The sequence below is a fragment of the Neolamprologus brichardi genome, chromosome 23 (assembly GCF_056152115.1).
Source record: "Neolamprologus brichardi isolate AB-2024 chromosome 23, ASM5615211v1, whole genome shotgun sequence".
Classification (NCBI taxonomy): Eukaryota; Metazoa; Chordata; class Actinopteri; order Cichliformes; family Cichlidae; genus Neolamprologus; species Neolamprologus brichardi.
In genome coordinates, this window is record NC_142125.1 from 608234 (window position 1) to 660961 (window position 52728).

General features: G+C 43.4%; 3 protein-coding genes across 4 annotated transcripts; 2 read left to right on the forward strand and 1 right to left on the reverse strand.

Moving 5' to 3' along the window:
* Positions 1-9171: 9171 nt before the first annotated feature.
* On the reverse strand, positions 9172-14999 carry dmap1 (DNA methyltransferase 1 associated protein 1). The gene is made up of 10 exons (XM_087836661.1): positions 14534-14999; positions 14163-14254; positions 13755-13950; positions 13480-13638; positions 13200-13367; positions 12883-13068; positions 12481-12552; positions 11855-11927; positions 11175-11518; positions 9172-9857 (listed from the first exon to the last, which is right to left on the reverse strand). The coding sequence occupies exons 1-10, from the start codon at positions 14627-14629 to the stop codon at positions 9798-9800; spliced, it is 1446 nt and encodes a 481-aa protein (XP_087692787.1). The 5' UTR covers positions 14630-14999; the 3' UTR covers positions 9172-9797.
* A 638-nt stretch (positions 15000-15637) lies between these two features.
* hnrnpm (heterogeneous nuclear ribonucleoprotein M) lies at positions 15638-23159 on the forward strand. 2 transcript variants are annotated; one of them, XM_006803292.3, is made up of 16 exons: positions 15638-15927; positions 16857-17038; positions 18565-18617; positions 19291-19298; positions 19407-19500; positions 19595-19861; positions 20037-20190; positions 20315-20364; positions 20442-20499; positions 20932-21039; positions 21127-21177; positions 21263-21328; positions 21428-21529; positions 21622-22226; positions 22316-22367; positions 22452-23159. In XM_006803292.3, the coding sequence occupies exons 1-16, from the start codon at positions 15836-15838 to the stop codon at positions 22613-22615; spliced, it is 2106 nt and encodes a 701-aa protein (XP_006803355.1). In that variant the 5' UTR covers positions 15638-15835; the 3' UTR covers positions 22616-23159. The 2 variants fall into 2 exon arrangements, with proteins under 2 accessions (XP_006803355.1, XP_087692005.1); XM_087835879.1 differs by lacking the exons at positions 15638-15927; positions 21428-21529 and having other exon boundaries at positions 16904-19298.
* Positions 23160-23370: 211 nt separating this feature from the next.
* timm44 (translocase of inner mitochondrial membrane 44 homolog (yeast)) lies at positions 23371-32182 on the forward strand. The gene is made up of 13 exons (XM_006803291.2): positions 23371-23424; positions 23863-23967; positions 24998-25201; positions 25292-25372; positions 25452-25601; positions 25765-25901; positions 26282-26367; positions 27090-27182; positions 29176-29300; positions 29446-29496; positions 29652-29741; positions 29971-30081; positions 31231-32182. Exons 1-13 carry the CDS (start codon positions 23395-23397, stop codon positions 31348-31350), a joined length of 1383 nt encoding a protein of 460 aa, XP_006803354.2. The 5' UTR covers positions 23371-23394; the 3' UTR covers positions 31351-32182.
* Positions 32183-52728: the final 20546 nt, after the last annotated feature.

Consider the following 52728-nt stretch of genomic DNA (forward strand, 5'->3'; position numbering starts at 1 on the left):
GTCAAGCACCAATAATGTGAGAGCTAAACTCCACCCATCCAGCTCAGGGTCACAGGGCGAGTGGCTCAGCCTGGACTGTCGCAGGAAAACCTCCATCCTCACGTCCACACATGCAGAGATGGAAACCCCACACATGTCTGTGCACTGTGGGGAGAATCTGCTGCAGACTCGATTCAAACCCATACCAGAGAGTAACGCGTTACTGTAATCCGATTACTTTTTTCAAGTAACGAGTAAAGTAAGGGATTACTATCGCAAAAACGGTAATTAGATTACCGTTACTTTCCCGTAGGAACGCTGCGTTACTGCGTTACTAAAACCGTGATTTTTTTTGCGAGAATGTCTCATGACAGTGATGTAAGCGAGTGCGACGTTCGTGACAACAGCTGTGTGCAGATCAACAATGGATCATATATCGAGTGCAGAGAGAGTATGAGCGTGCAGCGTTTAAAGCGTGGAAGTACTGACCTTACTTTGAGTTTGATTCCATAAAAAGTGACAAAAACATTAGTGTCCGTTGTGCGTGGGAAGAAAACTTCTTTTTACAGCGAAAAACCCCTAAACTTCCGAACAAGCACCGAGTAGCTACGACGTAATGGGAAACTCACAGAGAAACTCGCGGATTCTTCCACTGACCGCTGCACACCTGCACCAGGGTAACCCTCCGCCTACCCCACTCCTGCTTTACAGGTGAAAATAGAGCAACAGGACCGCTAGTCTTTGACTTTATTTATTTTCTGCTGTGTTTTACTTGCATCTATTTGAAAGACTGAGTGTAAACACAAAAAATATTTTATTTTATGTGCTGGAATGTGCAGAAAATAAGTTTAAATGTTAAACTAATTTCTTCCAGTCAGAGAATGTTGCAGATAATTAAATTTTTGCTTGATGCATAAAGTTAAAAGATTAAAACTAATAAAACAAGTTTTAAAAAGAGACTTTTCCATTTGATTACATTTTGTATGATGATTATGCAGAAAAAGTAGAATTGGGCTGAAAGATCTATCGATTTATCACCTATTCAGGTTGTAAATCGTGTTTTAAAAAAGTAACTAAGTAACTAAGTAATTAATTACTTTTGAAAATAAGTAATCAGTAAAGTAACGGGATTACTTTTTTGGGGGAAGTAATCAGTAATTAGTTACTGATTACTTTTTTCAAGTAACTTGACCAACACTGACCCATACAATGCTAACAATCCAAGCAGGGTGTGTGATACAACACACTAAACTAAGTTTAGTTAAAGTTAAACTTTAGATGTCTTTTTTAAAAAGTATAAAGTATATCGTACTCAATGTGATGTAAGAATATGTAAATGCAATGAAATAAAAATCAAATCAATAAATTAATAAAAAGAAGAAAAGTTTCCATTAAAACAGGAACAAAGATCCTCCAGGTGCAGATGTGTCTCTGAGGTCATTTCATGTTGTGCTTACTCTCTGTGGTGCAGGTGTTAGTGCTCCAAGCCTGCTGTTCTTCACTGCCTGCCCTGATCCCAGAGGTGTGTGTGTGTGTGTGTGTGTGTGTGTGTGTGTGTGTGTGTGTGTGTCCGTGTGTGTGTGTGTGTGTGTGTGTGTGTCCGTGTGTGTGTGTGTGTGTGTGTCTGGTGATTAATGAGCAGCAGGGCCTGATGGATTGTCCTGATCACAGAAGGGACACTGCATTGAGGAGACACAAAGGAGTGACACGAGGTGCGTAAAGACTGCTGTGCAACACGCACACAAACACGGAAATGTATGCATGCAAGCACTCGTGCATGCACACACTTATCACTTTCTCCAGATAGATGTGACGAGGAGGGAGTTCTCCTAAAGGTTGCACCCAAACATATATTCTTTAAATTCACAAAACGAGCAGGACAGGCGGCTTTTATAGTCTGAAGGCCTCGGCTGACCTGTGCACAGCAGCTAGTGTCCCTTTCATGAAGATACCTTCCTGGTCTAATCTCTGCAGTTATAAGATGAGAGATGCATGCATGCAAAAAACAGGAGCAAAGCCGCATGCAAACAAAATTGAGTTGGCTTCCTCCCTCAGGCCTCAGCGTGTAACAATGCACCTTACTCGCCTCTCTGCACGTTCCTGCCTGTAGTGAACTGGGTTATTGTGATCTGAATCCACTTTGCAATGCTTACCGTTTGACTGAGTTCTTAAGGTGATGGGCTTCTTGAATCCAATGAATCGCATTTGGAATATCCCATTTTGCAGCACAAACACATGCAAAGGTGTGGATGCATACACACACACACACAAGTACGCGGTCTCCCCCAAAGCAGTCTGATAAGGCTGCCTTATCAGAAAAGAAAGGGGCGAGAGGAGAAGGGGGGGCTGCTGTGTGATAATGGCTTTCACCAAATCCCTCCTCTGTCACAGATTAAAATGCCTGCTTGGAGAGCATTAGCAATCTTTCTTTTCATCTGTCTCCTCATTTTTTTCCTCTTTCGCCGAGTGCCATCGGATTTCTGGGCCAATCTATTGTCACAGGCCTGCCGAACATACAAGGAGAAGTCAACCTCAATCTGATAGGCCATTGTCTTATTCTCCCCATCGCTGATTCCTGCTCATGGTATTGATCGCAAAGCTGTCCCCCTCACATCTCATCACATCCCTCGGAGCGAGGGAGTGTGTTTGTGCCCGTGTCAGTCAGCCTGATGGAAGATGTGGTCAGCGTGTCTTCGTGAACAACCTTTCCACGGGGGGAAAATGCCCAATTTAGGACCTTTTCTTGCACGCGTGTGTGTAATTACACAGATCCATATACGGGTCAGATACTGGAACTATGCAGAATTAAACCCAGTGGACTGCTCCACCTAATCTGGTCACTCAGAGTATCAGGAGATCACAGGAGTGCAGAGAAGAAGCCTCACAAACTGTGACACTTGCTCAGCCACCTCGCCGGCAAACCCCTCCCTCCGCCTCCTCCTCTACCTTGCCTCACAGGCCCGTCTGTCACCCCTCTATAATTATGAGGAGTGAGAGTAATGTGTTGCAGTATGAATAGGATTGTCGGTCTGATTGTGATGTATAGGCTTTCATTACCATGTCCAGGCCTGTGCCCTTCGCCATGTAGGAAATCCTATTTAGGCCCTAATTTGGGAGCCTCCCCGACCGTCCCGCCTGATAGCAATCACACACAGTAATTGTGTGCTGGGGCAACTGACAAGAGCAGAGGCAGACATGGAGAGAGGGAAAGAAAGAAGGCATGGAGGAGCAGGAGGAGGAGGTCCTGACAGTGATATATCTGCATAGTTTGGCACATTATTCAAGTCATCCTCTGCAGAATATGTATGTTTATCGTATATACTTGTTATAAGGCGGTTTGTTAGCACGAGAACCGGCACTTAGGCTCAACCTGGACATATTAATTTGCAGGATTTGATGGGATTTTAGAGTGGACTCTTTCCTCTCTCACCCAGCTTCAACAATGCTACACGGCTAATTGGGAGGAGAGATCCTGCTAACTCAATAATTATGATTTATGAGACAATCTCCAATAGATATCGCGCATTCTCCTCTGATTTGATGACAACATGTAACCAGCCCTCTAGCAATCAATATTTGTACGTTTTCCGTGTCTAACTTGTTAACTTTTTTAATATTTCATTAGTTCCTTTTTAGCGAGGAATGATTCTGTGCACCAACATTTATGCAGATCTGACTCCACTTATAGGCTCGTAGATAATGAATGTCTAATTGACTCATTTAAATACTGTTTGCCTGCAGGAGGGCCTTTGCATTAAATGTTTGATTGCCCTCATATTAACTGTCATTAATCCCCTCTGCTCTTAATAAGGACTTTATGAGGCTTTCTTAAAACTTCTCATCTACCTCCCCGATCCTTTTGCATAATTAAGTAGAATATTCAAAAATATGGAAATGAAGGAGCTCTCTGGATTTGACTAATGGTCTTTGTGCCGCAGAATTTTAATTATAGGCAAACCGCAGCATTTCCTTTCCTGCACACGGCAGCGGTTCATTAGCTCGGGTCAATGCGGGTCGATGCAGTTAGCGCCGCTGTTTAATGTCAGGCTTGAGCCGCTTTTGTTCTCTTCCTGTACCTGTTGTGTTTGCCCACGCGAGGTGCGGGACACTCGCTGCAGTGTCCCTTAAAGGAAGATGTACGGCGCCGAGCGAACTTTTGACAGCCGTTACAAACTGTCACTGTGCCAGAGTGGGTGAGAGACACAAACTTGTCTGTGTTTATAGCTTAACTGATCCTCTTATTCCTGCTACTCCTCCAGTCTCTCTGCTCTGCCCTAATCTCTCCGGGGGTCTTACTGGCACAGGATGACAAATGGGAAGGAGAGCCTAGCCAAGCGTGGGCTGTGTGGAGAGGCTCAGGCCGGGGGTCTCACTAAGCCCCCTCAGGATCATCTCTGACATGGCCTGCACTAACCCCGAGGACGGAAAGGCCACACACATCACACACAGACGGAGGTATCTGCAGGACGCGCCACCACACATACGCGTTGTGTATCCATACGAGAAGAGATGAACTTCTGATCAGTACACTGCACCGGATTGATTTGTCTCATAGACACGTTGAGCTGCTGCTGATACCCTGTATCACATGCGCGCGCGCACACACCTGCAGGCTCGCGCGCGTCTCGGCTGCTCCAACAAGCCGCGGCAGGTTTACGGATGTCAGCTCGGAGCCGGTGTCACAGCCAGCTCTATTTCAGTACACACGGTCCATCTCAATAAGAGCATGTACTAAATGACTGCAATGTAATGAGTGGCTGTGTGGCTGTACTCAAAGCTGTGACACTGACAGCGCAGGAGAATATAACGCATTGAAGCCTCCTTTTCCCCTCCGCCTCTCCCACTCGCTCCGTGCTCTCTGCGCCCCGCTGCCTCTCAGCCACGGGATCAGCTGCAGGCGCTAATGAAACGTCAGTCAGGTAATTGAGGCGCTGGTGGTGGCGGGCCAGCCAGGCAAGGAGGCTAGGAATCCTGCGTGGGTGATGACACCGGGACATTAGCACCTACAGTATCCCTGCAGCCCCTATGGAGCATCACAGGAAGGCTCCAGGAGCAGCAGGGTGGGAAACATGGTTGTGTTTATGCCGACATTTGCGCACGTCTTCCTGTTTGTGTTGCAGAGAATTTTGTGCAGCGAGCGCCAAGCTGTGTGTTGAATCCCACCAGAGATTAACCAGCAAAGCAAAAGCTCTTGTTGTTCATGAGGATGTTCTACTAGCAGCCATAGCAAAGGAGTCAGAGGTTAAAATCCTTTGTTATTGCACCCCAGAGTGATGTTACAATCCCCGCCATCCGCTGACCTGCTCAGCACCCCGGTGAGTTATGGGTAATGTTTAATTCCCCCACCGTGACAGCTGTGGATCCGCATGGCAAATTGGATTTTTTCCTTCTTTGTTAGAGCTGCGCTTGTGCAGGTAAAGAGAGGGAGAAAGGCATTGGCTGCGCTGCTTTGTCAAGGGAACTCTGTCACATGTTGTTCAGAGGCTTCTCCATCTCTCACTGACAAATCAAATCAAACCGATTTGTTTCTGGAGGCTGATGGAAGAACAGAGTGGAGCTGATCTGTCCGGCCGGGCCTTGTTTATAGTCAGCATGCAATCACTGCACACTGCTGGACGAGCCCAGCCTGCCACGTGTCCTCTCTTTATTATGTGCGCCATGATGGACTATAACAAACAGCAACCACGTGGAAGCCCAAAGTTATTTCCACACCACAGACATCTTTGTGCAATTATGCACCCGTCCCCCCTCCTCCATCTTTTCAAGTGTTGAAAAGGTAAATTGGAAACATTTCACTTAATATTTGAGGTCACGTGACAACAAAGAAAAGGAGGCAGAGCTTTAGTGATGGTGACATTTCTAACGTGGCCCACATGGTTGCTATCGCTACACACACAGAGGTGATATTCTTTATGCAACACGTTCTCACTCCCAAAGCGTAACATTTTACGCTAGGTGACAAATCGTCAACATATTACGTTTTCGGCTACCCACCACGTTCCTAAATGACGACCTCGGAAAAAATGAGGAAACATGAGAACCGTATGGACTCAATCTACACATGTTCGCTCTTTTTCTTCAAATCGCTTAGAAACACGCTATTTAACATCATTAAAGTCTTGGTTAAGGTCAGGAAAAAGGTTATGGTTAGGGTTAGGGATAAGGTTAGGTTTAGGGCTGGAACGTCTATTACCGCGGGAGCATCATTGCACTGGGTTTCGGCCATAACCCGCCGCGTACCATAAGAACGCCAAAGGTCTCCTTTCGCGTTCCTCAGGAATGCCGCGGGACGTGACAAAACGTCGGCATGTCACGCCTCGGGAGTGGGAACGGGCTGCCTTATGGGGCCTAACTTTGCTGTTCATTGTTAATAACGGGGCGCATCTGTAACCGGAAGGTCGCTGGTTCGATCCCCGGGCTCTCTGTCCTGGTCGTTGTGTCCTTGGGCAAGACACTTCACCCTACTGGTGTTGGCCAGAGGGGCCGATGGAGCCTCGCTTCTGTCAGTCTGCCCCAGGGCAGCTGTGGCTACAACTACAACACACTACACCAGTGTGTGGATGTGAGAGTGAGTGAATAGTGGCATTGTAAAGCGCTTTGAGTGCCTTGAAAAGAGCTGTATAAATCCAATCTATTATTATTTGAACAAAAAGGATCAAACTTTTCACTTGATTTAACCATTTGAAGTCCAACTTGTGATCAGTCCCTGTGACAAAGCTTCAGGGAGAAGAAAACTGGGTCCCAGCCTCAGCTCTGCACCAACCTATGACTGAATCGAGCACTTTGTCTTTGCAGATTGAAGTTTGCTATGTCACATTTCTCACATTTGGGATTTGGGGACCAGCACAACTTCTGATTTCACTGCTGAAGCACCTCTTTCACGTGTCTTTATATCATGACAAGTAATGACATTTCCAAGCCCATCAGTACACAGCCCTGCTCTTTTATTTCAAGGTAGGACACCTTGACAAGCACCACCTGACTCGAGATGTTCCCAAAAGGATCACGGTGCCGGGGAGCAGTCCCACTCCCTGCTCCACTCCACTCCTCTTTATTCTGCCTCCCCGGGGCTTAATGTGGAGAGTGGACAGTGGGGTTAATGCCTCGCTGTAAGCACTGCTTAGCACAAGTGAGTGGGTTTGTGTTGCAGCGGGCCTTCCCCCCACTAGCAAAAAAATCCAGTGGAAATGACTTCCACTGTCCAGCCCTGTGGGCACTTTATTTCCCAACTAGCAGTTCCAACGTCCCCCCTCTGTTGCGGCTGTGTCCCAGAGGGCACAGGTGAATTTGATGTGGAACAATGATTAAAAGTTTTCTCCCTCAAGGTGACCTAAATATGGAGACGGTGAAAGTGAGAAACATGAGTGAGGGGCACGGAGGTGAACGCCTGCTGTGGACGTGTGTTAACGATGTAGATGAGCCAAAATCCAGAGTTTAGGGAATAATTCAGAGCTTGTCCTCACACTACTACAGCACACATGTAGTAATCAGTGATTGCATGTGACACGACGGGTATAAAGCACTGTGCCACAGACAGGAGGCATCCACGATCGAATCATTGTCACATCAACGATTACCTCCAGGCGTGATGCATGTGAGCAGCGGTCTATCACTCGTGCTATTACCTGCCTCTTCCTGCCACACGTCCCTCAGCACACATCTTCTCTCTTAACTGTGCGTTCAATCACCTCCACCTCCACCGTCGCTGGAGCCGAGCTCCCCTTCGACAGTGACGTATGTCTGCGATTAGCCCGGATGCAGTTCAATTATGATAAAAAGCCAGCACACCTCTTAGGCCGTGATTAAAGCCTCAGCCGGGCCTTGATAAAGAGATCCCATCTCAGCGCCATCACCACCACATTATAAGACGCTCTGCGGCGCGGCTCTGCCTCATGCTTTTCACATCAGCGTTGCAGAACGCATACTGTCGCACGGATGGAGTCCACGCTGGTCAGAGTTGGATGGAGGGGCTGCACACGTGGTCGTCGACGCCTCAGTGCTCGCCTACTTTCAATTTAGAATAGCATTTATTTATAACCGTCGCGTTCTCCAGTCTTACACGATGCCTGGCGTATAACTGAAGGTGGCCTCAGACATCGAGAGGTAGCGAGAGGCCCGAGGTTTGATAAATGCAAGAGCAGCGATGAAAAGAAGATATCAGAGGAGCATGAAAGGAGCAGAGCATTAATCCAACAGCAGGCTGGGAGAGAGAATGAAAGACAGAAGAAGGGGAGAGAGGGAGAGGGGGGAGGAGGAGGCGAAAGAAAGATAGCCTTTCGGCTGTGTTCTGTCAAGGGAGAAATTACACATTTACGGAGGTTTTTTCAAGCAACAACGGGCTCCATAGATCAAACCGCTGGATTTATGAGCCAATTTTCAACATGAAATATAGACACACAGAATCCATTTGAGCCATGTTTACTCGGCTTCTCGCTCTTTCCTCTCAATCAAAGCTGCAGTTTGGTTGGACTCTGAAACTGTAGCAATGCTAATTAGAGCTGGAAGTAAAGATTTGATCAATTGGAGCATTTTGATCATTTCATGTGATATCGAATGTTTCCACGTCTGACTGTTGGGAAAGGTGTGGGAAGCTGCAGCATCAAGAATTTAAAAAGATCAAACGCTTCCTTTGCTTTGGGTCAGTTTCTCCTGCAGATAAACTCATATTTGAATACTTTAATAATATCTCTGCATGCATGACGTGCTGTGTTTTGCAGGTTGGAACCTAAAGGCAGACAAACATCTGACATGTAGGTTTTGTGTGCAGGCTGCAGAGATTCAATTTAAAAAATATAAAGGCTATAAAAGTGATGTGCACCCATATCAAAGCCCCCCCCCCCTCCTATTCTTGGCAAACGTATTCAAAATTTGCATAGAAATTAATGTCTAAGTGGGCTAAACGACATAATTGACATGCAATTAGCAATATTATGAGGAGGAAACCTAATGAAGTTTTAGTGGCTATGCCACCCTAAGAATGATCACTGCTTAATTATCATATTAATGAAGTCATTAGTTGTCACTTAACTTGGATGACAGGTAAGGTAAGAATGTCGTGACCCCACGATCCCCCCAACAAATGTGTATTCAACACTAATTACCCCCAAGTGCAGATCTCTGAAACCTGCAGAGTGACGTCGCTGTGAAATGTGAAAGGCGAACTTCTTTGGTATAAACACGCACAGCTCCGTGTAAGAAACAGACTTTTATTGAAACGTTGACTAAAGCATCTCCAAGGTCACCTGAGAACACAAATCAGTCCCGCTAGTCCGACATGAAAACACTGGGCAGCAGATGGAAGCGAGGTGGAGACGGCGCCGGCACTACGGGTTAACACAAAACACGTTTCCAGTAAACACTACGGCACGAAACAAAAACCCTCACACGGGTCAAATGAGCTCTGCGGCTCGCCATCCTCCCCGACCCCGTTCTTTCATTCCAATTCATTTCAATTACGCAGTCATTCCCACCTTCTTGCCCGTGTCCCGATTAGCTCAGCCGGGCAATTTACAGTTGATCTTGCCTCATCTGAGGCCAAGCAGCGGTGCAGGCAGGGAGACGAGCAGTAATGGAATGAAATGTCACTCAGTCGCCGCCTTTGTCACAGCGATGCTGAGCGGGCCTGATGGGAGGGGGTCGAAAGGCCTCGTTAGTAGGTGAAAAGGTGTGTGTGTGTGTGAGCAATGAGTGTACGTAAATAGACAACAACATGGTGTCCAGCTCTGTTGCGTCTCTCTGGTTCACTCGTGGCGTCGCCACTGTGATCTGAATGAGTAACGCTGTCGCGTCGCTTCCACGTGTAAAAGCTGCCGCTCCCATCAAGGCTTCTTCACCTTTTTCACCGAAGACGAGCTGGACGCCGATTCTCTCCGCTTGCGCTGCAAAGTACAAATACACGACAGTCACACTGGGGTTCCTGCTACCACTTAATGAATAACAATCCAACATGCTACAACGGAGAAAAGTCCAGTTATCCCCTGTATGACCCAATCATGCTGGGCTCACCCTGCTAACACCTGCTGTTTGCCTCAGCAGGGTGAAGACAGTCATTAGTCTCTACTGTTCTTTCTACTGCTGCAGAACTTTATTATGAGGCTGTGAGCAGCTTCGACTCTTTTCAACACAGACACAAACAAACAACCACGAGGAGTGACTGCTGCAATAACGAGTGCTGGATTCTTCGTTGCTTTCTCGCCTATTAACCCTTTAAGACCATAGAGCCAAGTCCGCCAGAGCTTATATTATATGTTTACATGCTGTGGAGCCATTTTTGGGAGCATTTCAAGTTGCTATACATCAATACAACCATTATAACCCAAATTTTAATAATATGTCTGCATTAAGTGCATAGTAATTACATAAGTTGCAGAAAAGTGCAATAAACTACAAAAAAATTGAAAATCGTTTTTGTTTTTTAACATATATTTCTAGTTAGAGAAATTTAAGAGGCTTATCCCTCAAAACTGTAAATACAAAAAAGTTGCACAAAATAGTTTCCCACCACAGGAAATTTATTTTGAGTGTCTTCATAGTTTTATTTTTGAAATACACCAATTTTTATATACTGCAGGAAAAACGAAAATAAATATTATAGTGCAAATTTGCAACAAAGCAGCATATGCATCAAAATAAACTATTTCCAGCAGTGCAATATGAGTCCTAAGCATCCCAGAAACCACACAGAAAGTCATAAAGTCAAACATAACTTTTAAAAACACCAGTATAGGCTCATGAGGCCCTGATGGTAAAAAACTACATTTCCACAGAATGACGTCACTTCCGGTTTCGGGCAGGTCATGGCGGACATGCGATAGTTCACTCTGATGGACGTAGGAAGTGTTATGAACAGCTGATCGGATCGGCAACGCGTGTTTCTGGAATATTATGTTTTTGTTGCTGCAAGTGCTTTTTATGCAGTTTTTGCAAAGCTATATGTGGAAGGAAACTGTGACCGAGGACAAGCTGATGGCATAAGATGTAAGTACAACTCCTCCGGTTTCATATGCAAAAAAATTATTGCGCTAGCTCACGTGGTTGCAGAGCTACCGGGATTTAAAAATAGTTATGCAAAACAGAGCGTGCTGCTCTGACCGGCTTTAAAGGGTTAATACTACTAATAATAGTATAAAACTTACACACTTATTACACAATGATAACAGTTTGGGAAAGTTTGTTTCCGAGTCTCACAAACATACCGAGTTGGGGGTAAGCGGCGCTCCTACAACGTCGATGATCTGCTCCTTGGCTTCCACCTTAATGTCATCTGCGGTGAGCCAGGACTGAGATTCGGCCCCCGGGGTGGAAGCTGTAGTGCTGTTGGTGGCGTTGATTTCCCCACCCTGTGATGCAATGACTGGACCGGCTCCTACGGTTCCCACGCACCCGCCGGCCTTCAGCAGGGCCTCGTAGCGATGACGCAGCATCTGCTGCTCGTATTCACAGTTGCTGTGGGCCTGCTTCAATTCATACAGCAGCACCAAGTCACTACGAAGCTCATTGAACATCTGCACAATCTCCTCGGTGGGCATGGGGTTAAGATCTACAGAAGGGCACAAAGAGGAAACACTAAAGTGTGATTTAAGCACTTTAACACATTTATTTAGTTGATGGTGTGCACAGGCTACGCATGCACAGTCGTGACACGTCAAGTCTGTTTAGCTAAAGTGGTTACATGTTACAAAGTGTTGTTGCCTGAGACGCTGCAAACAAATATAAAGTCACGTGAAAAACTTCCCGTGTTCAACTAAACCCTGCAAAGGTTAAAAGGTTACATAATGCTTTTATTTCCTGTACTGAAACTAAACTCTGTCGCAAAGAAGAGTTGAGACTGAAACTGGGGAACGTTAACAAATTGCTAAAGTTTAGTCATCCTCACCGACTCCTTGCTCCATCAGGATCTGCTCAATGGCCTTGATCTTCTTCTGGCCTACGGAGCTTGGCAGTTTCATCTTAATAACACACAAACACGCAGAGAGAAATGCACACACACACACACACACACACACACACACAAGCGTGATTTAAGGTACCGGGACATTAGGATAAACAGCTCCACCTCGGGGCTTTTAATTCGTATGAAATGCACTTCAGCGGGCCAGATCAAAATGTCTTTATCCACTGAACTCTGTCTGACTGATTAGCTGTGGGGCCACTCCACTCCTTTAGCTGTGCAAATGTATTTTCCATAGAGAGCGGCAGCTCCTCATCAGTCTTGAAGATGAATAAGAGTCCCCGTGCTAGGCTAGGTTTTACAGATATTAGCTAGTCAGTAATAGAATTAATTATCACAGTGATAAGAGGAATAGCTACTAAAGTCAGAAACTCGAGTTTCTCACAAATCAGCACCTTGAAATTAAGAGTTGGACAAACAAAAACTTGCTATTTTAAAGAATTTCACATTTTTACTTTTTATTTTTACAGCAATTCCCTAAGATTACAATTTTATAGGACTATTTAATAATATTGTCATTTGGTAAGAGAACAGGACGGAGCTATACTCACCCTCTGACTGCGCAGTGTGACGCCCGCTGATTTGAAGTCAGGGAATTTGATGCCTGCCGTCTCTGGAACAGCCTAAACAAGAAAAACTATAAATGTGAGACACAAACTGTTTGGATACGTCTGAAACGTCACCATAGAGGCATTATTATGGATCGAACTGGGTTTTAAATGTTACTTAGAATGCTGAGAGAAGACTTGTCCCATCAAAATAAAGAAATGAGCAAAACACCACTGAGACAAAAGCAAGTAACAATTAATTTAGTGCAAAATGAGGACAACAGCTGCACCGTGTCCGTTATTATTATTAAAATTCTCCCCATTGTTGCTTTTCTTTGACTTCCTCTGTTACCAGCAGTCATCACGTGCTTTACTTTGCTCCTCTTGAGTGAAATCATATCATACCGGTTTTTCTGTTTCTCTTTTTTGTGGAAGCTTCTTCTTGGAAACTCTCTTTTCAGCTCGTCTCAACTCTGTCGTTGTGTCAGCTGCCTTAATGAGTTTTTGCAGATCCTGGGCTTTCTTCTCACGCTCTTTCTTCCTAGTCTCAATTTTCCTTAGCTCCTGAACAAGATACTCCTCTTCTGCCACCTGCAGGGAAAAACGGAGAAATGCAGTCTTTCACATTTAAAAGGCCGTGAAAAATATTTTTCTTCTTTTTTTCCCCCACAAAAAGAAAGTGTCTATACACCTGCACATAGACACAGGTCAAAATCACAAACCTGTTCAGGTGTGCGATTGAACAGCTTTTCCAGCTGCTCTTTGCGGCGCCTTTCATGGCCAGCGTCAAAGATGTAGATTTTGGGTTCTGTCCCTGATGCTGCGCGCACTTTGGTCAGCTTACCACAAATGCTGTAATATCGTTCTTTCAGGTCCTCCACAGAGCGTTTCTGACAAAAAACAAACAAAAAAAACAGTTTTTAAAATTAAAACATGTGCTTTAAATCCCCCTTACTGTATTTTTCAAATCCATTATCTATAGATGAGGCTCTAAACACTTACTCTGTATTGCTGGTGATCATATCGGTCATGGACAACGATGAAGCGTAAGTCAAACCGCTTGCAAAGGTCAAACAGGTGGTCTGTCTCTGCTTTAGTCCAGCCGTCATCGTGGAGATGCATTTGGTACTCTTGCTCCGAGTACACTGGCACCTGCACGGTCTATAGAGGTAAAACAGAGAAACCGTGAAAAAGGATGAATAATGCGAAAGGACGGGTAGCTGCAACCACATGTCCTTCTTGCCTGTACTACATAAGCAGAGGAGGGTTTTCCCTACCTTGTTAAAGCGAGCAAAAGGGTAGTCCTTGCCCTCTTCTGCAACACGTCTCCAGTGGTGGAATATGGCCCCGTCTCTGCGTGCTGGATTTGTGAAGGGCATCCACTTCCAGGGACGAACCTTTTTACAGCCTAACTTGGCTTTGACTGTCCTATAACCTTGAGTGGTGTCACTAGGCAGCAGGGGGGGTGCATCCCTATGGACAAACAGAAAAAACAATTCTTTATTATCAATATTATTATTATAATTGTTATCATAAAATAAAGAAACACAGAAATGCAAAGTTATTTACACTTTAGATTCCTTCCAAATGCAAATAAATCCCTTTGAAATTCCCAAACAGGAAACATTAAAAAGGCCTTTATGCATTTCAGATGAACTGACTAATATTGAAAAAGAAAAGCATACTTCTTATCAGAATAAAGCAGAGCGTAGACCTCTCTGTGCATTCCCTCTGGTCTCTTAAAGGTCAGCGTCTCTGTTGCTTTCTTGGTTTTTTTCTGAGGTGGAAGATGCAGACATTCGTTATTCAACTGCAAAAATATTTGTGCTCAAACAATTGTAATACACATCTCTTCAGTTTCTCTCCCTGGCAAAAGCTTTGAGCTGTAAGTACATTATTATACCTGCATGTTACAAACCCAACAGCTAGTGAAATTCATTGAAGGCGTAATTTACACCAGTGTTACTTAAATCCAGGGACAGACATCGTTAGAATTATCGTATACAACACAAACGTCCATCTCACTATAAGACAAACATGAATAACACAGTCTCACCTTGTCTGAGTTGATGAGGTCTTTCTTGGTGATGGGACCATCATTATCCCCTCCGGTCAACTCAAGAATATCTCTGACATCAGCACCGGTAGCCATGGCTGTGTGAGATTAACTGTTTAGCTATTTAACGTTTTGAAAAATCTATCAAAGCTAAATAACACGAATTAATTTACGCGCACTCATTCATTCTGTGCATGTGGTAACGAAAGACTCGTCGTACACTCTCCTAGCTAAGCGCTAATGCTAATGTTACCATTTCGGTAGCAACGCTTAGGCCTCAGAACCGCAAACAGCAATATAAAGAGTTCGTAAGAGTTTATATTCCTAATATTACTGCGTACTTGACTACAATATGTGAACATTACAGGGCCATTTATAATGAACATTCACGAGATAGCTGTTAAGGCAAAGAGAGCAATTAGCACAAAACCGACACTCCTTCCGTCCCCGCTCACGTCGTTGTGACTAGACGGATTGCCTGTTAATTATCGCCCCCGTGAGGTCTGGCGGGCATAACAACTTGAATTCAGCTTTATTATGTTTACATTGTTAAATAATGTGAACGACAGTAGAGGTTAAAAATACCAATAAAATCATTGCAATAGAATACAAATTTTTCAAACCGTGCCCAGCACATTTGTAAAATAATTGCAGAGCATAAAGCTGTGATGCCATTATAAAAATAGTAACGCTTCAAACATGAAGGACCTGTTTGTCACGTTTCTTTGAAAACATATAAACCTTTGCTACTTATTTTACCGTTCATCAAACTTTATGTACGCTTGCACATTATTCTGAAAATCAATGTACGTGCCGCGATGTCCTTAGTTTTAAAAGAAAATACCGGAAGCAGACCCTTTCATTGAATGAAGACAATTGATCGAACAGCTTGGTGATATGAAACTAAAACTGGACTTGGTTGATTTATTTCGTAAGAACTCGATAAGTGAAAGTTATCAGGCCATATTTTGTTTGTTTTTTTTAAGGCAGACTAATTTGTCTGGGACGATTTTATTTTATTTTTTTACATTTCGGTCCACACTCCTCACCGGATGGTGGCGGTAATGTACCATTTTGCTGTTTGTCAACCACCGATAAATAATATAAAGAAGAAGAAGAACCTCTCGTTTAAACTCATGCTTCCTCCTTCTTTCCGCCATTTTCCTCCGTTGGCGTAGCACTGAGAGGTGTTGTACGAATTCAGTATATGTGCTTTTGAGTTTCTCTTTAGAAGCGCAAGAATCAGTAATATCAAATTTTCTAGTACAGTTTCCCTTTATAAGCACTCATTTGCGTAAGAAAATGTCTAACGAGCAGGTAGAAACTACCACAGAGCAAGCAGGCCAGCAGCAGCTGTCGACGCCGCCTCAGCAGCAGCCGACTTCGCAGCAGGGGTAGGTCCATTCATCGAGGTTCCTTTGTTGCGGCTTATTAGCTAGTTGGGCTAATTTGGTTTCTTACACAGCGATAAATTTGTATACAGCGGCATCTCTTTAATTATATTTTTTAAAAATGCAATTAATGGTAGACTAGCAGCCCCGGTGTGCTTTAAATACGTTTTGTACGTGTTTTTCTAGCTTAAGCGGCTTGCATTTGGGGCCCGTCTATTTACCGAATGCAACCCTGCGTTATATATTACTGGATGTATGATAGGATTAGAAGTACACGTAGCTGTTGCTTTGTTGCAACAGAAAGTGGACATATTTAACTTTATGTCCGGTCGCTGTTGCTGCTTTTTGGCATTACTTAAAGCCGTTTAATATAGCACAGGCCCGCTTTATCCAAGGAGAGGCCTAGCCATGCGGCTGGATTGCAGATAGCAGGCTGCTAGTTAACCATTGTGTGTCTGTAAATGACGCCTGTGTCTGCAGTTAGCATTAGCATTTAGCATTGAAATTCACTTTTCCTGAGGCAGTGGTTTCCAAACTTTGTTAGCTAGACCCTCCTTTGTTTTACAAGGAAACCTTCTGTAAACAAATAAACAAACAAAAGTAAACTGCAATAAAATAAACTATCACCAATAAATAACAGAGCCCCCTACCCTAGGAACCACTGACATGAGCTATCTTTCTGTTCCCCCCAGATTTTGGAAAATGTTTTGTTACAGTAGTTATAAGAAGTTAAACACAACAAACATAACAATTTGCATAAATACATAAACTATAGCTAATTAAAGTACAAAAAACACAATATAACAAACATTTTAAAGTAAGATGAATGGATTGTAACGAAGCAAAAATGGGAGATGTGATGGATGTGAGTTTGGCAAGTCTTTTAAAAGCTTTTTAAAGTATGTTTAGAAAGTTTTGTGAACTTTTTGCAGGGAAATGAATGGAAAAGGCAAGAATGAGGCCAATGCCAGCAGGAAGGAAAGGCCTCAGAAGAGAGGTGGAGGTGGTCGCTATGAGCCCTATGGAAACGCAAACAAGAGATACCGCGTTTTCGTCAGCAACATCCCATATGATGTGAAGTGGCAAGCCCTGAAAGATCTGATGAAAGAGAAAGGTAAGGTATCAGGATTAGGGGTTGACTCGTGTCACATTTTTGACATGATAAAAGATCAAATCAGGATGCAGGGTCATTTTGTTTGACCACTGCAGTTTTGAAGAGCTCTGGGGAGTTGTACAGTGTTGTCTGAGACCATGCTGGAGTCACTTGGAACAAAGGTTGTGGACAAGGTCCCCTTTTTTTAATCTGTCTGTCAGCTAAGGAGTCGCTGCAGACGTGTACAAGCGTGGTGAACCTGGATGTTTGAATTTTCAGTCTCCATTAAGATTACTAAAATCTTGAGTTTTTGTGAAGTGGAGGTCGTAAATGTGCAAAGGAAGTCCACTAACTCGAAAGTCCAATGGCTTGTGATCATGAATGGGATAATGATGTGGTTCCTCCCCCAAGAAATGCATTAAAAATACAGTTCTTTGTTACAGTATAGCGATTTTTTTGGTCCAGAAACATGGAAAAGGTTGTTTTCAGTTGAAATTTGTAATTAACAGTAAAACCTACACACTTAAGATTTATTAACTTGTGGTCAAACCTTCGGAGAAATGTAATATTTAATTTGTGATGCAGTAAATGTGGATGTGAGTAAGGATTATTTAAAAGTCAATTAAAGTGTTAAAAATGTTGTGTAGCTATGGAGTAATGCATTTAACTGGCACCTATTTGAGCATGTGTTAAGAAGGCTACAATGCTTTTTCAGAAGGTCCAAGTAGTATTTGTTTCATGACAACTGACTGTGGAGTTAAATTGCATTTTCTTTTTTAGGTGTGACCTTGACAAGCAAACGTTTTTCTCGGCAGATCTTCATGTTGTACCAAGCACAGCTTTGTGCTGCGGATTTATTTGGGGTACAGGTCTACAAAACGAAGCAGCTTCTTATGCACCGTCCTTGTCTCTAGAGGTTTGGTCATCAATGTCCATTTGTTGAGCAGACATGAAACAAAGGCGTGGCCGTGGTCGACGCTGAATCCAAATTACGATCGTGCATTTCAGGATCAGTCCATGATCAGGTTGGCAGTTAGAGAAGCTTCTCATCCAAAAGTTTTTCTTCATTACGATTATGGGTAGGTTTCTAGCTCAGCTAGGCTCAGCTGATGGACTGAGGGTTAAAACCGTTGCTGAGGTTTGACAGGAAAGTGGCTGAGGTATTAAGGAGGCTTTGCCAACTTGAAATTATTTGGTCAATTATCTTCAGGTAGAAGAGGTGGTGTTTGCGGCATCATATCCAACTTGAAAGGTTGGCCAGTCCAAAAGTTGTTGTCCTCAGTCTACTGCGTTTGGTGTTTCGGGGAGAATTCCAACAAGGACGGGCTAAGAAGTCTCAATTAATTAAAGAAAGAGGGGAAAAAGTCCAAGCTTGCTTTTTGTAGACCTGTACCAGATTGTGCTGAATGAGGTGCTGGGGGAAGGCTCAGGACTGGCTGTCTGAGCTCACTGTCACCGGCCGCCCTACTTGTTTCTGCTCTAAACCCCCATTGTTCTCTCGGCTTCTCTCCCCTTGGTGTGTGTCGTCTCTGGAATCTGATTTGTAGTGGGTGAGGTAACGTACGTGGAACACTTAATGGACGCAGAAGGCAAATCCAGGGTAAGTGCAAATACATACAAATAAAACACACGAATAAGCCTAGACAAACCTGTGTTTGTCAGCTTTGGTTTCCTTATTTACTATGTTGGGAATTGTTCAGATACAAACCTGGTGGAGTGTGTGTGACGGTGACGTGCCGGAGGCATGTTTCATTTGAAGTTGTCTGTGGCATTGACTCGAGGCCAGCGAAGGGTTGATGATCTTATAACAGGACTTCAGCTCCTTTGTAGCCAATCCTGTGGGATTGCAGTAGCTGATAATGTCCCTGTGGTTGTGGGATTTGCTCCTTATGATCTAATGGGTCGTAGTCTGCAAGAGGTCGTAGCAAGGCTGCTAGATGGTTGATAAATAAAACTCATTCCATAGAACTGCTGGAAAACTCTAATATCTTAGTAGTTGGGAATCCTCTGTCACTGTCTGCCTTTAGGATGCTGGGGAAACTATATTGAATACATTTGCCTGTATTGTGTTACTGGCTTGGCTTAAAAAGATCTTAATGTAGTGTTATTTTGGAAGATGTGACCAAGGCTGTAGGCTTGTGTATGGTGATGAACTTTTAATTGCATGAGATTATTTTGACATGTCAAAATATGTCCAGTGTTACAATCACTTTAACTAATTTGAAATATTTTCTCTTCCCTTTGATTTGTTCCAATGACTTCAATCAACAAAGGGTTGTGCGTAAGTAGACTTTAACTTATCGTCAGAAGCAAATAGTGCAAACTGCACGTGAGACATGCACCAGTGTTTTACACACTTAAACTCTCACTGGAAATGTGTTTTTGTCAGTGTTGTTGAGTTCAGGACGGAAGAGTTGATGAAGAAAGCAGTGGAGAAGGTCAACAAGCACAACCTCAATGGTCGTCCCCTCAAAGTGAAAGAGGTAGGTCCCAGAGGGGGCGCTGTCCGACGCACTGAACAGACAAAAGCTGCACTTGTGGATTTTCCCGACTCATTATTTTGTGCTTCTTTGTAAGGATCCTGATGGTGTGATTTGCCAGCGGGAGATCAACAAGGCCCAAGGTGGAGGCCCTCCAGGAGGTCACGGCGGAATGGGTGGCATGGGGGGAATGGGAGGCATGGGAGGAATGGGTGGAATGGGCGGCATGGATCGTATGGGTCCTGGACCAAATGGTCCCATGGTCAACATTCCTCCGAGCCTCCTGAATAACCCGAACATCCCCAATGAGATCATCCATGGTCTCCAGGCTGGCAGGATTGGCAGCACTGTCTTTGTGGCTAATGTAAGCCTTACTGATTTATGGTTTTCAGTCTGTGTACGAATACTAAATATATGGAGCTGTGTGTTATTAAAGAGGCCAAGAAATGTAAAAGAAGTCCAAACTAATCCTGCAAAACTAATAATTTGCATTTACTGTAGCTTTAGTCTTGTCTAACTGTCTGAAACTGTACCTACAGCTTGACTACAAAGTGGGCTGGAAGAAGCTGAAGGAGGTGTTCAGCATGGCGGGCATGGTGGTGAGGGCGGACATTCTGGAGGACAAGGACGGGAAAAGTCGAGGCATGGGCACCGTAACTTTTGATATGCCCATCGAAGCAGTGCAGGCTGTCTGTATCCTTTAGAAAACTTCAGCACTTCTATGGTAGCCATTGAATCTTTTTGAATCTCTCATTATTGGTTTCAAGGTGTGTGTGTGTGTGTGTGTGTGTGCACGTTTTCCTTAATGATTTCAAAGCAATGTTCAATGGACAGCTCCTGTTTAACAGGACGATGCACGTCAAACTGGTATGTTGCCTTTACTGTACATTAGAGCTCTATGGCCTGACGATGAGTGTGGTTATAATGCCTTTGCCTTTTTACAGGATGAGAAATCTCTTCCTAAAGATTTTGGACCACCGGACAGAGCAGCTGCCCTTCCCCGTGAGTATACATCGAGCCTTGTTCGAGTATAAAAGAAGGTTTTGAGAGTTTAAAGTATTCATGTCGATTAAAGTCCCGATTTTTATGATTAATTTTGTTAAATTAGATGAAATATTTAGTCTTGTCTCACTCGAGTTGCTGCATTGAAGACCACTTTGACCCATGCTACCATCGTTTTTGTTAAACTGGGGAGAGAGAAACCAGTAACTGTGTTTAATGATATTCCAAAACATCGCCCATCTCCTACTCTGTGCTCGCGCTTCATGTCTGTGGTTTCCCAGCAGCCCCTGGGGTCATGTGACCTTTCTGTTTCTTGGAGGTCGACATTGGTTTACTGCTTCCCCTGAAAGTGTCAGCTGTATTTATGCTACTGACTATATCATTATGTGTGTACACACAATCTTCAAACTTAACCTGTTGTCTCTGAACCAGGTGGCCTGAGTGGTATTGGTTTGGGACTGGGACCTGGGGGCCAACCTATTGATGCTACTCAGCTCAACAGAGGTGGTGGTGCAGGGATGGGCAACATGGGTCCTGGAGGTACCCAACTGCAGCCTCTTAAAACACATTAATTTATTTTTAATCCAGCAGTGGAGTGGGAGGCTCATTGTCACTCTGTCCCTGTAGGTATGGAAGGAATGGGCTTCGCCAACATGGGAGGCCGGATGGGAGGAGGAGGTATGTAGTACAACTTTGAGTCTACCTACATTTGGTCTCCCAAAAAAAGTGCGTTCTGTAATATTAATGTCTTCTTTGTTTATAGGGATGGACAACTTTGGAGGAATGAACATGGACCGCTTTGGCTCTTCAGGGATGGGCAGGATGAACGGTAAGCAAGTGTTGAAAACCCACTCAGCCCTCCAGAGCAAGCGTGGAACAGTTTCACGTTTTGCTGGATGTCTAATGGTTTCATCTCTTGCATTGTCAGAGATGGACCGTGGGATTGGTGGTGCTTTTGACAGGGAATTTGGGCGAAATGAAATGGGAATGTCTCGCAATAATTTTGGAGACTCCTTTGAAAGAGGAATGGGTTAGTATTTACAGGATTCTGTTTGAAAGCCACACTGATGCTTACTTCCACTCATGCATTTCTCTCTCTCTTCTGTTTGCTCACTTTTATAGGAAGCTCGCTGGGAATGGACCGCATGGGCTCTGGGATGGACCGCATGGGAACCAACATGGACCGCATGGGAGGAATGGATCGGATGGGAATGGACAGGATGGACCGCGTGTCTGATCTAGATAGAATGGGTTCCGGGTTTGACCGAATGGGCTCTGGGATGGATCGGCTGGGACCCAGTATGGACAGGGTCGGACCTGGTCTGGATCGTATGAGTTCCGGGATGGATCGCCTCGGCCCATCTGGATTTGACCGCTTGGGCCCATCTAGCTTGGACCGCATGGGGGGTGGCGGCGGTGGCGGCGGCATGGACTTTGGCTCTCCGATGGGAATGGATCGCATGGGCAACACCGGGATTGACAGAATGGCGAGCAACTTCGACCGCATGGGCTCTGCCGGAGGACTTGACCGTTTTCCATCTGGCGGCCTTGACCGCATGAGCTCTGGAATTGACCGGATGGGATCTGGAGGTGTTGGTGGTCAGTTCGACCGTTCTGGTGACTTGGAGCGTGGATTCGGCGGCAATTCCTTTGGAGGAGCTGGGGCTGGAGGTCCTGGAGCCGGGGGAAGCAATGTCAGGAAGGGATGTCAGATCTTTGTCAGGAATGTAAGTGTTAATCACAGCTTAGCTTGGCGTATTCACTGGAGAAGTATGTCCATACTTTAAATTAATTTGGGGATGTTTTTGTCTTTCAGCTGCCTTTTGACTTCACCTGGAAGATGCTGAAGGATACCTTCAACGCATGCGGTAAGACTCAAATCAAATCAAATGAAATCAGCACTGTTAATCAGCATGTGTAGTCATTTTGGACATGTGTTCATCCTCCTGTAGGAATGGTCCAGTATGCTGATATTAAGATGGAGAACGGGAAGTCCAAGGGCTGCGGTGTGGTTCGCTTTGACAATCCCGAAACTGCCGAGCGCGCCTGCCGGACCATGAACGGCTATCGTCTGAATGGAAGAGAAATTGATGTTAGGATTGACAGGAATGCATAACCTGTGTGTCCGTGTTGCATCTGACATTTATTTTAGTTCGTGATCTCACTCTGTACTCCTGAACTGCCCCTTCACCCAGTGTATGTTAGATAAATGTAACAGTGAAACTCTTTATTTTTGCCCTTTCAGACATTGGATGTGTCACATGTTAAAATCACTCAGACATGGGTTAGCTTGACTTTGAGCTTTCAGCTCAGAAATGAAGTTGAGATGTGAGGCTGTTAATGTTCATGTTATTCTCCTTCTACAGTGAGCTCAGGAGACATGACTCAAACATTAGCTCGTGCTGTTGTTGCTTTCTTGAGTTTTAAGAAGTCGTTATTCAGACATGAAGCCAGCACGTTCAGATGCTGTTAAAAGTAAAACTAAACGCATGTCTGAAACGGGCTTTAGTGACATGTCGATAGTCAAAGTGTTTGTTTTTCCTTCTGTTTAAACTTTTTAGAGACCAACTTTTAATTTTTTATTTTTTGTCCTATCATGCTTCCTGTCATTTTGTTCTGTAAGGTGTTTTGATAAAATAAACCTCAACATTTGAAATGCGTTCACTGTTTGTGGGGCTCGTGCACTGATCGCACGTTTCATAACATTTAAGCTAAATAAGCCAAATAGTGAGACTGCAGGTCAAAGTTCATCTCGTAAATATGAGGCAGAAAACACTGGGGGCGGTGGAACTGTCCTCTTGAGCTCTGGTTGGCTATTACAATGAGATGTAGCCACGCCCCCTCGTGGACGAGGAAGGTCACCACCGGAAGAAGGTCACAAGCACGACATTCAAGATGGCGACCCCCTTATGTCGGTGTTATCAGGTGAGTGTTTTGGCCATGTGTGTAAAATATCCACGTAAAAACTCCACAAAACGATAAAGGAACGAACTGAAACGACATTTATTCAACAGCCTGTTTCACCCGAAACGGTAAAAATCTCGATTTCGTTTAACTTCCTGCTAAACGTGCTGTAAGCTAGCCGAGCTAGCCGTTTGAATAGAGGGGTAAGCAGCCGGTGTCGGCGCTCTTGGAGTTGGGAGCATATAAAATGTTGGAATTTATCAGTGAAAAGTCCAAAAGCTCCAAACATTGTTTCTGGAAAACTTTATTTCTATCGTTAGCTTGTTTGCTGCTGCTTCACTTGAAGCGATAAAGAAGTTTCCTGTAAAAACAGCAAAGCTTCGTGATTTACCGTCACGTTCAGTTCAAGAGTTTATTTCAGCCTCGAGTGTCTGCTGAAGTTTGTGTTTCTTTGTCCAGATATGTGTAAGAAGGGGTTTGGTGGCTTTCCCTTCCTCCTACCTGCTGCTCTCCAACAGACCCAATGTCTACACGATACGTGGGCTCCTCACACACTCTCCACAGGTAACAACACCTGGATAAGAAGTCCTACTTGACCCTGATTATGTCTGCCTTTGCCATATAGTCTATATACTGTTGGTTTATATTGGCATATATAATCATTAGTATTAACTAGGGGTGGGGGGAAAATGGATACTGTGTAGCATGGTGATGTCTTGTTTGCTAATAATGTATGGATACAGGGACAGCAGAAATCGATATTTTGTTACAAAAAGGTTTTTGTGCTCTGACTTCAGAGCATGTTGATCCTTTTTCTGAGCAAGAATCCTGACATTCCTTCACTGTCCAAATGTGTTTAACTTGTTTTTGGCAGCAATAAACATGACAGTTTACTTATTTTAATTTAAGACATGTTTTATTTTAATTAAGTTTAAAACTTTTTTATTTAATGTAAAATTATATTTTGTTTTAATTTACTTTCAAATTCTTCAGTTGCTGTAGGGGCTGCATAGTTTTCATAAACTGCATAGTTCAGAATAGCTATAATTGTACCAGATGGTTGATTCAGTTAAGTTGGACTAGACTGTAATACAAACCGTTCAGTTTGTCAACAATCAAACTGAAATGAGAGAAAGACTGAGTGTGAGACTTTGATATTAGAGAAAATGAATATTGATAAAGTTTACCTTTATGTACAGAATCTGAATATCGCAAAATATTTTTAAAAATTGCAATAATATCGTATCGTGGGATGTATGGTGATTCCCACCTCTAGTATTAACACAGAAAGATACCTGGGGTGCTTTGAAATGCTAAAATGTCAGAGTTTATTCAGGGAAGTCGTGCTCCAGCTTGTAGTTTAGAGTTTACCTGCGTTTGTATAGTTTCTTTGCTGAAACTTTAATACAAATGCTTGGTAATTTTCCTCTTTTAGCCCAAGTCTAGCACACTGTAGATAGATATAGATGGTGGGATTTCTTTTCTCTCTAAAAATCAACTGTTGGTCAGGTTTACATGTTTAGAACTCTGGCACAAGAAATACAAACTCTATATTTGCATTCATCCTAACCTGGTGGGCTTTTGTGTCTTCAAGGTGCCTCAGTCAGCCCTTCTTCAAGTAAGGTATTTGTCAGGAGAGCGGGGTGGTGGACGGAGAGGTTTCCTGGGAGAGTTTTTGGATAACCTCAAACAGGAGCTAAACAAGAACAAGGAAATGAAAGAAAACATCAAAAAGTTTCGGGAAGAGGCCAAAAAACTCGAGGAGTCAGAGGCACTGAAGCAAGCGCGGAGGAAATATGTAAGTATCTGGCCACACGCTGAACTTCTGTCACTTAAACTAGCAGCAGGTCTGAAAACGCTGGGAAATGCTCTTCTTGTCTTTTCCCAGAAAAATATAGAGTCTGAAACAGTGAAGACGTCCGAGGTTCTCAGGAAGAAGTTGGGAAACATTTCAGAGACGGTCAAAGAGGTAAATATGACAAGTACACGTATAAACTGACTGTTGTAGTCATGCTGCTGAAGCTGGTACGATTCTGCATGTTTGTAAGGGACTGGAAGAAGTCAGCCGGACAGATTTTGGGAAGAAAATCAAAGAAGGGATGGAAGAAGCTGCCAAAACAGCAAAGACATCTGCTGAGACGGTCTCCAAGAGCGGAGAGATGCTGGGGAAGACGGGCGCATTTAAAGCAATATCTCAGGTATGCAGTCACAGTTAGATATGATTCACCTTTTATTTCTCTTATACAGCATGTATGACGCATAAACGTGTTACCATTATTCTCAGAGCTGTCATAAAGACGAGGTCATCATTTACTAACTATTAGAAATAATTTGTGTCACTGACAGATTTTCTGTTTTTAGGGAATGGAGAGTGTGAAGAAAGAGATCGGTGACCTGGGTCACACTGGCCCCTATCGGCCTCCCACCAGACTCAGGAAGAGGACTGAATTCTCCTCCAAGGGGGCAGCGGATGAAAGCAGGGTCTTTGAGGCCAACGAGTACGTGAGGGCGTAAGAGGGGAGATGCCCCTCAGCTTCACGATCGATATTTGGATCGATTGGGCCAATATTAATAAAGATATAAGAATTGAAACTCAGCCAAAGCTGAAAGCAGCGAGAGCTCACGTCTGATCAGATACCAAGAAACTGACATTAATATTATTACTTCAGCTGGTTTTTGTATCGTCAGCCAAACACCATCAAATGGCAGTTTTCACACAAACTGTTGCCTGATGTTTGGAGGACTGTAACAGCTGTTACATTTCCTCCACCTCATTGTCATTTCAAGTGTTTCATTTCTATTTGCTTTGTTGATCTGACTGTAACGTGCTTATTTATCACATTTTATATCACTGTGTGTATTTATATCATCACTTTAGGGAAGCTATGGGCGTGGTGCTCCACAAAGACTCAAAGTGGTACCAGCAGTGGAAGGACTTCAAAGACAACAACGTGGTCTTTAACAGTAAGGAAACCCCCCCAATGTAATTATAGGTAGAGAGGACCAATGATATGTCTGCTGTCTTAAATGTGATGCTGCTGCTGCATCTTCTACAGCTGTGATGACATCACTGTTGACCCCGAGTTATAAAGCCGGCCTTTTGTGTTTGGCCGGTGAAGGCGTTACTGACCCTCCAGTTTATTAGCATCTATTAATGAGCATTTTCTGAACGAGCCGGTGATGGAGGATGTAGCTCCACTCAGTTAATTTTATGTGCGTTAGTTATGGAAACGCTGTTAATGATTAATAATGTTTGGACGTGTGAAAAATGGCCTTTCAGGTGGGACGTTACACGAAGTAATCGTGTAGTTTTTTCACAGCTATTCGGGCCCCGTCAGCGTTTCTAAACTAAAATGCTGATCACTCACTTCTGTGTTTGATAAAATAACAATCCTGGCAAACTGCTGCCATAAAAGTTTCATTCCAGTTTGGGATGCGTGACGAGTCTTTAACAGACACGGGCTCTGATTGGTTTCACGCTTTTCTTGCCCTGCTTCCTGTGAGGTGAAGCTCCGCCCACATTTTCTGACACTTTTGTGAATGTTTGGACTCATAATGCTATAAACAAACATGCTGCTTGTTTAATGTACTTATTGTTAGAAAGTCAGATATTTGTACTGCTTTCCTGAACTTATCCTAAACCTTATCTTAAACCTCTGACAAACTGATTTTGTTAATAATCGCAGGGTTCTTTGAGATGAAGATGAAATATGATGAGAGTGACAACGCGTTTATCAGAGCGTCCCGTGCCGTCACTGACAAGATGACTGACATCATAGGTGAGCAGCTGTGGGAACTGTCGGTGACACAGAAATGTTACATGTGTCTCTTTTTATGCTTGAAAGACTTAATTTGTGTTCGTGGACATTGATATTGTGTCTAGTCGAGATGTTTTTAGTAACATGCGGTACCGATCCACCAATAGGCCATGGTCCTCAGCCAGGACAGGGCGGAGTGCCCACTCCTCGAGGGGAAAGTGGAGTCGTTCATAAGGAGCACAGCTCCTCCACACAGGGCTGTGCGATAAATCTGATATCGTGATATAAGACATCCATCGTCCGACAACGATATATTTCACAAACATGTAACATTTTCTATAAAGTCTGTGACTCTCGGGCAGCTCGACTTGCGTGAAGTGTTTCCAGCTGAGCGTCATGTAGCTGGAGTCGAGTGTTTTAACCGATGCATGAAACGATACATTTTTAGACATAAGTTGTAACGGCGCCGTTTTCTTTGTGAGTATTTATTACACGGCGTGTTCTAAGGTTTATTTTCTAGCACCTGACGGCTCTTTTTAGCTTCTTGCCCGTAAACACTCGGCATACTCTTTCACGTGATTCAATTTATTTTGAAAAATCTCAACAGGATCTTCAGCTTTATTGTGAAAGGTTTATGTGGAAAATAAACAAGTGGACGGTGGTTTTACCGTCATTGTTGCTAACGACAACGCATAAAAACAGTCTCTTGTCCGTCTGTAGTGTGGTTATATTAAATATAGGAGAGACAACTTTAAGAAGCTAATTCTGCAGTGACCATCAAAACGGTGAAAAAATATTGCCGTAAACAGTTTATTTTGCGACACCAGAAAGTAAACGATATGAAAGATAGACATTTTCATATCGTCATGTGATATATATCGTTGTATCAAATAGGGCTGCCACGATTAGTCGACTTGTCACGATTACATCAACGACTGATTTAATAGTCGACTCGTCGTTTGAAGCTTTGTAAGATCCCAAAAGACGCAGGAATAAGTAGTAGGATTTAAGAGTGTAATAACGGACTGAAACAGAAGATGGCAGCACTGCATGTACAAGGATGCCAGCTGCCGTTAAACCCTGAAGAAGAAGAAGAAGCTGTGTCCCAGAATTCATAGCGCAGCCCAGCTCAGTTTCCAACAATGGCGGCAGCTAGTTAGTTTTAATATTACTCTTATTATTCTTTCTGGGTCACAAAATAAACGTTTAACATATTTTCAGGCGAGAATGTAGCTGTGTAAACCTCAAATATCTGCTCAGTTTATCAAGACACCACATATTTTCAAAAGCGCTCCGACGTTTTCGGAGACGTCTGTTACCCACTAGTTCGATAGCTAGCCGGGGGCTAGGCTAACTAGAGCCGTGAGAACACCGGACTCCCGGCAAATCGTTTTAAAACCCACCGCCGTCTTTCACTACTCAGGTTAAACATGATATATAAGTCACTTAGATAACTTAAAAATGTTATTGTTTGGCTTTTTTTTTTAGTGTTTTATTTGTTCCTGAGTAAATCGGTTTGGCTGAGATTAAAGTTATAGTTTTTACACAGCTGAATAAACGTCAAGCAGACAGCTGATTATCAGAAGTGTGAGATGCTTGAGAATTTACTCCGGTGTCCTGTTATATTTTAGATAGCAAGGAGTTTATTAAACTTCACCGAAACAATCTGCAAATTTCATTAAAATTTAATAAACTATCATCTTCAATCAATAAGTTTAGGTAATAAGTTTTACATCCAATGGATGATGATCTGATTAGTTGACTAATCGCAAAAATAATCGGTGACTAGTCGACTATCAAAATAATCGTTTGTGGCAGCCCTAAGTATCAAACAGCCTCCACATCCAAAGGACGCGGTTGAGGTAATTCAGATATCTGATCGCCTCTGGATAAGCAGAAGAGGATTGACTTATGTAAAGATGAAAGTCTTTGTTATTGGAGGTTACATCGCTGTTTATCATATACTGGATGAATCTTTTAAAAATCTTTGTCCTGCTCATCCGTGTGCATAAAGGTGGACTGTTTTCAAAGACTGAGATGTCTGAAGTACTGACAGAGATTTTGAAGGTGGACCCGTCCTTTGACAAAGACTCTTTTCTCAAGCAGTGTGAGCGCGACATCATCCCCAACATACTGGAGGTAACACCAATCTCAGCAGATATCATCAAGTGCTCGTTTTCTAAATCTTTAAAGTACCTCTGCAAAAGGAGAATACTCGGTGTGACTGTGCACTGCCTTCATGAAACAAGTCTAGACGACCACTTTAAGCCTTTTTCCCACACAGGCGATGATTCGAGGGGAGCTGGAGGTTCTGAAGGACTGGTGCTATGAAGCGGTATGTCCTGTTGCACACGCTGGCTCTGCGTGTTTAAATAAGTCGACTGACAGCTCCGTGGCTCTGCTGTGCCTTGATTATCTGCAGGTGCCAGTTTTTCATGAGGTGTCTTTGTCATTATGTGATCTCCATTTTCTCCTTCACTGGGTTTGCAGACGTACAGCCAGCTGGCACATCCAATCCAGCAAGCCAAGGCCATGGGGCTTCAGTTCCACTCCAAGATTCTGGACATCGACAGTATTGATGTGAGTTGCGTAAGACGAGAGTCTGGCTGATACTCAGACTACTGGCTCTTCTTTGCAATCTCAGGTTTACAGATAGCAGCACTTCATATGTTTGCAGTTCATACGTGTGCTGACAGGAGCTGTAACGACTCTGATCACTGATTAGACATTTATATTTGTAAATGTTCCACCTGATGACAGGAAATCCTCGAATTCTGGTCAGTAAATATTCATGCCTGTTGTTTTCCAGCTGGCCATGGGTAAGATGATGGACCAGGGTCCAGTGCTGATCATCACTTTCCAGGCTCAGTTGGTCATGGTGATCCGAAACACCAAAGGAGAAGTGGTGGAAGGAGATCCTGTAAGTGACACACACACACACACACACACACACACACAGAGTTGTTGATCATGAAGTATTACAGAGCTTTAGCTGGCCTGTTGTGAGATCTTTTAAATCGATCATTAAGTGAATATAACGAGACGGTGGAGTCATATTCAGCTGTTTGGACAAGGCCTTTGTTTGTTCTTTATGGGCTGTGAATCAGCCCCCGAGGACAGCTCGGGGACGCGTGTGGTTGGAAGCGAGGTCAAAGTATCCGTTCAGTACCGTGCAGCTGGCAGATGCCCAGTGCTCAGGATACGAGGCTTCTGCCAAAGGATAAATGGTGGATGTCCTGTTCCTCTGCAGTTTATAAGCTGAGCATTAAATGACACACTCGACCGTTTATGGCTCCTGGACTCAGCGTCTCTGTTTCCATGTCTTTCATCTTTCAAACTTTTTAATGCGACATCTGGATGTTGACTGAAACTGAAAATCTGTTACATTGTTTTGCACTTTGTCCAAGGCTTCAGGGTTTTTGGTGTGACATTTTTACTTACTTGTCTAATATTTTTAAGAGTAAGATTGAGCTAAATCCGATAGTAGTTATCTTTGGGATCTCCAAAGAAACACAAAATTTACAACACTCTCAAAAAGGTTTATGTCATATGTATTGATTATTGCAAAGAAACTGATCCTGCAGCTTTGGAAAGGCAAAGAGACTCCTGTATTAAAGACGTGGCTTACAGAACTTACAAATACTCTTCATCTTGAAAAAATAAGATATACCATGAATGATCATGTAAAAGACTTTGAATTAATCTGGCATCCTTTACTTACATACCTTGGGAAAATATAAACTTTCTTTTTTTCTGGCAGTCGGGGGATTGGGGCCCATAGTGGGTGTTGTTGTTTTTTGTTTTGTTTTGTTGTCTGTTTTGTAAGCTTAGAGAAAAAAGGGGCATAAGTTCTATCAATTTGTAACAACCATGATACTTGCTCCTAATAAAAGATATTTGAAACTGAAAATGTCAAGAAGCTTTCTGCACAGGCTGAGCCCCTCCCTCGATCAAGCCAGCAGCAAAACAGCTGTTTGTGTTCAATCAGTCGCTTACAGATGTATCATCAGTGTTATTTGTTTTGTTTGAATTTAAAGTGAAGTGCGCTCATCTGTCATTTTCCCTCCAGGATAAAGTCCTCCGGATGATGTACGTGTGGGCTCTGTGCCGAGACCAGGAAGAGCTCAACCCGTACGCTGCCTGGAGACTGTTGGATATCTCCGCCTCGAGCACGGAGCAGATCCTCTAAGACTCTTTGATGTGCACTAAACGCTCACAGTCAGGGAGGCGGGGACGCACTCAGGTGGACGTGTGGGGGCCGGACTTTGCTATGAAAACGCTGTGGAGTGTTGCTGAAAGCTCGAGCTGCTTCTCCATCTATTGGCTTTGCTCCGTCAGTGATTCCTGACCGTTCCTCGGGCTCACACTTGGGGGCAGTAGACCACCACCAACATCCATCCAAAGTCCGTCTTGCAGCCTGTAGGCGGAGCTTTTCTGTTTGATGCGGCGCTGCCATTGTTGGCTTTTAAAAGATAAATGATGACATTTGATCAATATGGGAAACAATTATGTGGGAATCAGCTCAATAGATGCATAACTAATGTCGTCAAACAGACTCCTTCATATCCTGTCACCGTGATGTCACCGTGATGTCACCGCGATGTCACCGCGATGTCACCCTATACCTTTATTCCACACCATAAACTTACTGGGCCCAGAGGTGGAACCATTGATCCCAGTGGCTGTGGGAGGGGCTACAGCAAAAAAACAAAACCACTGCCGTGATTTTATTTCCAAACATCAACTTTGTTGCACAACACTATGGAATATCTGGTTTTCAAGCATGTGGGATGGTCGTTTCAGGACTAAGGCGAACGCCGGTCCTGAAGTCGCAGCACGCCGGCACCTGATTGGTGGAAAAGGTAACAGTGGCTGCTTTCGCCAGTGCCAATCAGTGCGCGCCCATCTTTACTGAGGATTGTCGTCCTTGTATGTATGATAATACTTCAGTGTGATTGTTGACCTGTAAGAGTCTATATTTATTATGAGAAATAAAATGAACGGTCACCTTTGGAAACAAACGGTTCGGCCGGCCTTTATTTTGGGACGAGATCATGTGATTCCTTCGAGGGCGGTTGCTAATTATTTTTTAAAATTAGATCCTCGTGTGGGATTTCACATCTCCAGGGCCGAGCGGAGGCTGAGCACATCTGATGATGTCACGATGTCGGGTGAACCGGATTGTTTCATCGGCATCCGCGATTCGTGCCGTTCGTGTTTCTCCTCAGTGACTTCTGGTGCGACTGCTCGGCCTTCAGTGCTGTGCTGTGCCGGCGTCGCTGTGCCTTGTTCTACAGTCAGCGTCCCAGGAGCTCGTCTCAGAAATGTGGAGGTTAGAAAGGCCACGTGGGACCTGAAGCATCTCCAGAATTCATCTCTACGGTTTCATTTCTGTGCTCAATAACTTTTGTAACACCTTCAGACAGTTTCATGAAAGAACAACAAAATCTTTATCAGCTTTTCTGATGTACACTGACTGGACGTATTTTTAGGTACACTTTGCTGCGACTGTATTGGACCCTCTTTGTTTCACAGCACAGACAGGAAGTGTTGGAAACGTTCCTCAGAGGTTCTGGTCCACACGACGGCGTTACAGTTACAGTCAGTGTGTCAGCTGCACATGCCAAAGGTGCTCTGTTGGACTGAGATCTGCAGTGAGCTGAAGATGGTAACTGTTTTCATAAAACGATGGACATGGTCAGCAACGATACTCAGGTTGGCTGTGACATTTAAACGATGCTCAGTTGGTGCTCAGGGGCCCACAGTGTCAAATCCACAGGATTACACCTGAACTGCTGATGCAAGCAGGATGGATCCATACTTTCATGTTTCCTTCACCAAATGTGATCCGACCTGGAATGGGAGTTGGATTCTGAGATTCTGATTCATTACTGGTATCAATTATTGATCCTTTATTGATTCTGTTATTGAGTCTGTTGGGTTCTCACTGGCTCGCTGTGACAGTCACCGCCATTGCTAAGCAGCTGTTACTTAATTACTCCCAGGAGAAAGTATTTCATTACATTACTTTGCTGCTTCAGCTGAATTACAGCTGAGGCTACGGTCCCGCACGCCAACGCAAGTTCCTGTCGCAGTGAAGACGCGAGCGACCTTTCTCTCAGTATTCAAACACACAGCTGACTCGAGCGAAGATGAAACCAGCACAAAGACACTTGTGATCGCCGCAGTGACGCTACTTCAGAAAATAAACAGGTAGAAACCGAGGCTGCAGCTGGACTCAGTTCAGGGTCAGTTTGGGCTGTTTGGGCTAGCTCAGTGTGCTCAGCGTGTTCAATCATATGTTTCTATTTATGTATTTATTAGTAGTAGTACTAGTAATAATTTAGTTTGAGTTGGTTTCTAGCTCTCTGTAAACTCAGACGTTTATGTGGGAAACTCCCAGGAGATCATCAGTTTCTGGAACATTCAGATCAGCCGGTCTGGAGCCAACAAGCCGCCATGTTCAGAGTCACTGAACATCGTGACACTCAGTGTGACCTTCACGGTCACCGTGACCACGTCTGCCTGCATAACTGTGCTGAATTAGCTGATTACATATTTGCATTAATGTGCAGTTGAACCCAGTGAAGTTGGCGATGAGTAAATGTTTTCAGTCCAGATGAAATGCTGATCGCAGCAGATGTTCGTTGTCTGCAGCAGTAACGAGACAGATGCTGAGCAGCGTTGCATTCATTTGGTCCGGCGTCGCTCACAGAAGCTGACAGAGCGGCTGGTGGTTGCTCATAAACAGGCTTGCATGTCTGTACATGCAGACCAGCACCTCCACTGTCCAAGCGCTGTCCTGGATGATGAATCCTGACTATTGCTAAGCTGTGCAGAGGCTCCCTGTGCTCATCGCTCACAGTGCACCTCTGTGGTCTCACACTCCCCACTCAGGGTCCAGAGGAGCATCCTCGGAGAATTCACAACTGGTCAGACGGATCCTGCTGACCGAGAGAAGACCCGACTCATCTGTGTTTGTTCCATATGCTATCACGTTGTTGATGAGCTCACACAGTGTGCAGCATCAAATAGTCATCAGTTGTGTTTACAGCACTATACTTTGATGCTACTACTTCAGGTGGAAGTGAAGGACACACATGAACACCTGAGTGAATAAACAGCTCAACTGTGCTTATAATAAGAACAAGAACTCTTATTCCCAGCCTTAAACGAGCCAACAGTATTTGAATGGGTGGCGAATGCGTGGTAGGGTAATCTCCAATAAACCAAGTTCACAGAGGGAGTCTGACGCGTGTTCCTGGTTCCCAAAGAGATGCTTCCAGTTGCATTATGACCTGAAGACTGTTTATTTATTACAAACTGAAGATCAGTGTTGGTCAAGTTACTTGAAAAAAAGTAATCAGTAACTAATTACTGCAACATTCTCTGACTGGAAGAAATTAGTTTAACATTTAAACCTATTTTCTGCACATTCCAGCTCATAAAATAAAATATTTTGTGTGTTTACACTCAGTCTTTCAAATAGATGCAAGTAAAACACAGCAGAAAATAAATAAAGTCAAAGACTAGCGGTCCTGTTGCTCTATTTTCACCTGTAAAGCAGGAGTGGGGTAGGCGGAGGGTTACCCTGGTGCAGGTGTGCAGCGGTCAGTGGAAGAATCCGCGAGTTTCTCTGTGAGTTTCCCATTACGTCGTAGCTACTCGGTGCTTGCTCGGAAGTTTAGGGGTTTTTTTCGCTGTAAAAAGAAGTTTTCTTCCCACGCACAACGGACACTAATGTTTTTGTCACTTTTTATGGAATCAAACTCAAAGTAAGGTCAGTACTTCCACGCTTTAAACGCTGCACGCTCATACTCTCTCTGCACTCGATATATGATCCATTGTTGATCTGCACACAGCTGTTGTCACGAACGTCGCACTCGCTTACGTCACTGTCATGAGACGTTCTCGCAAAAAATCACGGTTTTAGTAACGCAGTAACGCAGCGTTCCTACGGGAAAGTAACAGTAATCTAATTACCGTTTTTGCAATAGTAATCCCTTACTTTACTCGTTACTTGAAAAAGTAATCAGATTACAGTTTGTACTGCCCATCTCTGCTGATGATGTAACAATGAACTCCTTCCTAAATAAGCATGAACGTTCCAAAACAAAGCAGTTATCCAGAAGTACCTGTGCACACGGTCGGAAAACCGTGAGACTCCTAACCTCTCCATGCTCCGCCCCCTCACGCAGAGTTTCGTGACATTACTTTATGTAAACACAAAGTAGGACGCAAGTGTCACATAGACTCGCTCGCTTGATGGCTGAGTGCTGACATCCTGCCTGGGCTCCAGGTTGGCAGCTGCAGCAGGACTAACGAGCTGAGAGACGACAACAGGAAGAAAAGGAAGAGTCAGACAACACGATGAGTCACAATTCAGCCGATATCTGTAGTGTGTAAAGACATCCTTTCAACGACATCGTACTCTGTAATTTAAAGATAGCAGTAAATCCAAATCTTACGTTATGAAGCCTGAAGTCTCGGCTGTGGAGCTTGATGTCATTTAGATAACAGGCTGGCTTTAATTTCCCGAACGCGCTGTTTTCTTGTTCTGCGGTGTTACACTTCCTGTTCATCTTTATATCACAAAAGGACATTTTTCAGCACATGCTAAGCCTCCCTTTGTTCAACACCCACCCTGTTTCCTCTCCTCTGTGTCATCTGCGTGATGCCCCATTAACTATGCCGTCCTTGAGCTCCCCTGACAGCCCGTTTCCTGTAGCATCTGCACTTCTTTCATCTAATTATCCATTTTAACAGATTTGCCACAAAAGCTAAACTAGGTTAACCCTGTCGAGCGTTTCTCTAGTACAGCAGCTCACTTCACTGATCATGAGAGAAAAACAGCGTTTTATCCACCAGATGTTTTCAGGTGGGCTCAGCACTGCACACAGCAAGTGTGCTGGAGGCTTCTGTCTGCAGGCGTGCTGCACAGGTGCTCGCTGTGACCCAGATTCACCGGTGCAGGGGGACACGGGGCCAACGTGTTGACTCATAATCACACGCACGCTCATTCACACAGGTGGTCGGACAGCAGTCGAGGGGGAAAGGCCAGAAAGGTGCAGCGGTGTGAGAGGGTATGTGCAGGGGCGGCGACGTGTGTCAGGAAGCTGCTGCACCACCGTGCTTGGACGCCAGGTCAGAGCCTTTCTTCTCTGGTAAAGAGACTAAAACTGAGGATATGTAGGTTTAATAACTGTAAAACATAAGATAAGATAAGATAAAAGAAAGAAAGGTTTAAAAAGGTTTAGTCGGCTTCGTGAGCGTTCATCGTTTTTGCGCCTGGCTTTGGGTTTCAAAATCCGACGGGAACATGCGAACCGCTGGAGGATTTCAGCAGAGACATGTTCTTGTCTGTGCATGTGAGTCCTTCACACTCACACGTTTGTTGCCTTCTAATTAGCTGACTGGCAAAAATAAACCTCAGCAGGTTACAACAAGGTTAAACCAGGTTTAACAATAGAAACTCACATTTATCTTCTTTATTTTCTTTTCACGAGGTAATTTTCCCCCTGATATACATTCAGCTGATCTTTAAATCCATGAAATCCAGGTAGGTTTAGAAAATGTAACTATTTTATTTGTAATATTTATTTAAAAACTTCCTCTTGTATTCACTCAGGTCGTCTTTGTCTAATATTAAAATGTGTTTGAGGATCAGAAACACGCGTCTGAAAAAGCTCTGTCAGCAGTTGTTACGTCTTACATGAACGGATGACTTCCTCATGGATAAATCTGAACATTAGCCCAGTGAAACACATCCACGCTGAGCCGTTTAACTGATTTTCCTTTATTTCCACAAACATGGAATTAAATCCCAATTTGCTGCAGTAATGAGATGGAGGAGAAATGTCTGAATGAAAAATAAAACCAAAACATCTGCGCTGCCGTTACAGTCAAGTGAAAAATATGTAAATGTTCTCATTTATTATCTGCTGAATCATGTGAGATGTGATGATTTCCCCAAAAACCAACAATTTTAATCGAAATGTTTCTGTCACGATTTGTTTCACAACAAGCGTAAAGTGTCTTATGTAACTGCGGGTGAGGACGGTTCAATCATAGATTGTTGAGACTTTTGTTTGAGGATATTGGCACACATTAAAATTACATTTTTCTTCCAAAGGTTATCTGCTTCATCTTTTCATAAAGCTGGCCTCGTTATTGCTGCTGTTATTGCTGCTGTGTTCGCGATCTAATATCGAGAAGCTGTCCTTCTCATGAAAGTCAGCGGTCAATATATCCTTATCTCATATTCATATAACGCTGCACACCCCTGAGATCGAACAGAGATATCACAGAGAAAGAACCACACGTGTGATGAGAATCGTTTTACCTTTAATAAAAAGGAGAAGATCGAGACGTGGAAGAGCACTGCAGAGACTGTTCAATATAATCATCGCTGTCATGCTTTAGCATCCAGCTGCTGTGAGAAGCTTCTTTATTCTTCAAGCAACCATAAAATAGCTCACGGCTATCAAATAACATGTTTGACCTCTCAAGCTAACATTTCACACCAATCAGTGTATATGTGTTGTGCTTTGAAGTAAACTTATTGTCTCCATATGAGGACAGACTTGTTGTTTTAAATAGAAAGTTGTATCCAAGCGAACCCTCAGGTCCCAGGAGACGTTCTGTCTTCACTGAGTCGCTAAACGGTTCCTACCTACAGTCCTGTGAAGAAAACAAAATCAGGGCTCTGTCAGTGAAAAACTAAGTGCATCCTTACCGTTTCTATAGGAATTAAGAGGTTAAGTAGCAGCCATCAGCGGCTACATGAATGCATTTTGTTTTGGCCGTTAACACGCTGGCACAGCCTTCCCACTAATGCACATCCCAGCAAATCATCCCAAACCATGCAGTGCTCAGAGAAATGCAAAAAAGCCCCAAGAACTACATGTGAGACTCACAGGTCGGAGTTCACACAATTCAGTTTGATTTATACAGCAACAAACCTCAACAACAGTTGCCTCAAGGCGCTTTGTTCTGTAAGGTAGACCCTACAATAATACAGAGAAAAACCCACCAATCATGTGACCCCCTATGTTCAGTGTTGGGGAGTAACGGAATACATGTGCCGCCGTTACGTATTTAAAATACAAAATATGAGTAACTGTATTCCGTTACAGTTACCGTTTAAAAAGGTGGTATTTAGAATACAGTTACTTTGTTGAAATAAATGGATTACACGGCGGTACTTCCCTGTTTCATATTGTGGCGGGTCAGGACTGTTTGGGTTTTGTTTGACAGCTACGTTCTGTTGTTCCAGGCAGCGTTACGGTTGCCATGGTTACAGGGTGACGCTCTCTCTCTGCGTGTTTCCTGGGTGAGAGAGCGCCTGTTGTTGTTGTTGTGCTAAGCTAACAGGCAGAATGCTACAGGTATAGCTCTAAAGAATGTAGCATCATGGGCAGTGTAGTCCGTGCTGCAGGGAGAATGGACTGCCATACACGTTATGTGTCTGTGAGCGAGGGAGGGAGAAAAAGGAAAAGTACGAGCTGTCATCGAGCAGAAACGGGAGCTGGAAGCATGTAAATATAATAATAACCACTGCAGCCAAGAAGAGAGCCTGACGAGCCCAGCTGTAAGTAAGCTATTAAGACTCGACTGTACACCGTGTTCGTGTTTTCCTCTGAAACAATAAGTTCTGTTGGAGCAGCCTTTCAACGCCTCTCTCTGTCTCTGCTAGCAAAGTTGACCCAGACAACAAAGTAAAGCTAGTTTTCAGCTACGAGCCGACACAGAACCCACCGTATTAGCCAGAGGTCCCTTTACTACGGTTCGGAGCCGCGGACCTTCAGTAACAGTAATAAATCACAGCAATAGTACATTCATGTAGTTGTAAACAGCATGATAATATATTAAGTAATCCAAAGTATTCAGAATACATTACTCTCATTGAGTAACGTAACGGAATACGTTACAGAATACATTTTGGGGCATGTAATCTGTAATCTGTAATGGAATACATTTTAAAAGTAACCTTCCCAACACAGCCTATGAACCAGCACTTTGGAGACAGTGGGAAGGAAAAACTCCCTTTAAACAGGAAGAACCAGGCTCAGGGTCACATTAGAGTTCATGAAAGTACAGTTAGAAAAAGACTGGATAAGTTTACATTATTTTGAAGGAGTTGCCGGGGAAACGCCTCTTTGTTCCAGAAAGACCCTGGTCGCCATCTTTCACTTTGTCATAAGGATGTATGTCAAGGACAAAGTCATGAGGATGACTTTGTCCTTGACTTTCTTTTTTCAGTTCTTGTAAGAAAAGTATTGTGACTGTATTCAAAGACACAGGAGTCATTTACAGCACACGTCTTAATTCTCTTAAAACAGCTGTTCTTAAAACCAGATGAAGGATTTCCAGGTGCGGTTTGCATGACTGCACGTTTCTGTGTGGATCCGTTAGTTTTAACTTTGCTGGACAATCGTGCAAACCAGTGCATTAACAAAAGCTCAGTATTGGGTAGAATATCTTTATTAATACAAAACATAGAGAACAAGAATCGTTTTCTTTTCAGGACAAAGAAAAAGAAACACGGCTTTTCCCCCTGAAGCTCTCGTTTAGCAGCGTGCTGACAGTTAGACAGACAGCATTCGTTTAGCATTGTAAATGAGTGGTAAAGCCGGCCAATTAATGGAGGGTCAGATGTGCCTGTTCAGCAGTAACAGGCAATGAGAGCGCTCTAACCAGCCCCCCCTCACCCAAACATGCTCGTCCAGAGACCAGCGGGACGTGCTGGAGCTCGCAGGGCCCACATTACAGCATCAACGTGGGACGATGGCTCTTACAGGACGGGCGCTGTCAGACGTTTGTGTGACTGCATGCGCTGCTGCTGATAAAGTCTCACTCAGGCTGGATCGCTGTCTGCGTGGCAGCGAGGCCAGCCCGGGTCATCAAGCTCTTTCTGTGGATGTTCAATCCGTCCTCAGTCATTTTTTCTTTCTGGGACTGACACCACAAGACAAGTATAATTCTCTATATTCTGCAAACAGTTAAATGTATCATGTTTGCACTCAGGTTTGTTTTTGCTCTGAATCACATTTGACTTAAACCTGCTGCTTCATCTATTAAACATCCAAGTAAACAGTAACCAGCACATCTGACCATAACCCGGTTAAGTTTATCCTCCACACGCACACATGCACATACATGCACACACGCTCACACACGCACCACCTCCACCTCTCTTCCTAAATCGAATCCCCACGACGCCGTCAGCTCGCCCTCTAATTGCAGGCAGCAGCGATTCTGCTGAGAGGAGGGAAAACAATGGAAGCAAATGCTGTTTCTATTGATCAGCCAGAGTCTCTGTCCTCCCTGCAACGGCCCAATTCTCCTGCTCAGACGTCCGATACATACGATTCAGTGGCGTGGATACTGACATAGTAGACATAGTAGTAGATGTGAAGGGGGAGGAGTTTAAATGAAAAACAAACATAAGAAGCAGCATAAATCTAAAGTGGCAGCTTAAAGTAACATTTTTTAAAATGGGAATGGTCCTGTGCATCAGGCTCAGATGTATGTGGGCACGACTGTGTAGCTCAGAGCAGATCAATGAGCAGAGAATAAAACGAGGTTCAACATAATAAAACGACTCATTTAAAATATTTAATGCAGCAGGACTCTGGTGTTTTTCCTCTAATATGCTCTTTACACGCTCGGTGCTTGCCTGTGGGCCGACACGGTGACAGATCGCCTCACCTTCAGTGACAGCTAATCATTACGAGTAAATTAGATCAGGGCTGAGGCCAAAGGACAGCTGTTGCGGGCTACAGGTACCGCCCTGCGAGCCTGCCCGCCCTCTCCCATAACTCTAATGATGATGGAGGCCAGGTTAGATTAACTTTTCCACGCTGGTGTCTTATCAGTCATGGAGCCCAGCGGGCTGCTGAAACGAATGTTAGCGCGTAAGAGAAATTACAGACTCCTTATCATTAAATGCGACCTCTGTGGATGTCCTCAGAGAGATCAAAGGTCAATCCAGGACACACCCTAATCCACAGTGTGTAGGGAATAATAGGTGAACCCATGAACTAGTTTATAGGATTCATCTCACAGGCTGGACGCCAAATTTTGGGTTTCTGGTGTAGAGCGCTGCAACAAATGTAAAAAGTTCACATTATTCTGCTGCTAAATGCGTCTGATTCATAGCAATCGAATACAAACGGGCTCCACGTGTACACCAGACGCCTTCAGGATGAAAAGCTTTTCGTTTGCACATAAAACCTGTTTGTTTTTCTAAAAATGAAACTGTTTTTCTTACCTTCTGCTTCTCGATGTGAGCATGCACGAGTGTCTGTATACCATGCTTGACTTGCTGTTCTCTCTCCATCAGCATGACAGGTAGATGAGGCTGTGAACAGCGTCCCCTCATCAATAGTCACCAAGGTCAGGGTCGCAGAGACAGACGCAAAAGCTTATTTATTACTGGAGGCAGAAAGACAGGAAGTGCTGAAAGCTGAGCGCACTCAAGAAGAAAACTTCACGGAGGAACATCAGAGATCAAATAGTGCGAACTGACCCAAGGACGAAAAGTCACCTGTGCACGGCGCGGTGATACACGTTCAGGACGTCTTTCACCAGCTGCTGTGAAATGTAGGGCACAGAGTTGTTCTTCCAAGCAATGCCACACAAGTCATTTCCATAGGTCACATATTTGAACGTCCCCTTTACACAAATTATCAACAGTCATTAAGGATTAGTGATGTCAGCTTACGCGAGGATTTAGGAATCGGATGACCTGCGATAAGGCGAGGTTTCACACGGCTAATTAGTCCAAGTCTGCTCTTCTCCACAGAAATGAACTTTAATCAATCAGCTCATTGATTAAAGAGTCATAATTATGGTCTGAGACCTGGCAGCATAAATCATAATAACAGTGTGCCATCATTTGTCCCGCAGTCTGTCCTCGCGGCTTCCTGTCAAACTACACGAGAGTCGGGCTGACATATTTAATCCACCGCACTGTTCTCATGAGGCTCCTCCACAGGCTAATCGTGCTTCAAAGAATAATTGGAGTCATTTAAAAGTGATGCGTGAATGGTGTTTGATAATATGATTTCATCGTCCCCTCAGTCTTCTGTTTCCCACTGATCCCACAGCCCCCCCCACAGCCCCCACTGTGACTGTGGCAGCAAAGCTGTGGTTTCTGATCTCGTGCAAACATAAAGGACATGACTTTGTCCCCGTGTTATATCCCTGCTGGGTTTGTAGGCAAACAAAATCAATGTCATCTGGCAAATATAATGTACAGCACTGTGCATAAGTCTTGAGCCAGCCCTTTTAAAATGTTTTGCTGGGGAGGAGGGTTTTTTTGTTTTTGTTTTTGTTTTTTGACCGCCCTTTTTGGTACGTTTTGTTTTTTCCTGTTTTTGTTGTTTGCTTTGTTTTTCCCCTTTTTTTTGATTCCAAAACTGTAAAAAGGAAGCAATGTCAGTCCATGGGACAATTTGTGATTGTTATTTGTGCTTCACAATAAAAATATTTAAAGAGAAATATAAAAAAATATATATATTTTGCTGGGAAATGTGAAATAGGTGCAGCGATTTATTGAAACAGAAAAACAGTGAACGAGTTTGAACAATTCTAATAAGCTTGAAAGCCAATATTCAGTTTAATCACTTTTATTCTTCAGGCAGGCTTTCTGGTCATTTCTTCAAGTGGATCAATAATTTCATAATTTGTTAATTTAATTAGCAAAAATGTAACATTGGAATCATCACTCCATGAGACCCGTCGTCATTGATTTTCAGTCCAGTTCTTGTGTAATTTGGCATAACTCAGCGTTTCCCTCAAGAACGCTTCTTGACAGCCAATCGTCCACTGAGACATTTCTGATGAACAGCGGCTCGATCGATTGAAGAACCAGATGCATCTTTAGGTCTTTGCTCCATTTTCCCTGTTTCTTAATGACAGGATTACTTTTCATCTGCTGTAGATGTGTTTTTAGGTCCGACACTTCCTGCTTTGTCTTCTACTGGTGCAGCTTTTGACACACCGGCCAAACCTTTGGTTCGCTTTTGGCTCTTTGGGAAACCCAGAGACTGTGTTAGATTTGACTAAAGAGATCAAAGGAATCATGGTGTCCTCCTGAAGGTGCCTGTGTGGGCGTGTCCCACCACCTCTTCTGCCTGAGCTGCCACCTTTCCCTTTTGTGCAGCTGACTCTCGTCAGTAATCAAGGAGATTTAAGCCCAGAGAAAGGTGAGCTCTGGGCCAGAGTGCCATTATTGTGGTTGCAGTTAGTGAGCTGCTCTCCTTTTGACTTACTTTTTACTTTATTGACCAACGCTTGAGTTTTGTTTGTTTTCCTTAAATGGTGATAGCGGCTTGTCCGTCTCTTTTAGTTGAGCTACTTTAATAAAACTATTTAGTTTAACCCTTTTGACTCCTTTTCCTGACCCGGACACTTTTTGTTACTTCCCCCTCACTGCCTAGACCCCTCAGGGGAACGTAACAATGGCCTTTGGCAGCAGGCAGCTGGTTACAAAGAATTTCAAACTGGGCCGTCCCTTGAGTTAGTGCTTGAATGTTTCACGGGTCAGTGTTAAATTAAATGGCTTTACACTGATTTAAAAAAACAAGAAGAAAACAACGTTTGTCTGAAAAAGGCCAGGAGCACAAAGTGAGTGAAAACCTTCAGAAAGCCGGGAGAACGACAGCGCAGCGAGGTATCAGCTCACAGCAGGAAGCTCCTGTGTCTTCGGGCTTCCTCCCACAGTCCAAAGATATGAATGTTAGGTTAACTGCAGATTGTTGACTGATCACAGGTGTGGATGTGAGTGTGACTGCTTATCTGTCTCTATATTTCAGCCCTACCACCAGTGTTGGTCAAGTTACTTGAAAAAAGTAATCAGTAACTAATTACTGATTACTTCCCCCAAAAAGTAATCCCATTACTTTCCTGATTACTTATTTTCAAAAGTAATTAATTACTTAGTTACTTTTTAAAAACACGATTTACAACCTGAATAGGTGATAAAGTGATAGATCTTTCAGCCCAATTCTACTTTTTCTGCATAATCATCATACAAAATGTAATCAAATGGAAAAGTCTCTTTTTAAAACTTGTTTTATTAGTTTTAATCTTTTAACTTTATGCATCAAGCAAAAATTTAATTATCTGCAACATTCTCTGACTGGAAGAAATTAGTTTAACATTTAAACCTATTTTCTGCACATTCCAGCACATAAAATAAAATATTTTGTGTGTTTACACTCAGTCTTTCAAATAGATGCAAGTAAAACACAGCAGAAAATAAATAAAGTCAAAGACTAGCGGTCCTGTTGCTCTATTTTCACCTGTAAAGCAGGAGTGGGGTAGGCGGAGGGTTACCCTGGTGCAGGTGTGCAGCGGTCAGTGGAAGAATCCGCGAGTTTCTCTGTGAGTTTCCCATTACGTCGTAGCTACTCGGTGCTTGTTTGGAAGTTTAGGGGTTTTTTCGCTGTAAAAAGAAGTTTTCTTCCCACGCACAACGGACACTAATGTTTTTGTCACTTTTTATGGAATCAAACTCAAAGTAAGGTCAGTACTTCCACGCTTTAAACGCTGCACGCTCATACTCTCTCTGCACTCGATATATGATCCATTGTTGATCTGCACACAGCTGTTGTCATGAACGTCGCACTCGCTTACGTCACTGTCATGAGACATTCTCGCAAAAAAATCACGGTTTTAGTAACGCAGTAACGCAGCGTTCCTACGGGAAAGTAACAGTAATCTAATTACTGTTTTTGCAATAGTAATCCCTTACTTTACTCATTACTTGAAAAAAGTAATCGGATTACATCTCTGCCTGCCACAGATGGGCAACCTGTTCACAGGTGTACCTGCCTCCCACCTCATCACAGCTGGGCTAGCCCTGTGCTTTAAGTGCTGGTGTTTACAAACAAACAAAGACAAGCTGAGGAGTTCAGGTGTTTGACACTGAGCTAATTAAAGTTTGGCCCTGTTGATGGGAAGAACATTATTGTGATTTGTCCTGAAAGGAGGCGATTCTCAGAATCACACACGTCAACATTATGGTGACGTTAAAGCAAAAGTCGGACCAAAGACAAGAGACACACGCAAAGTTCGTCATGTAATGTGCAGTTTAACACTGACCTGCTTTTGGCCTCACAGAGAACAGTTTTCATGCTGAGCTGAATTCAGATCTTTAACAAATAGATGTTTCTTTGTCACGAGACCAACACATCGTCTCGTCACGATGTTAGAAAGGTAAACAGGATCTGACGCCATTTCTATTTGTGGCATCCATTTTTGCTCCCGTCTTCTCTTCCACGTTTTCCTTCTCCAGCTTGCTCGCTTAAACATTTTCCCACTTTCCCATTCTTCCACCTCCCAAGCATAACTTTTCCTCCTCTCTGTGGATCTACCCATCCATCTTTCCTTCCCAAAGGCCAATCAGGTGACTGGAGAGATGTTTACTAAGGAGCAGCTTGTGGCTCCATAAAAGGCGTGCCACAGAGTCGGCGTAGTCACGGCTGCAGTGACGGATGGTGCCAGGCCTGCCTGGCGGAATAAATAGAGGCATTAGCAGCTCTGCAGCTGGCCCAGGCTACTCCTTGGGCTTACTGGTCTATGAAATGTGCAGCATGGCGATGTCCTGGGCCTCGCCACAATGTGATGAATGGCTTATATTCCTCTGTAAAGCATATTAAAGTCAGATCACATGATGGATAGCAGAGAGAAGACAGCAGGGGAGGAAGAGATGGGGGGGCGAGGGGGGGGGGATAAAATATGCAAAGAGAGGAAATTAAATCCCAGACAAAAATATCAAAACTGGTGCCCCCTTGCTCCCCAACTTCCATTTCTAGTGACTGATGAAAAGCGTGGAGGCGATTTTGAATATTTCATGAGTCCCCTTCAGGCCCTGCCATACCGTCTGCTCTGTGCATGCCCGCCGGCCTCAGCAGGAAGGCTCTCGTGCACTCGCTGTACCTCGCACAGTTCAGGTGAGCTCCCAAAGGAAGCATTTCTGCCCGTGACCCATACATCTCTGAATAATTGCCTTGTTCACAGTTTTCCCAAGGTAACCATACAATACCTGCCCACTGGCAGAATACACCTGAACCTCACACGCCACCAAAACGTTTCCGTTCTCTTCAAACTACAAGTGAGAAACACAGAGATCATCCTGTCAGATAGAAGAACTGTTTGTCACATTATTGCTTCTTGCTCACCTTCACACAGGAACTTGTGTTTATAGCGTATACACTCTGTTTTAAATCAGTAATGCATTAATATGTTTGCTATTTGAGAAATGGACTTACTGTGAGATCAACAGAGAGCTTTTCTATGTGGCAGCGACCAGTGTTGGTCAAGTTACTTGAAAAAAGTAATCAGTACTAATTACTGATTACTTCCCCAAAAAAGTAATCCCATTACTTTACTGATATACTTATTTTCAAAAGTAATTAATTACTTAGTTACTTTTTAAAAACACGATTTACAACCTGAATAGGTGATAAAGTGATAGATCTTTCAGCCCAATTCTACTTTTTCTGCATAATCATCATACAAAATGTAATCAAATGGAAAAGTCTCTTTTTAAAACTTGTTTTATTAGTTTTAATCTTTTAACTTTATGCATCAAGCAAACATTTAATTATCTGCAACATTCTCTGACTGGAAGAAATTAGTTTAACATTTAAACCTATTTTCTGCACATTCCAGCTCATAAAATAAAATATTTTGTGTGTTTACACTCAGTCTTTCAAATAGATGCAAGTAAAACACAGCAGAAAATAAATAAAGTCAAAGACTAGCGGTCCTGTTGCTCTATTTTCACCTGTAAAGCAGGAGTGGGGTAGGCGGAGGTTTACCCTGGTGCAGGTGTGCAGCGGTCAGTGGAAGAATCCGCGAGTTTCTCTGTGAGTTTCCCATTACGTCGTAGCTACTCGGTGCTTGTTTGGAAGTTTAGGGGTTTTTTCGCTGTAAAAAGAAGTTTTCTTCCCACGCACAACGGACACTAATGTTTTTGTCACTTTTTATGGAATCAAACTCAAAGTAAGGTCAGTACTTCCACGCTTTAAACGCTGCACGCTCATACTCTCTCTGCACTCGATATATGATCCATTGTTGATCTGCACACAGCTGTTGTCGCGAACGTCGCGCTCGCTTACGTCACTGTCATGAGACATTCTCGCAAAAAAATCACGGTTTTAGTAACGCAGTAACGCAGCGTTCCTACGGGAAAGTAACAGTAATCTAATTACTGTTTTTGCAATAGTAATCCCTTACTTTACTCGTTACTTGAAAAAAGTAATCTGATTACAGTAACGCGTTACAAGTAACGCGTTACTGCCCATCTCTGCTCGCGACCTTAGCCTAAATAAAGACTGAGCTCATGCTCCATCATAGGACCACCAGTCGTTCTTTTCTCTAACCTCATGTAGGTTTATGAACGTGGTAAAGGGACTGATTGGAGTTTGGGTTGAATTACAGAACTTTGAAGTTATGGTTCAGTTCATAATTACACAAAATACTTATGTTTGAATCAGAAAACACACTCCAGTCTCTCATGTTCAAGTTAAATCAACCCAGCAATCCACCCTGAAGTTGGCTGGACCAGTAAAACTCTGCTTTCTATCAGTGTAAGAGTTTAACTACACATTTATGTCATCGTTTATCTATTACTTATTTACTCCAGTGTATGCAGAGCTGTGGGGGAGGTCTTTATTAGTAGCCAAAGCATTAAAACATGTGAAAATACAGTTAAAAGTGTTATGCCCTTTTATTTATGCCCAACTTTTCAAAATGATCCAGTACGTCAGACTGAAACCTTTGGCCCGGCCCGGCTCGGGCCCCCGGGCTGTATGTTGGACACCCCTGTTGTAGATCCTGAGTCCACATGTAAGCATGTCCCAGTCTCACCGCTGTTCATGATATATATACAAAGAAATCTCTTGTACTCCTTGATGGTCATTCAGCATGAATTTTCAAACGTTACTTTGTGTCCCTGAAGGCCACCTTTCATCCATCTGCTCTCATGTGTGCATTTACCCTTTTATAATAATAATAATAATATTAATAATAATTATTATTATTATTATTATTATTATTATGTGTGCATTTACCCTTTTATAATAATAATAATAATAATAATAATAATAATTATTATTATTATTATTATTTTGTGTGCATTTACCCTTTTATGACTACTTTTCAATTTTCTGACCCCATTTGACCTCGTGTGAAAGATGGTTGCCATGTTCAGCGTGGTTGTCAGCAAAGGCAAGAAAACAATTTATTTCAGGGAAAGTAAACTAAACTTATCTTTATGAAAGATCGTTGTGTCAAATCATTCAACCGCGTAGAAGCTAATCTTAGAAGTCAGACTATTTGTTTCAGTCATAGCGGATGGAGCCCTTCCACTTCCCAGCAGTTATCCAAATCTCATCTACGAACCTACACTGTGCAGCTGCACATTCAGAGCTTTGGAGCAACATTGCGATTATTTCATTTTACTTAACACAAAAACGTGTCTCTGTGGTGCTTTCAAATTTCCTTGGCCTGAAACACGCTAGCTTCCTCACAATAGCCTCTGAGCTAACATGCAGTAAAGCGTAATGCTAAGCTTTCAGCTGAAACTGTTCTGGATACGATTGCTTGGGTGAGGCCTGCTGCTGCTTTCTGAAGTGAAGGACCAGGTTTCACATTGTTCAGCTGAGCTAGCTCGTTTTGATAGCTATACCGCTACAGCCGATATTGGCTAACTGTTAATAGCAGCAGCTAATAGCTGATAGCTGACAGCTAACCTATTGCTAGCCTGTTAGCTGAGCTTTAGTTACCTTTCTTTTGAAAGACATTTATTAACAGGTGACTTCTCTCAGTCTGCTCTCTCTCTAGAATAAATGACCTGTGCTTTACAAAATACAGGGTCTGTTTGTCCAGGGTGGACCAAACCATTTTCATTCATTTGTAAGGGGTGAAAGTGGCGTCACAGAAGCTCTAGTATTTGTGGCATCAAGGTTCTTTAACCCAATAGACCCTGTGCATGAGAAAATGCTAACTTCCTGGTTTGAGACCGGATGTGGGGTTGTACATTTCCGGTAGCTTTACTTTGCGGTCAATCGCTACTGCGAAAATATTCTCCAAAATCATGTCCAAAACTGGAAAACGGAACGATCGCGTTAAGTTACAAAGAGGAGATGGTGGGAACACTCACCACTGCTGTGTCATAAAAAATCTAATGATCAATTTTGACGTTTAAAGAGTTTAGATCGATCAGTTGTTTACATCACTCAACACAAGCAGAACTGCAGCAGAAGACACATCGTCCACATTCAGAAGCACATCTCTGTATAGTGACTGGTCTCATGATTCAAACAGGCAAATGTTCAGCATTCAAACTACAGGTGAAGAAGTCAAACCAGATGTTTCCCCGTTATGTCGAGATCAGCTAGTCAAGTACACACCTACACAGCATGTTAACACACCGTGAGAAAAGCCACACAAAAAATGAATGATTGCTGGTAACGGTTTCTATACATTAGTATGTACTAAGGGTATGTTGTGACTTACCTTCAAAATTACAGCGGTCCCTCGCTATAACACGGTTCACCTTTCACCTCGCTGTTTCGCAGATTTTTTAGTGCAAGTTTGCATGCTTTCTTTTTTACGTCACATTGCGTCCTGATCGCTGCAGACGATCTCCTCCGTCTCTCCTGTACAGAATCGCTGCATCTATCGCTAGCAGTGTGACTGAAGTGCAGTGCTGTATGTCCACGATGTCCACGAAACGTTTTGCACCGTCAAAAAATAAAATTGGCTACTTGATTTCACCTATCGGTTATTTTTAGAACATAACACCCGCGATAAACGAGGGACAGCTGAGAAATATAACATTTGAATCCCTTTTCTCTTTTGCTCTGAGGCGCGGGGGAAAAATATCGACATGTCCATGAACATCATTCACAGATATATTGGGTAAATGCCCGAGACATCTATAGAAATGTAAATCGCCGCTTGATTCATTCATATGCTTAACTTGTTTTGGACCGTAAACAAGGCGCGAATAGGACACCGGAAACAAAGCTCCCCACAGGAGTTTCCGCACCGGAAGTAGCATATGCTAACGTGCACATAGTCAATTGACTTATTCAATCAATTATAACAATAAACAGATTTTTTTTAAATGGAAATAAAGTGTTCATTCGTACAAGAGCCCCGTCTGCCTTTGGGGCCCTAATTAGTTCTACTTTTCTCCCTATTTCAGCGTTCAGCTTTAACGAGCTTAGGGTCAGAGGTCCTGAAATATGGCTGACAGTGTGCAGCTGTTGGATCGAGCTGTTTTTCCAGCATTCTTGGCAAAGAAACTCTAAAACTGAGTTTTTATCACTTTGTTCAGTATCAGCTTACATGGGTCTGCAAAGCACTGCAGGAACAGAGCTTCCCAACAAGCAAACAGCTTTAAATGAAAAGATCACACGAAGTGTAGGAACACATACATTTGGTAAAGCATTGAACACGAGTCTGTGTGCATCTCTGTCTCTTACAAAATAACTTATGTTACTAAATACTTTTACCAACTGCTCTGTGACCTTTAAAAATATCCCTGCAGGGACATTTAAAAAAAGAGGCTTCAGCTGAAAAGCTGTAAGGAATACTTAAGGTTAACCAAGCATGTAACTTTCCTCTGTGGCTCCACATCTCTGAGTTTTCTCATAAAACAAGTGGAGCAAAGTCTCCTCTCGAGCAGGTGCTGTGTGCCTGAAGATAAAGGCTAATTCTCCCGTGAAGTCGCTCACGAGCACATAGGTCTTTAATTCAAGTATATTTACTGTCTTTTCTCAGGTTGTAGGCTACATCAGATCCAGTGCTGAATTAGTGCTGAATTATTACGGCGTAGCGGTGACGTAGCGGTGACGTAGCGGTGACGTAGCATCCACTCGCGTGCTCCTGTCAGTGAAAGTTGGGTTTACATAACACTTTATACAGTCTACATCGTATTCACAACGGAATATAGAAACATATCAAATGATCAAAGTGAGTAAACTGACCGTTGTATAAAAACTGTGAGCTGGAAGCAAATGGCTCTAAAAATTGTGAGTGTAAGGCTCTGTCAGATATGAACATGATGCAGGAACATCGCAGCTTTTTTAAAACACACTGAGGCAAAGTGGAAATCGGTATCCTTCAAACTAAAGACGACCTTTGGGCCTAATGTGAGCACTCAGCTCAGAAGCCCTCTGATGGCAGCGCAGCATGGCCTGTGGAGCTGGTGGCTCGCACATCTGGAAACCATCAGTGCTGAAAGGCATATACAGGTCTGGATGCTCCTTTGCAGAGGACGTCTGTTTCATGGAAGGCCTTGCATACATACAACACTTGTTGTTCCTAGAGTATTTAAAAGTAGAATGGGAGGGAGAGCCTTCAGTTTTCAGGCCCCTCTTCTGTGGAACCAGCTTCCAGTTTGGATTCAGGAGACAGACACTATCTCTACTTTCAAGATTAGGCTTCAAACTTTCCTTTTTGCTAAAGCATATAGTTAGGGCTGGACCAGGTGACCCTGAATCCTCCCTTAGTTATGCTGCAATAGATGTAGGCTGCCGGGGGATTCCCATGATGCATTGAGTTTTTCCTTTCCAGTCACCTTTCTCACTCACTATGTGTTAATAGACCTCTCTGTATTGAATCATATCTGTTATTAACCTCTGTCTCTCTTCCACAGCATGTCTTTATCCTGTCTTCCTTCTCTCACCCCAACCAATCACAGCAGATGGCCCCGCCCCTCCCTGAGCCTGGTTCTGCTGGAGGTTTCTTCCTGTTAAAAGGGAGTTTTTCCTTCCCACTGTCGCCAAAGTGCTGCTCATAGGGGGTCATATGATTGTTGGGTTTTTCTCTGTATCTATGAAGCACCTTGAGGCGACTTTTGTTGTGATTTGGCGCTATATAAATAAAATTGAATTGAAATTGAATTGAATTATTTCAGCAGGACCATGTTAAACTGCACACTGCAGGTGTTACAACAGCATGGCCTCGCAGGAGAAGAGTCTCGGCCTGCAGGTCAGTTTAAAGAACGATAAAGACCCAGGACAGCAGCAGCTGGTCTCCACAGTTCACATTTATGGACTGTTGTTAAGAGAAACGGTGCTAAACATGGCTGTGTCCCAACTTTTTTGAGATGCCATCCAATTATTTTAAAAAGTGACTCTTTTACCTAAAGTTCCCAAAGCTTAAACATCTGATATGTTTTTGTGTTCTGTTGTGATTAAAATGTGGACCTATGAGATTTCCAGATAAATTTATTCTGCTTTTATTCTATCCCAGCTTTTTTGTAATCATTGTAATCACGTGTTCAAATAATTGATAATCTATACATTTATGATCTCACCATCTGATTAAAAAGAAGAGAGATTTGATGAGGTTTCGGCTGCTGAAGGTGTGAGGAGGACGGGGAGGAGAGAGGAGGAGAGATAAGGAGTGCAGATGACACAAGAGGGGTGAAGAAGAGGAGATGATTAGACAGATAAGACGCAGAGCTAAGAGACTTTGTCACAGTTCACATTAGTCACGGTTCAAAGAGCAGAAGCTAAACCAAGGTTGATCGATTTTC

Bases quoted from the DNA above. Each gene is read 5' to 3' on its own strand.
- timm44 (XM_006803291.2), top strand. From the start codon at position 23,395: ATGGCGACCCCCTTATGTCGGTGTTATCAG. The intron at 26,368-27,089 runs GTAAGGAAACCC...TAATAATCGCAG, and splicing joins CAACAACGTGGTCTTTAACA to GGTTCTTTGAGATGAAGATG. The intron at 29,301-29,445 runs GTAACACCAATC...TTTCCCACACAG, and splicing joins TCATCCCCAACATACTGGAG to GCGATGATTCGAGGGGAGCT.
- dmap1 (XM_087836661.1), bottom strand. From the start codon at position 14,629: ATGGCTACCGGTGCTGATGTCAGAGATATTCTTGAGTTGACCGGAGGG. The intron at 13,368-13,479 runs GTAAGTGTTTAG...GTTTTTTGTCAG, and splicing joins ATGATCACCAGCAATACAGA to AAACGCTCTGTGGAGGACCT. The intron at 11,519-11,854 runs GTGAGGATGACT...GCCCTTCTGTAG, and splicing joins CCTGATGGAGCAAGGAGTCG to ATCTTAACCCCATGCCCACC.
- hnrnpm (XM_006803292.3), top strand. From the start codon at position 15,836: ATGTCTAACGAGCAGGTAGAAACTACCACAGAGCAAGCAGGCCAGCAG. The intron at 19,501-19,594 runs GTAGGTCCCAGA...CTTCTTTGTAAG, and splicing joins GTCCCCTCAAAGTGAAAGAG to GATCCTGATGGTGTGATTTG. The intron at 21,178-21,262 runs GTATGTAGTACA...CTTTGTTTATAG, and splicing joins AGGCCGGATGGGAGGAGGAG to GGATGGACAACTTTGGAGGA.